At 43.4% G+C, this 72,089-nt stretch overlaps 1 protein-coding gene and 1 non-coding gene across 2 annotated transcripts; one reads left to right on the top strand and one right to left on the bottom strand.

The window, feature by feature from the left end:
- Positions 1 to 54,972: 54,972 nt before the first annotated feature.
- Positions 54,973 to 61,083, top strand: LOC124798855 (trypsin 3A1-like). The gene is made up of 2 exons (XM_047262387.1): positions 54,973 to 55,356; positions 60,688 to 61,083. Exons 1-2 carry the CDS (start codon positions 54,973 to 54,975, stop codon positions 61,081 to 61,083), a joined length of 780 nt encoding a protein of 259 aa, XP_047118343.1.
- On the bottom strand, positions 55,634 to 55,708 carry Trnat-ugu. The gene has a single exon. It is a non-coding gene; the product is annotated as a tRNA-Thr (tRNA).
- Positions 61,084 to 72,089: the final 11,006 nt, after the last annotated feature.

Raw genomic sequence — 72,089 nt, 5'->3', positions numbered from 1 at the left:
CAGCCAGTGTTTGCTTTCTGTGCGATGTATTTCAAAATGTAGACGTGATGCAAAACTTTTGTTCTTGCTTATAGTTTCCCGCCAGACAACCGAATTCTGCTTTGACCACCTTACAGAGCACACAGTGTGTTGCGTTACGGGCTCATACTTCTCCATAACAAACTAGTTGGTGTCTGTATTTCGGGAGGACGACAGTTCAAAACCGCATCAGGTTATTCTGCTTTCAGATTTCGAGATTTCCTTAAATCCGCGATGGTTCCTTTGAAAGGGCGCGGCCGATTTCAAAAAAATTGTTCAAATGGCTCTGAGCACTATGGGACTTAACATCTGTGGTCATCAGTCCCCTAGAACTTAGAACTACTTAAACCTAACTAACCTAAGGACATCACACACATCCATGCCCGAGGCAGGATTCGAACCTGCGACCGCAGCAGTCATGCGGTTCCGGACTGCGCGCCTAGAACCGCTAGACCACCGCGGCCGGCACGCGGCCGATTTCCTTTCCCTTCCTTCACACATTTCGGTCTCGAGATGGCCATGCAATTTGTTGGTTAAAATACGTTTCCAACGATATTAGCAACTCTGATGCTATATGTTAACCGTTTCGAGATTTCAGTGCGCTAAGCAGCTAAGTAGTCTTGACACTGATCAATGAGGCTATCCTGCTAAGATCACAACTTAACGAGAGTACTGCAGACTATTACACCAATACTGACTGGGTCGATATCACCGTCATCTCTTTCGAAAAAATTCTTTATTCCTGATGATTCTTGTTTAATAGAAGAAGAGGCAAAAATTCCGTAACCGTGATAAATAAGTCTTCTTGTAATCTCAAGCAATAACGTATTTTTCGTATCCACACATACAGATGTTCTTGTCCATTCTTAAGACAACCATTGATATTAGCACACGCAATTAATCAACGCAACTATGTAACTCAAATATCAGAGATTATGTTACGTCAAAGTCAAAGATTACGGCACTTTTTGACTTTAGAAAACTCTAGATCACTTAAAGGTCATGTAATATTCTTTCAAAATTGATCGTGAACGTTAATACTGCCTCCAGCATCTGATGTCGCTTCACCGAAACTCATAAATTTCGAAAATGGTCCACTTCCCTTTTCCTCATTCTCTATCACTGATTTGGGTCATGTTCAGTAACATGATCTGGGTAACACTTTAACATGATGAGCTTCTAGCACAAACATTCTTGCAAGAAATAATTTCTCACCAATGATTTTGAATTTACGTTAATAAAATCTTCTGTCCAGTTCTTATTTTGTTTTTGATAATACATTTGTATCGTCAATGTAATAACAAAAACTATGATTGCTCACTCGCGTGAGTGCGACTTAATGCTGTGGAGACAAACAGACAAGAAATGATACATGAAAAAAAATTGTCACCTTTTTTGCTTTCTACAATACATATTTTCTGCTAATAAAGACTGGTGGTCCATCAAAATGTTTTATAAACGGTAGGAAATTACATTATTTGCTCAATCATGCTGTACCCGCCAGTAGCCAGATATCAGCACACGTGTCAGAACCTAAGAGAGAAACACCTGAAGCTGCCAAGATGGAAGGCCCCCTGCGTAAAAGAACATGACACCGAGTGGCCGTCGAGATAAGCACAGGTGACGATGGCGGACAGGACAAAGACATGGGCAAGTCCAAAGCAGCAGATGTAAGCAACTAAATGCAAAGCAGAAACCGTCACCACAATAATGTCAGCAGGCCAATATCAAAGAGAGACGCAATCCAAATCGTGGTGAAAGAGAAAGACAGATTGTCAAGGCACGTTGTCCTCCAGTAGTCTGTAGTACAGATACGACAGATCCCGACAATATCAGACGCGGGTACCGAAATGACTAACCCTCCGCTAAGTGACTGTACTGATACTGACCGTGAGGAACACTACTGACGGCGTACTCAAGTTAGAAGAGGAGTGGCGCGCTGACGCTGCGAGTGCAGAGATGCAACGAAACTGGCCCCTAACAGCCATCCGGGTCAATTACCCCCCGTAGGCCTTCAGCTTCCGTGGAGCCAGATTACAGAAATCACACATCGGCGGCTTGAAAACATTTACCTATTCCGTGTTTTACACTTCGATTGGTTCTCATTCATACACAATACTTTATATATATATATATATTGTTCACACTCGTAAAACATATAAGCTGTTAACAGGGTGATAAACTTTTAAAACTGCACAACATCAGATAATAAAATAAACAGTACGTGACACACAAAAGTCAAAGCATATGAACGTAAAATAAATCAAAATTCAGACAGGTGCAATGACGTAAGATTTTTACAAGGTAACATATGTGGAATTACAAGCTCATAAAAATAATATCGATTCGAACCCAAACTCAGATTCCTAATTCTGTATTCGAAATACTCTTATGTTGCTCTGTATGAGTTAGAGTCTGTAAGCATGATGACCATTAGTGCATTTAAAGGTACAGTACGGTGGAGTTTAACATTTTCACAAGTCAGCTATCCAAAGAAAATCATAATTACAAAAGACCAAATACAACAGTTAAGAATACATTAATTACGTTCATTTGTGAGACCTATAAAGTCAGTCTCTGTTTAACAGTATTTATGCAAGAATACAGAAAATAAAAAGTATTGTCTCTGAATAGTTATCCCATAAAAGAAACTGATGGTTGAAAACCCATTGAGTTCGTCACATCAGAATTATAATGTCATGGTCGCGTTACGAGAGGTACACAGTTAATGCTGGAAGTACGTTCGTTTACTAGTAATGAGTGGGACCTAATTTGATTAAGGCAACCTAATCACAATACAACATCATCCATGGACTAAAGTTTCTCCTTAATCAGTTGTACACACAAACATACAACATTCGAAGTTCAATTTTTCACAGCGTTGGCGATTGTAGTCTGTCTATGTAAGTACGAATCTTTGATCAGATCATGTATGGCCAAATTAAAATATTAAATCGCCGTTACTGTAACAGATTAAACCAATGTCATTTAATACTAAGTGGTTATTGTCTATCTACACTCCCTGTTGTTGGCAGTGATCAGTGTTAATGGCAAGGAGTGGTCAGATATCTTTTCTCACACAACAAAGGCTTGTAAGTTCATGCGTACGAAATCAGAGAGTTGCAGTCTTCCTTCACCATGAAATGCTGTCTCATGTTTTCTGCACGATGTTCTGCAGTTAGTAGACAGGCTACTTGAATTACTCTCCTATTGTCGAAACACTGCACATGCAAATGACGCTGCTGTTACTTGCTTGTATGGGATCCAGCGATCTGCAGTCCACCCTGTAGTGAAGGCAGAAGGCCGGAGAGGTGTCCCGGCTGCCTGTGCAGGGTTGGCGGTCAGCATTCATAAATCTCCTGTCTTTTGCAAAGGCTTAAGCTGCCAGCACATTGCGCTCACAGGTAGCGGCCGCAGGTTGCAGGCTGTGACTCCAGCCACGCACCGCAGATGTTAAACCTGCTGCCCAATTTTATTGTGCTCCATGTGTGCAGCTGACGTCTGCCTGTGATCATACGCCCTTCCGTTCTAGTGTTCCAGATCCCGTTTACATTTCTCTCTTAACTACTTTACAAAATATTCTTAACAAAATAATTTGCACAAATACAAATACAATCTAACCTTACAATATTTCTCGCCATTGTTTACGTTCAATGTGGATACTATTCTCAATAAATTTATTGGAATCATTACTTTAATTTCAGTTGAGGTTCTGCCACTTTTACTTTCAATGAACTTATCATTCCGTCAAGGTTTATCTAGAAATGGTAACTAATTAAATTCCTTTTTATTACTTGATTTTTTATATTATAACTTCCAAAAGTTTTTTCCCTTGCAACTGTTGACAAAAAATATCATTATTTCTCAGAATTTTTTTTTAAATACTGCAGAAGATTCTTTTCGTTGGGAGTTAAGTCATTGGTACATCAGTGATTAGTTATTCAAGGGGTTAGCGCTGGATTTCATGCACTAGAAGTTATAACCGAGATGTCTACCGATACTCAAGATTTCTCTCTCAGTTACCTGCACATTGCCATGTAGTACCCTGTAAACAAAGACTGCTGTGGGCACACTACCGTTTAGACCTAAGTTTTACTCATTCGTCTAATTTAAGCCCTTCCATTGTTATTTCATCTCTGAAATTGTGGTTTCCATCAATCCATCTTCTCATATCCTTCGCTACTTATGTGTGTACCTTCGTACTAGAGATCGCAAACCTGTAACAAAAAGAGCAAAAGAATAATTTGGCTCTCAACTTATACAAGATTTACTTATCGTAAATACCTAGAAATTACAATTACGAACAAATTAAATTGGAAAGAACGCAAAGAAAATGTTGTAGGAAACGCAAACCAAGGACTGCGTTTTATAAGCAGAGCTCATAGAAAGTGTAACAAATGTATTAAACAGAGTGCCCACACTACACTTGTCCGTCCTCTTTTGGAGTACAGCTGCTGAGTCTGGGATCCTTACCGGATAGGATAAACGGAGTTCATCGAGAAACTTCGAAGAGGAGTAGCATGTTTTGTATTGTCGGAAATAGGGGAGAAAGTGTCACTGACATGTTTCAGGATTTGTGATAGACATAATTAAAACAAAAGCAGTTTTCGTTGCGGCAGTATCTTCTCACGAAATTTCAATCACCAAATTTCTCCTCTGAATACGAAAATATTTTGTTCACGCCGACCTACATAGGGATAAACGATCATAGTAATAGCATAAAGGAAATCAGAGCTCTCACGGAAAGATATAGGCGTTCGTCTACACCGTGCGCTGTTCGACATTGGAATAATACAGAATTATATTGGAGCTAGTTCGATGAACCCCACTTAAGAGTGATTTGCGAACTATCCATGTGTATGTAGATGTCTTATCACTTTTTTTCAATGTCCTTAAATCTCAGTACACCTTTACATTACTTCTTTTCATTCTTAAAAGTTACCTTCATCCAAAATTCAAATGGCTCTAAGCTCTATGGGACTTGACATCTGAGGTCATCAGTCCCCTAGATTTAGAACTACTTAAACCTAACAAACCTAAGGACATCACACACATCCATGCCCGAGGCAGGATTCGAACCTGCGACTGTAGCAGCAGCACGGCTCAGGACTAAAGCGCCTAGAACGACTCGGTCACAACGGCCAGCTACCTTCATCCCATTTTACCTTTATTCATGGTCTGTCCTATTTTTAGCGGTAGATCCAAAATTGATTAACAATCTTTCTATCAGCATGGATTAGATTATAAACTTTTTATCCCCTCTTCTGTTTTCAGTTTTACATCGTCACGGTTCGTGAATCAGCTGTCTGCCCTGTTGATATTTCTTGGAGATACCTAAAAACAACCCCCTCCCCCCTCCCCGAAACCATGGACCTTGCCGTTGGTGGGGAGGCTTGCGTGCCTCAACGATACAGTTAGCCGTACCGTAGGTGCAACCACAACGGAGGGGTATCTGTTGAGAGGCCAGGCAAACGTGTGGTTCCTGAAGAGGGGCAGCAGCGTTTTCAGTAGTTGCAGGGGCAACAGTCTGGATGATTGACCAATCTGGCCCTGTAACACTAACCAAAACGGCCTCGCTGTTTTGGTACTGCGAACGGCTGAAATCAAAGGGGAAACTACGGCCGAAATTTTTCTCGAGGGCGTGCAGCTTTGCAGTATGATCAAATGATGATGGCGTCCTCTTGGCTAAAATATTCCGGAGGTAAAATAGTCCCCCATTCGGATCTCCGGGCGGGGACTACTCAAGAGGACATCGTTATCAGGAGAAATAAAACTGGCGTTCTACGGATCGGAGATTGGAATATCAGATCCCTTAATCGAGAAGCTAGGTTAGAAAATTTAAAAAGGGAAATGAATAGGTTAAAGTTAGATATAGTGGGAATTAGTGAAGTCGGTTGCAGGAGGAACAACACTTTTGGTCAGGTGAATACAGGTTTATAAATACAAAATCAAATAGGGGTAATGCAGGAGTACGTTTAATAATGAAAATAGGAGTGCGGGTAAGCCACTACAAACAGCATAGTGAACGCATTATTGTGGCCAAGATAGACACGAAGCCCACGCCTGATTGTACTCGGGTTTATATGCCAACTAGTTCTGCAGATGATGAAGAAATTGATGAAATGTATGATGAGATAAAAGACATTATTCAGGTAGTGAATGGAGATGAAAATTTAGTAGTCACGGGTGACTGGAATTCGACAGTAGGAAAAGGAAGAGAAAGAAACATAGTACATGAATATGGATTGGGGGTGGGAAATGAAAGAGGAAGTCGCCTTGTAGAATTCTGCACAGAGCATAACTTAATCATAGCTAACACTTGGTTCAAGAATCATGAAAGAAGATTGTATAGATGGAAGAACCCTGGAGATACTAAAAAGTTTCAGATAGATTATATAATGGTAAGACAGTGATTTAGGAACCAGATTTTAAATTGTAAGACATTTCCAGGGGCAGATGTGGACTCTGACCACAATCTATTGGTTATGAACTGTTGATTAAAACTGAAGAAACTGCAAAAAGGTGGGAATTGACGGAGATGGATAAACTGACTAAACCAGAGGTTGTAAAGAGTTTCAGGGAGAGCGTAAGGGAACAATTGACAGGAATGGGGAAAAGAAATACAGCAGAAGAAGAATGGGTAGCTTTGAGGAAAGAAATAGTGAAGGCAGCAGAGGATCAAGTAGGTAAAAAGACGAGGGCTACTAGAAATCCTTGGGTAACAGATGAGATACCGAATTTAATCGATGAAAGGAAAAAATACAAAAATGCAGCAAGTGAAGCAGTCAAAAAGGAATACAAACGTATCAAAAATGAGATCGACAGGAAGTGCAAACTGGCTAAGCAGGGATGGCTAGAGGGGTAAGATAGTGACTGCTTACAGGATAATTAAAGAGACCTTTGGAGAAAAGAGAACCACTTTCATGAATATCAAGAGCTTAGATGGAGAACCAGTTCTAAGCAAAGAAAGGAAAGCAGAAAGGTGGAAGGAGTATATTGAGGGTCTATACAGGGGTGAAGTTCTAGAGGACAATATTATGGAAATGAAAGATGAGGTAGATGAAGATGAAATGGGAGATACGACACTGCGTGAAGAGATTGACAGAGCACTGAAAGACCTAAGTCGAAACATGGCCCCGGGAGTAGACAACATTCCATTAGAACTACTGACAGCCTCGGGAGAGCCAGTCCTGAAAAAACTCTACCATCTGGTGAACAAGATGTACGAGACAGGCGAAATTCGCTCAGACTTCAAGAAGAATATAATAATTCCAATCCCAAAGGAAGCAGGTGTTGACAGATGTGAAAATTACCGAACTATCAGTTTAATAAGTCACAGCTGCAAAATACTAACGCGAATTCCTTACAGACGAATGGAAAAACTGGTAGAAGCCGACCTCGGGGAAGTTCAGTTTGGATTCCGTAGAAATGATGGAACACGTGAGGCAATACTGACGATACGACTGATCTTAGAAGAAAGATTAAGGAAAGGCAAACCTACTTTTATAGCATTTGTAGACTTAGAGATAGCTTTTGACAATGTTGACTGGAATACTCTCTTTCAAATTCTAAAGGTGGCAGGGGTAAAATACAGGGAGCGAAAGGCTATTTACAATTTGTACAGAAACCAGATGGCAGTTATAAGAGTCGAGGCGCATGAAAGGGAAGCAGTGGTTGGGAAGGGTGTGAGACAGGGTTGTAGCCTCTCCCTGTTGCTGTTCAATCTGTATATTGAGCACGCAGTAAAGGAAACACAAGAAAAGTTCGGAGTAGGCCTTAAAATCCATGGAGAAGAAATAAAAACTTTGAGGTTCGCCATGACATTGTAATTCTGTCAGAGCAGTTGAACGAAATGGACAGTGTCTTGAAAGAAGGGTATAAGATGAACATCAACAAAAGCAAAACGAGGATAATGGAATGTAGTCAAATGAAATCGGGTGATGCTGAGGGAATTAGATTAGGAAATGAGACACTTAAAGTAGTAAAGGAGTTTTGCTATTTGGGGAGCAAAATAACTGATGATGGTCGAAGTAGACTGGCAATGGCAAGGAAAGCGTTTCTGAAGAAGATAAATTTGTTAACATCCAGTATTGATTTAAGTGTCAGGAAGTCGTTTCTGAAAGTATTTGTATGGAGTGTAGCCATGTATGGAAGCGAAACATGGACGATTAATAGTTTGGACAAGAATAGAATAGAAGCTTTCGAAATGTGGTGCCATAGAAGAATGCTGAAGATTAGATGGGTAGATCACTTAACTTTTGAGGAGATATTGAATAGAATTGTGGAGAAGAGGAGTTTGTGGCACAACTTGACTAGAAGAAGGACATGTTCTGAGGGATCAAGGGATCACCAATTCAGTACTGGAGGGCAGCGTGGAGGATAAAAATCGTAGAGGGAAACCAAGAGATGTATACACATAGCAGATTCAGAAGGATGTAGGCTGGAGTAGGTACTGGGAGATGAAGAGGTTTTCACAGCATAGAGTAGCATGGAGAGCTGCATCAAACCAGTCTCAGGACTTAAGACCACAACAACAACAACCTAAAACCATTACGTAACACTCTCAACAGCTCACAAAAATTCCCATATAAATCAAAAAATTCCCACATACATCACTCATATAGAATTACTCACATACGGCAGCGTTTCCAACCTCTACTAAACATTAACTGTGCACCTTTCCTCTGTGTCTGCTAAACCCGAACTGTGTAACGTTCCTTCACGTCTGATAAGCTTCCTGATAAGTGCGTTATAGCATTTGGCATACCTACTCAAATTAAACTTCAAGTTAATACACAATTGTTCATCAAGGCAGCTGTGGCCAACGATCTGGTTAATATTCCTCTTTTCTGTACCTCCTGTACGATCTTTCTGACTGCTTCTGGCACAAAAGGACATGTTCCAAACGAGAACTTCCTCCGTTAGTATATTTCCTCTAGTTCCGAGTATCAGCTGCTTATTTTTACGACAGACTGGAGATTAGATACTGCGTCTCTGTTCGTTCTACGTATCGTGGTGGCTTTCAATTGACTTAAGACATCGTAGATGTTGTGGTGGACGATTCTGCGTAATCGGTAATGTCGACAAAATATGCAGAAAAATTTATTTTAAATAGTGATTCTTTTTTAAACACATCCTTGACTTTAATAAAACTATATCTTATGCAATGATTTTGTCTCTTCTATGTAACCTCTCCATCGTTATATTCCTCGCGTGAAGTTTTATTTCGCGTGAACACGCTATACTCTTCGGCTTCCTGAGATTCCCAACACACATCCTCTGCCTAACATCAAATTTCGGCACCTTCAATACTAGCCATCTCTTTTCTTATCAATAACTTGATAAAAACTCTCATTTAAAATCGAAACGTTGCTAGCTGTATCAAGTGTACACTGGCCTAAAACTCTCAGTAAAATATGTGTTTGCAACTGGGTACTCACAACTTTGAACCTAATTTCGTGAATCTTTCATTTGCTTCCCATTCCTGGGGTTTTGCCGGTGGTCAGGTTCACTATCTTCAACAATACCTACCCTTCCCTCTCGCCTATCAACTCGTCTATCATTATTTGGTCGGTCATCACGTCTTCAGTTGGTTCTAAGGTCATCTGGCCGAAAGTGAGATCCTTAACGTGGTGTCAACTTTTCTTCTGTCACATCCATTAACGTTCCTTCTTGGCGGGTGTTTCATTCCGCAGTTCTGGTTGCTTGGTTACTGGTTTACTGGTTGAAAGTTAATTTGAGCAAAATATACTAGTATCTTCGCTTCTCCGCTCCTGTTGTACCTTAATTCGTCCAGCAGCTGCTGGAAACGTCGACCATCTTACATTTTTGTACCACTAATTCGTATCTCTGTCTGAATTTGAGATCAATCAAAGTTGTATGAATTCCGATGTCTCATTAGTAACGGCTAAACATTGGTTCCTCCCGATACCAAACCTTTGCAAAATGCTGTAGACATGGCCACCTCGAGTCTACGTAATTTTCTGTCAACATGATTTCCAGCTCTGTTGTTGTTTTCCCTCAGACCAGTATACTTCAAGGAAAGTTCGGGTAAATTTGTATGACGGCCTGCGTTTCCTGGAGTTTTCTCGCATTTTCGTCGCTTCCACCTCACTGAAGTGAGATCATACGAATCCAATTTTTAAAACATGTGACGAACATTCCGACAATGTTTCACAGAATTCTTCTATCCATGGCTCCAGGTGTAGGTTGCGTCCAGTAACAGTGATAAATTTTGTAGTGACGCGAACTGTTTCCTAACTTCTTTCTCGTCCGCGTAACATTATATAGTATTGGCGGTGATGGTGGTAATTGCTTCATTTTTTTTTTTTTTTGAGTCATCAGTTCTCTGACCGGTTTGATGCAGTGCGACACGAATTCCTCTCCTTTGTCTACCTCTTCATCTCAGATTGGCACTTGGAGTCTACGTCCTCAGTTATTTGCTGGATGTATTTCAATCTCTGTCTTTCTCTACAGTTTTTGCCCTATACAGCTCCCTGCAGTACCATGGAAGTCTATCCCTCATGTCTTAACAGATGCCCTCTCATAGTGTGCCTTCTTCTTGTCAGTTTTTTCCACATATTGCTTTTCTCTCTGATTCTGTATAAAACCTTCCATTCCTTACCTCATCAATCTACCTAATTTTCTATATTCTTACATAGCACCACATCTTAAATGCTTAGATTCTCTTCCTGTCCGGTTTTCCTACAGTCCATATTTCATTACCACATAATGCTTTGCTCCGAACTTCCATTCTCAAAAATGTCTTCCTCAAATTAAGGCCTATGTTTTATATTAGTAAATTTCTCTTTGCCAGTCGTAGTCTGCTTTACATGTCCTACTTGCTCTGTCCGTCATTGGTTATTTTGCTGCCTAGGTAGCACATTTCCTTAACTTCATCTACTTCGTGATCTGATGTTAAGTTTCTCGCTCTTCGCAATTCTGCAGTTTGTCACTACTTTCGTCTTTCTTCGATACATATTCTGTACTCATTAGACTGCTCATTCCATTCAGCAGATCATGTAATTCTTCTTCATTTTCAAATGGGTCTGAGCACTATGCGACTTAACTTCTGAGGTCATCAGTCGCCTAGAACTTAAAACTACTTAAACCTAACTCACCTAAGAACATCACACACATCCATGCCCGAGGCAGGATTCGAACCTGCTGTCGTAGCGGTCGCGCGGTTCCAAACTGTAGCGTCTAGAGCCGCTCGGTCACTCCGGCCCGCCCGGACGGTTGAAATAAAGCAGTGAGTGTGTCAGGTGTAAGGGAATTGATTAGGATGTTGGTTGGTTCTTCAGCCGTCCCTAGGATTTGTTACGCTTGGCTGCCTGTCTCACCTAAACTGTGGTTAGAGTTTCCTCCCCAGGCCGACCCTTGGAACACTCCAGAGCACCAATGTTTTTTGCTTGTCATTGTCACTTTATTTGGTCGCAGGTACTGTGCCCGGCCTTCAGCCGTGTGTTAAGATTGTCTGTTTGATGTTTAGTATATGGCCTTCAGCCGAACTTCAGGACAACAATTTTAAGATTAGGCCTTCAGCCGTGTTTTATTTAAAATAATTGTTGCTCTGTATTTAGGCCTTCAGCCGCGTTTGCTTCAAAATCTATGTCTCTAATATGTAAATCCTTGTCTGTAAGGTTTCTCTTTAATTATCCTGAATTCTTGAAACGGCCTTCAGCCGTGTTCTGTAAATGTTTAACTTAAGTTTATCTTTGATTATTATCATTGAGTAATTGTTTGGGCTTCAGTCGACAAGATAATTAAAGTTTCCTAACATTATTTTCCTGTTGCTCTGTGTAAAGGCTTATCCTTAAAGCGTGTCTTTTATTATGCAAAGAAAAATTTTTATTGGGTTTTCAGCCGAAGAATTAACTTGAATTTTCCTTAATAGGCCCTTTAGCCGGAATTTCTGAAAGTTTGGCTTTTAAGGAATTCCTTAGCTGATCTTAAATATTATTTCGGTCTTTAGCCGATAAGTTATTGTAATTTTGTTTAAGTGAGGCCTTCAGTCGTTACTTTAAATCCTGGTGTTTTAAAAGCAATCATTCAGAATTGTTCTGGGGAAGTTCCTTGTGCACTCAGCCTTGAATTGATCTTTGTTGTTTTAAAGAAAAAACTGTGCATTGGTCTGAGCAATGAAGTTGTGTGTGTTCTTGTATAGCTAACAGTAATTGAGCTTGGCCCCTTTCCACAACCTGATCCTCTCTGTCCCGCGAAACCGGATTTCAGTCCCTGTACATCACTACAAAATAGCAAGATATTTCACTTTACAAGACTGGAAGGAACGCAGTCATATTAAGGGTCCTATCAAGACAATTCCACCGTTGTAATCTTAACGCCAACAAATTACCTTTACCTTTCGATAATTCCAGCTCTCTCACTGCTTTATTTTGTGAATCTCTGTGTACTCATCGCTACACACAACAACAGGATTTTTCGAAGAACTGGGTTTTGAAGGTGATGGTGCCGCACTAGTTTGACTATCAAAGTCGGTGAGTCAGGAACAAGGAGTTTCTTTGAGACACTGGTCTCATGGCCGACGATATGTTAGAACACGTCAAGAAAGAAACATCATGTGTTAATGGAGTTGTCATACAAAAGAAACATTCACATGGCTTGATGGCTATAGCCAGATGATGGGTATAGCAAAATCCATGGAAGATCTTTTTCGATTCAACCGCGAATGAAGATTCGAAACCCAAAATACGCAGTATACTTGAGGAACCGTGGACTTTTCCTGTTTCCGGAACTTATAGCGAAAATACGGTCTATAGGTCTAACTAATATATGGCGTTATTGGCCACCTATTTGATTTCATTATAACCTGTCCGCAAAAGTAGCAAGAATTCACAGCACTATTCACGCCTTTGCGAGGCATATTGAATCTCTGGAAGTACAACGACCACACATACTTTCTACATTTTTGTGACATGTTCTTCCCGCACACTAACAGAACACAGCTTTTAATAGGCTGAAACTATGCTTACATTAAACATCCTCCATGCCTCCCTTTCTCTTCCCCTTTTTGCTACGACTCCGGCTCAAAATAGCGTCAAAACACACACATCTATTTTTGCCTGAAATTTCATCACACTGTCTACCAGCAGTGGGATTTCTAAGCCCATATGGGAAGGAACTGACACTGACTGCTAATAATATATAATTACAATTAAATGTACCACCCTGCAATTTAGAAACGAGAGCTAATTCGAGCTCTTCTTTATCGTTTTCGTTATCAACATGGTCGATATAATCAACAAACATTTATGTCACACCATTTTCATTTTCACTACTGGCTAGTGATATTCGTGGTGCTAATTATTCAGCTGGTTTGGTTCATGGAATCCCTTGCCACTTGATCAACAAAAATTTGGTCGTGTGCACAGGCCGTTGCATCTATTTTTGCCTGAAATTTCATCACACTGTCTTCCAGCAGTGGGATTTCTAAGCCCATATGGGATGGAACTGACAATGACTGCTAACAATATATAATTACAATTAAATGTACCACCCTGCAATTTAGAAACGAGAGCTAATTCGAGCTCTTCTTTATCGTTTTCGTTATCAACATGTCAGCCCCCTAATAGTTCACGTCTAGTTAGACCTCTCAATTTAAAATTAAGACAACGTCAGGAGGGGAGTAAGACTCAATGGACGCTAAGATGAAGTGCCGACATGTAAAGGCATATAGACCCTGAGTGACAGAATGATGCGCCCAACATATAACACCGACGCCTCTCTCCTAATGTCAGAAAGGCTCAATGCGTCTAGGAAACGTTACTTCGCTACAGTCTGGTATCGCAATCTGAAGATACGACGCTTCCGAGAGAAGTGACCGGGCAGCTGCTTCAATCTCTTTGCTGGCCGTCATGGAGGGAAGCAGGGAAAGATGTGAGATGTAATAGGCCTTGCAGAGCGCATATGTATCAAAAGTTCGCACCTTCTGGAGATGGACAAGAGATCGCTGTTCATGTTCCAGTATTTACAATTGAGAGTCGCCATTTTGAGGGGACAACGATCAATAACAAGTCCTAGTGACGTAAGTCGATCCATAGCAGTGGCCTACGTGACTAATGCATCGAAGCCCCGTAAATTCAGAGGTTTGCGTTTGCCCTCGGGAATAATAATTGAAGTTCGCATTGGGCAGAGGTACCTTTGTACGTCGACGGAGTAAAACGAATCACATCTTCAGTGTACCATCCTCACCACTGTCATTTAATCAGAATTTATTAACCTGGGAGTACAAAAATTATCAACAGCATTACGACTGGGATCTTTAGGTATCAGTACAATTTTCCCACCTTGGAAGGAGCGGGCACAACTGCCTCTTATCACATCGTTCAACATAAACGCATATGTGATGCCCAGGAGCGGTCAAAAACGCATATAAAATTCTCTGGGGAGCCTTCCATACCTGGCTATTGGCGGAACTTTCAATAAGATCCTATACGTCATCTAGGGGAAAAACAGCCAAGAATTCGATGTTCTGTTCAGGCGTGAGTGGACTACGTAGAACCCCAATAACAAGGTCGAAAGAAAAGTTGCTAGATGTAACCACGTCGTGAAAATCCACATGGTACTAATGTTAGTACTGACATAAAGCGTGAACTATACCAGCTGCCGTCAGCTGCAGTAAGAGAAACAGTGGAAGTGCGGCTACGCCTAACTTGATGCCGAAGCAGATGGTACAACGAAGTCAATTTCTCCGCGACTAGTCATCGGGGTTTCAATCGCACCAGAAAACCTAACACCTGTCGCTGCTTCCACTGTAGCAAAAAAATGGCTCAAATGACTCTGAGCACTATAGGACTTAACTTGTGAGGTCATCAGTCCCCTATAACTTAGAACTACTTAAACCTAACTAACCTAAGGACATCACACACATCCATGCCCGAGGCAGGATTCGAACCTGCGACCGTAGCGGTCGCGCGGTTCCAGACTGAAGCGCCTAGAACCGCTCAGCCACACCCTACTGTAGCAACTTTGTTTTAATACATCATATACCTGAATTCCGCAAGGGTCAGCGATCCGCACCGTCATGCAGTTTATATAAGAGGGAGTAATAAAATAAATGAGTTCGAAAATTCCTGTCCCCAGCAGCATAACAAGTGATCAAAGTTTGTCAGAACTTCAGTTTAGCAAGGACAGTCCAGCATTCCAGAGTGGTAAAGTACCTCCCAGAGGATTGAAAACCACGCTCCTACATATCGTGTACGACATCATCGATAGATGGACTTGCCAATGGGGCGACATGTAACATTCATGGGGAACGGAATAGTTTCACTGGTTGCCGATCAAACTGGAGAGTGGCGGCCAAAGCAATTTGATCATAGAAGCTAGCAGGGATAACGTCAACTGAAGGAATAAGACTGCGCATCCAAGCCTGATAAGCAGAATCGGTCACTCGTGCTACTAGAAGTTTCAGCAAAATGCATAAATTTGGCCAACGATCGATGTTAACACTCTCAAACCGCTTTCATAGGAATCGAGCGTATAAATTCGTTTAAAACCCGACAATAAATAAAATGGGGAGACAGATCACAGGAAGCACAACATAATTAAAATCAACGCAAATAATAGACCCTGAGGAATATTACGTAAAACACAAATAATCTCGTCTTTATAAAACCGCGAACGTTCCACTGTGTGACCAGAACCACATGGAGCATGTAAAACATCCAAGGTGAGGTCCAAAAGTCTACAGCCTAGCCCTCAAACAGGTTCAGGCATCTCTACCTCAGTTATGGGAATGCCTTCTCGAAAGAATAAGGCATCCACACAGGAGTCATATATAAACTGACGCAGCGATGCTAGTCGCAGCTCTGGTACCACTTGGTTAACATTTAGTACTTGAGCCACCAATCAAGGAAAAAAAAGCACAGGAAGAACAACAGAGCACCGTGACAACTCCAATAGTATGTAGCAGGTCCTCCTGTTTCTTTCCATAGTAGTAGTAGTGCTGCGAAGAAATTATATGTATGGAGTTCTTGCTTTCTTGCTGAAGGTGACGAGTTGGCTAGCAATCGTATTTGTGGAAACTCTGGTCTTCGTGTAGCTGGTGGAGAACTATGACACAAGTAGTTTGCATTATCGTCGCTATTCATTATGAGTGTAGAGCACAAAAAAGATGCTTTAAAATGTGTGCGAGTCTTACAGAACTCACGATGCACAGCGCTACACAACAAGTTTACTCGATGACTCTGGAAGTCCATGCTAAAATAAAGCATTTTATCTACATCCATTTGGATTAATAATGTTCTGAATTGAATTATCTCCCTCATATATCTAATAGCAGGTAAATTAATGCTCGTATGAAACGTAATACATGTTTCCCCGAGCTAGCTTGATTGGCGGAGAAACCAGAGGTTCTGACTGTCATTCCCTTCTAAAATCACTCAAACAACTGAGTACCTGTTCACGTAATGTGCCCTATGTTAAAATTTCAGGAAGTTAATATCAGATATTTTCTTTCGACCGCTGACTGAGATACCCAAATTATTCAATAATTTGGACCACGAACACGACCAAAACCCTGTTTTGTGTAAAATTTAGTAAGGTTTATTGAGCGGCATATCAGCGCTGGGATATAACCCACAAAAGGGAGACTTGATTCCTGCCATTTTCCACTACGTTCATAAGTCTGTGGTTGGAGAGCATTTGGGAATTGGTCGGAACCTTAGCCAGGTGAGGGAATTTCTTAATTGGCCCACGTTGTGTAAAGATATACGGCGTTTAGTGTGGAATTGGTATGAATTTAAAGTTGCTAAACCCAATTTCAGAATTGTAATTAGAGCGCGACTAAATGTAAGTTGCTTTTTCTTTTTTCACATTTATTTGACATCAGTTCAGTTGTCAAGCGATAGTCGCAATAAATTACAGGAAGTTTATGTATCTAATTTCAGTTAAGCTCAGTTACGATTATCAGATGTCACAAGTGCGAAATAAATCTGCTATTGATCATGAGAACCTGAAATATAAGTAACATATAACCACAACGCCTTTGTCATAGGAAACAGTACTGTGATTTCATATGTTAAATTAAACCTCGTTTTGCAGTAATGGCAGAAAAGCAACATCATTCCAACTGATCGCTGTGAAGCCTTTATCTATTCACAACCTTAAAATCTGAAAGACGTATATTTTGGATTAGAACCGGCGCTGTCCAGCCACTTGCATAACGAACCTGTCAATTGAAAATCTTATCTTATTAACCGTAGCAATTCTTTTGTTATTCTGAAATATACAACGCTCAAGTGTAAAGTGGAACCCTTCACTGAAGTATGAGAATAAACCTGCAAAAAATTAACAGTTACAAATTTTTTAAAATAATAAAATTCCCTGATAACATGGTAGGTACGTCTTGATGTAAATAAATTTCTGTAAGTAACTTCCAAAACCGTACTCTGATGAAGTTCAAGAAATGACAACTTCCACGCATGAATACTCGTAGGTTTTTTTTTACAATCTTTAATAAAGCACCTTGCAAAGGGTAAGCTCTTCGTTGATTATGTCAACGGCCTGTCGCATGCCCGTAACGGGAACCGGTACGTCCTGGTCGTGGCTGACGCCTTCTCCGGATTTTTCTGGTTAGTCCCCAGTAGTGGAGTGGCCGCTGGGTTACCTATTCGTCATTTGTGGGGAGTATTTTCCATGTGCTGTCAATGAGAAAACTGCTGCCTTTTATTTCACATCAGTTTAGAAGATTCTCCATGTATAATGTAATAACTCATTCCACGACTGTATCATACTAGCTGCAACGTTCATTTTCAGAGAGAGTGAACCGTAATATGAAGGTAGCCATCACTATTTTCCACTCTCATTCACGCTACAAATGGGATTCCTCGTTACCATATCTTAATTTGGTGATTAATTCCGCCTGCCATGAAACTCTTGAAACCACACCCACATCCTTGATGTTTGGTCAAGTCCCTCTTGGCCAACCTGCGGTCAGTTAATGACCTGCTCCCGAAGAAAGCGACACTTGACTTGATTCAGAAGAACTGGAGACGACTGCGAGGAAATATTAGCGTCGCACACCAGAAGCAGACGCGCCATTATAGTCAAGGCGAAGCGAGTTCCAAGTCGAGATTGGTACACGCTTTTCCTGATAAACTGACACCCTGTTTTGTAAGGCCTTGTGTCGTTATTCAGGTTCTTAATCCAGTCAGAATATTAGTATGGAGCTTTCCTACTGGAAGGGTTTCAGGATTAAATGTCTCCTTCTTTGTCAAAAATTACAGGTCAGGCCGTACTGAGTTTTGGGCTGGAGAGCATTAGCCGTGTGGCACGATTCGATACATCTCTGATGGACTGGTTTGCGATCCTTGCATGCAGAATTGGCTGGCTGGTGGAAAGAAGAAAGTACAAAAGCAAGTGGTACATCAGCAACAAGTTTGCCCACAGCATATAGGGAGGGCTCCTTGCTGTGAAAAGTAAAGACAGGAAGTTGGAGTGTATGCAGCGAGCGGCGTTTGCAGACATGACGAGAGGCAGACAGGGTTGCTACCTTCATGTCGGTGCGTGTGGTGTATGGACGCCGATATCGCCGCGGGAGGAGTGACAACCATCAGGTGCTGACTACCATGCAGAACCTTTAGCCAAACTATGTGGCCAATTCCCATTCCTGAATCTGGTAAGTCATTTCGTCTGGAAAGTGCATGTTTACATGTAAAAGACCACATCGTGCGCTGCTTTGAAGCTCCAGTGGAGTTTATAGACAACAATTCTGTCATTTGTTGAGGCGTAATAAGCCAAAGTTCAGAAGCGTTATAATAGGTGATAATCAAAGTGTTATGTAGTCGTGGCTGTTAGACAGATCACTGTGCCCTTATAAGCGTAATATTCTACCTTGAGTTTGGTGGCCATTATTTATGTTTCGGGAGCAAAATTAATTCCGTGATTTGTGGTGGAGTTCTCAATTTCTTGTTGTTTGAATTCAAAGATATTATCACTCTCATTTCTCTAAAGTGGAATAGGTATGTTCCCGTTTGTAATTGTTCATCCTTGTGTCTATTGATTTAGAATTTTAGTCAGTTGTTGTACAGTCCGGGCAACGGCCTTGCCGCAGTGGCAACACCGATTCCCGTCAGATCACAGAAGTTGAGCGCTTGCCGGGCGTGGTCGGAACTTGGATGGGTGACCTTCCAGGCCGCCAAGCGCTGTTGCCATTTCGCAGGGTGCACTCAGCCTCGTGATGCCAATTGAGGAGCTACTCGACCGAATAGTGGCGGCTTCGGTCAAGAATACCATCTTACGATCGGGAGAGTGGTGTGCTGATCCCACGCCCCTGCTACCCGCATCCTCCACCGAGGATGACACGGCGGTCGGATGGTCCCGGTAGGCCACTGGTGGCCTTAAGACGGAGTGTTGTACAGTCCACCTATGGGCCTGTGTCATCTGATCAGTTGATTGGTGAGAGCTTGTCGCAGGTTTCCGCTGGCCTGGTCAGCCACTGGTCTGGCGCCGGTCTCTTAGTGACCGACCGACCGACGTGTTGGTGTTAGAAAACGCCAAGCCATCTCATACTGGTCTGCTGACGATTCGAGGTCGAAGCTATAAAACAACAATAGCTTTACAGCACATTTCTTACTTTCTTAAAAACGTTTGCTGGCATTCTGGCGCTTGTTCACATTTAAGTTCGGAGCTTACTTCGCGCTGAACCATTGATATTTAATTAATCATTTGTTCAACGCAGTGGCGCATTTTGATCTTAAGTACCTTGTAACCATAATTTCTATCAGTTAAAGATTTAGTGAGCGCCGTGGCGCGTGTTACTTAATTACGACTGTTAAATGGATTGTTTCAGAGTGTTTGGTAAGCGGCAAGGACGCATTTTCCTAAAAATGCAAATATAATGATATTTTTTCACATTAGTGTACGTTTGTTTAGACGTTTAACTTGTGCCCTGATGGACGCGGCAGTGTTCGGCGGCCGCCAGTTGCGCAGTTCTTCATTTCGCGACAATCGCGCCGAGTTCCGCATTAGGGCGGGAGATCCCGGGACGACGGCGCACTGTGGAACCGCGTGATGTTCGCGGGCAGAACGACTTCTGGCGCAGAGCTGACGGGGTCAGTATAGGATATGGAGCCGATCGTGGTCGCTGCCGCCAGAGAGCAAGGGCTTGGACTCTGACGACCCCGTGGTGTCTTAACGGGTGCGGCGAGGTCCTTCGGTGGGGCACGTTCATAGAGTTCCTGAGGCAACTGAGGAACCTCAAGATGGCTGAATTTTCTCTTTAAGGTACTGAAAGATACTATAGTTTTAATTGTATAAAATAAAATCAGCCTGTTTTCATTCAAATTATCGGAGCTACATGTGGTATCCCATTCTTTTTCATAATGTGGCTACATAAATTCAGTTTCCAAAACTGGTTGGTAAATGTGGCCTTTTGTATCCCGCCTGGAAGGCAGCGCGTGGGTTGGATCAGGAAAAGGTAAAACACGTCGGTACTGCTGTATGAATTTAAATCCATTTTACTCATCCAGTAAGAATACATAACTTGCAAGGTGGTGCGAAGTTGAAGCGAAGTTTCCTGGCTGGCTGCACCTGATGAAAATGGGCAGAATCTGTGGCGGAGCCCGTAGAGCTGCACAGCAGCAGCTAGAGGGCGCTGCCGTCGGTGTCTCGTGGTAGTGACAACCTTTGAAACTATGTGGCATCGTTACTATCGACACCACATGGCCCAAGAAGAAAATCTGCCTGGGGGCTAGGGCCACCTTTGCAGGATTTTCGGTGAGACATGCTTGCTTGAGGAGCCATAAAACTTCCCTAAGATGTTCAAAGTTTTCAAGGTGTTCCCCAAAACTGGCAGTGTACATCACCACATCATCTAAATAACTACACAAGAACTTAAATTTCAGGTCGCCCAACACAGAATCCAATAGATGGGCCGAAACGGCAGCTTGAGTAGCCAACCCAAAGAATACTCTGTTGAATTCAGAAGCTTGAAATCATTGCACAAGGCGGAAATAGGTGTAGACTCTTTTCCAAAGGGAATATAATAATAGGCTTTGTTTACGTCAAGGACATTGTAAACCTTAGCACATGAAAACCATGTAAAACAGTTATGTAACTCGGGAAGCGGAAATGATTCCAATACAGGCTTATGATTTAAGTCCTGATAATCACGGATCAAAACCCTTCACCATGGGTCTCAAAAAGGAGGAAAATGAGGCAGCGTGGAGCGAGAGGGAAGGTCCAATTACGCCATCAGTAAGAAGCTGATCAATGATTTCCTGTAGTTTTTGCATCTTAGAAGGACACGACCGATACGGTGTCTGGCATATGGGTTTCTGATCCCTGGGCTGAATACTACACCGAATGTTGTTAGTAATACCCAACTGATCCGTAAACACCTCTGGGAATTCGTCCAACAACTCAACGAACTTAGAAGCTAGATTTCAGAAAGATGGCTGACGTCTCTCCTGTTCCACTGAACGCCGACTCTACAAGCCCTCGCCCCACCATTATGAGAACATACCCTAAAACACCCACTTGGCCTAAACTTGAAACAAAATCGGCCTCCCGCGCAAAACACTAAACACAGCGCTAAGTGCAAAAAATTGCACTTCAAAATTACTTTAACTGATAACCCTTTAATAACCCGACGTTCAAGGCACCATGTAAACACTTAAATACTCAATTCCAAACCGGCCTGGTCTGCTACTTCACAAGGCCTCCCATTCACAGAAGAGCAAGATTGACTGACTAGACCTAACTCCGGTAACCTAGCTACACGTCGGTATCTCGTATATCAGTCATCATGAGTCAGGGAAACACTACTGCCCGAAGCAATTAGAACACAAACAGTATCCGTACAACATGTAAGCGACCCGCTGACACTCTACAGCACGTATTTTATGGAAACCACCAGGGAGCTTGATACGGAACACTGACGGCATCCCTTTCTTCTGGCGTCAGCTCTTATCCGCCTACTTATCCGCCTACTCTTCAGAATGGGGCGGTCCTTAATAAAATGCACTGTTTTGTTACAGCGGTAGCACACTACTTTATCAACCGAGCTCGGCCGCCGATGCTAAGTGTTAACATTATTTATACTAACCTCACCATGTAGATTAAAACCGAAGAAACTACAAAAAGGTGGTAATTTAAGGTAAAGGGACCTGGATAAACTGACTAAACCAGAGGTTGTACAGAGTTTCAGGGAGAGCATTAGGGAACAATTGACAAGGAGGGGGGAAATATATACACTAGTAGAAGAATGGGTAGCTTTGAGGGATGAAATAGTGAAGGCAGCAGAGGATCAAGTAGGTAAAAAGACGAGGGCTAGTAGAAATCCTTCGGTAATAGTGGAAATATTGAATTTAATTGATGAAAGGAGAAAATATAAAAATGCAGTAAATGAAGCAAGCAAAAACGAACACAAACGTCTCAAAAATGAGATCAGCAGGAAGTGCAAAATGGCTAAGCAGGGATGGCTAGAGGACAAATGTAAGGATGTAGAGGCTTATCTCACTAGGGGTAAGATAGATACTGCCTACAGGAAAATTAAAGAGACCTTTGGAGAAAAGAGAACCACTTTATGAATATCAAGAGCTCAAATGGAAACCCAGTTCTAAGCAAAGAAGGGAAAGCTGAAAGGTGGAAGGAGTATATAGAGGGTCTATACATGGGCGATGTACTTGAGGACAATATTATGGAAATGGAAGAGGATGTAGATGAAGATGAATTGGGAGATATGATACTGCGTGAAGAGTTTGACAGAGCACTGAAAGACCTATGTCGAAACAAGGCCTCGGGAGTAGACAACATTACATCAGAACTACTGACAGCCTTGGGAGAGCCAGTCCTGACAGAACTCTACCATCTGGTGAGCAAGATGTATGAGACAGGAGAAACACCCTCAGACTTCAAGAAGAATATAATAACTCCAATCCCAAAGATAACAGGTGTTGACAGATGTGAAAATTACCGAACTATCAGTTTAATAAGTCACGGTTGCAAGATACTAACGCGAATTCTTTACAGACGAATGGAAAAACTAGTAGATGCCGACCTCTGGGAAGATCAATTTGGATTCCGCAGAAATGTAGGAACACGTGAGGCAATACTGACCCTACGACTTATCTTAGAAGCTAGATTAAGGAAAGGCGAACCTACGTTTCTAGCATTTGTTGACTTAGAGAAAGCTTTTGACAATGTTGAATGGAATATTCTCTTTCAAATTCTGAAGGTGGCAGGGGTAAAATACAGGGAGCGAAAAGCTGTTTACAATTTGTACAGAAACCAGATGGCAGTTATAATGGCTCTGAGCACTATGGGACTTAACAGCTATGGTCATCAGTCCCCTAGAACTTAGAACTACTTAAACCTAACTAACCTAAGGACATCACACAACATCCAGTCATCACGAGGCAGAGAAAATCCCTGACCCCGCCGGGAATCGAACCCGGGAACCCCGGCGTGGGAAGCGAGGACGCTACAGCACGACCTCGAGCTGCGGATAGGCAGTTATAAGTGTCGACGGACATGAAAGGGAAGCAGTGGTTGGGAAGGGAGTGAGACAGTGTTGTAGCCTCTCCCCTATGTTATTCAATTTGTATAATGAGCAAGCAGTGAAGGAAACAAAAGAAAAATTCGGAGTAGGTATTAAAATCCATGGAGAAGAAATAAAAACTTTGAGGTTCGCCGATGACATTGTAATTCTGTCAGAGACAGCAAAGGACTTGGAAGAGCAGTTGAACGGAGTGGACAGTGTGTTGAAAGGATGGTATAAGATGAACATCAACAAAAGCAAAACAAAGATAATGGAATGTAGTCGAATTAAGTCGGGTGATGCTGAAGGAATTAGATTAGGAAATGAGACACTTAAAGTAGTAAAGGAGTTTTACTATTTGGAGAGCAAAATAACTGATGATGGTCGAAGTAGAGAGGATATAAAATGTCGATGGGCAATGGCAAGGAGAGCATTTCTGAAGAAGAGAAATTTGTTAACATCGAGTATAGATTTAAGAGTCAGGAAGTCATTTCTGAAGGTATATGTATGGAGTGTAGCCATGTATGGAAGTGAAACATGGACGATAAATAGTTTGGACAAGAAGAGAATAGAAGCTTTCCAAATGTGGTGCTACAGAAGAATTCTTAAGATTAGATGGGTAGATCACGTAACTAATGAGGAACTACTGAATAGGATTGGGGAGAAGAGAGGTTTGTGGCACAACTTGACTAGAAGAAGGGATCGGTTGGTAGGACATGTTCTGAGGCATCAAGGGATCACCAATTTAGTATTGAAGGGCAGCGTGGAGGGTAGAAATCGTAGAGGGAGACCAGGAGATGAATACACTAAGCAGATTCAGAAGGATGTAGGTTGCAGTAGATACTGGGAGATGAAGAAGCTTGCACAGGATAGAGTAGCATGGAGGGCTGCATCAAACCAGTCTCACGACTGAAGACTACAACAACAACATACAACCTCACTACAGCATGCTTCTAAGTCCCCGAGCTTGCAATCACCATAACGAACATTTTCACCTTTAGTCAACAACTCTTCTAAATCGGCAAAACATGATGGCCTATTAAAAAAGAGAATCGTTCATCTATCGGTGGACCACATATTTTCCAAGGTACTCGTAACTGCGACCGCTTGAGCCTCCGAGAACTCAACACACAATGCTAAGATGGCAAGACGCACTTATTTAACGTAAGAAATTGTTTCATCTTTCCTTAGCACCCGATAAAGGTATTGATCAGTTATGTCTTTCTTCTCATGAGTGTGTGTGTGTGTGTGTGTGTGTGTGTGTGTGTGTGTGTGAGTGAATTCCTAAGGAACCAAACTGCTGAGGTCATCGGTCCGTGGACTTACACACTAATTAAACTAACTTATGGTAAGAACAACACACACACATGCCGCAGGGAGGACTCGAACCTCCGGCGGGAGGGGCAGAGCAAGCTACTCCGCGCGGCTTCTCATGAGTATCAACACACTTATTTTAGAGCGTGTTCCGAAAATCCGATAATGCTTCCTGATTTTCTAATTCTTCTGTAACTATCCTCGCTAAACGTCCCACGGCCAATGGGTAAATAAGTTGCGATACTACATTATGATGGATTCAGAACATCTTAGCCTTCTAGTGCAACGTAACTAACAACCAGCAGAGTTCAAACAACTTGTCAGTACCTTCCATGGAGAACTTTGGTACCACATTAAGAATAGCCATTAGCGGATTAGGTAATCTTCCAAACATACTGTGACTCTTCAACGCTAGACTTTCTTGACTAACATTAGTATCAACATTTTGCTCATCCTCATGCCAGTTTAAAGATAATATTTGTTGCTGCACAGCTAAAACTTCGTCCTGCAATTTGTGACTCTCGGTTAACACCGGAGGATCTTTACTGACTGCACGTATATGGGGCTATATGTTGAGCAAATGATCAAGGAGGGTCTTACCTTCGCGACGGCGATGCATACTCAAGGCCTATCACATCATCCTGAATGTCTCCCAACTAATTTTTACAAAAGAGTATGGTTTCACTGACCTCTCCCACCGATTCCTGCAAGATGATCACTGGCGACGTCCACGCAGCCCGCTAGCATTGAGCAAGATGCAATACTACTCGTTAAACTTCGTTTACACGATAAACCAGTATAATCTAAAATCCGTAAATTCAACTAAATACCTAGGTATTACAATTACGAACAATTTAAATTGGAAGAAACATAGAAAATTTTGTGGGGAAGGCTAACCAGAGACTGCGATTTATTGGCAGGTGACTTAGAAAATGGAACAGACCTACTAAGGAGATTGCCTACACTACGCTTGTCCGTCCTCTTTTAGAATACTGCTGCGTGGTGCGGCATCCTTACTAGATAGAACTGATGGAGTACATTGAAAAAGTTAAAGAAAACCAGCACGTTTTAAATTATCGCGAAATGTGGAAGAGAGTGTCGCAGAAATGATACAGGATTTCGGCTCTAAATCGTTAAAAGAAAGGCGTTTTTCGTTGCGACGGAATCTTCTCACGGAATTCCAGTCACCAACTTTCTCATCCGAATGCGAAAATATTTTGTTGACACCGACCTACATAGGGGGGAACAATCATCTCGATAAAGTAAGGGAAATCAGTGCTCCTACGGAAAGATATAGGTGTTCATTCTTTCTGCGCGTTATACGAGAATGGAATAATAGAGAATTGTGAAGGTGGTTCGGTGAACCCTCTGCCAGCCACTTAAACGTGATTTGCAGAGTATCCATGTAGATGTAGAAGTTCCAGTACGCTGTCTTCCTCATCCTGCTTTCACATTCTTAGCAGGATTTTCTGAAACTGGCTATACCGATGACCTTCCTTGGTCTTGTGGAACTCGTAGTCCAACAAAACAAACGACGACAGAGAAGACCCAAACAACAACCAATAACAGGCGCATTAAAAATAAAAGTTTTACACTAGCCACTATGCTGTTACCAATGACTTTTAATTAGTACTACGCCCCCCCCCCCCTTCCGCAAAAATTGCAGTCACTGATAACTTAGGGAGCACGGTAAAAGGCTGAGCCACAATTTGTGGACACAGAAAAAATAGATTTATTTGACAAAACCAAGATCCAGACACTGTTAACAACACAGTTACCGAACGATAGTATTATAAGCGACTGATGGTATACTAATGGTATGCTTATGGTTCAAATGGTTCAAATGGCTCTGAGCACTATGCGACTTAACTTCTGAGGTCATCAGTCGCCTAGAACTTAGAACTAATTAAACCTAACTAACCTAAGGACATCACACACATCCATGCCCGAGGCATATTCTCATGGTAACAGCATTAATTAAAATAATTTTTTTTTAAATTAGCACCCATTTAAGCAAACTGTTGCTGAGGGTGTGGAGGATAAACAGCCCTACGACCCAAAACATTTTAAAAAAAAAAAGGTAGTACCACTACCTGGAATTTACTTGAGAATGAAATTTAAAAAAATGCTGATGGCAATTGAATGAACGAATTCTAACCAAGGCAACTTGTTAGCCCCTTATGAATGCCAACTTGATAACACAGATTATAGTAAGCTAGAAGGTATCAAACTATTCGACTGTAAATTGTCTTAACAGCAAAAGTCGCTACAACAATTGTTCTTAAGGTGTCAGATTGTTTGGGCCTTTAGCTACATTGAAGAACTGTTTTAAGATAAGGCCTTATGCATTGTACGTTTCTGATTTTGGTTTGGGTCTTAAGTTATTGACTTTTAGCCGATTTTAAATTAAGGTGGTCTTGCCCTTAAAACATGAGATTGTACGGCGCATTCAGCCGGTAATAAAGTTCCAAAAAGCAATGCTGTGTTTTTTCAAAATTTTCTTGGCTCTTGTAATGTTTGGTAAAATAAATAAATTTGTATGTTCGAGTGCAACTGGCAGCCGCTTATTTTGGACCCTTTCCACAGTTTAAACTACCGTGTTTAGCAGGGCGTCTCAGACAGCTTGAATCAAATTAACTTTCACAAAGGTAGTTTTCACAGTCACTCAGGACTTGACCTTGTAAAGATCTAATACCTGCACGCAGTTTTAACCACTAACAATACCGCCCTTTGACGGGACAAAGTTATCAACAAGTTACTACCGCCCACAGGCAGAAAGTGATACAGCAAAATCCAACTTAAGCTGAAAGTTAACCTATAGTAAGCAGGTGAGGAATTCATTAACAAATCGTGAAAGTAGGAATTCACTCACACAAGAGACAAATTCGGCGAATATCGGCCACAACCAACAACAGTCGAGAACTGATAGCAAACTCAAGTCAGTTAATTCCACTCGCGATTCACAGTGATGCAAACTGATCACTCAAGCGATTTAGAAGAACACTTTTCGAACTAACAGAGTGGTCACAAGGAGCAGTCACAGACTGAAAAGGATCCACCCCACAAATAGCTCATCATTTTAAAATTAATCCAGGGAGTTGCCACATACGTACAAGCCAGGCCAAACTCAGGGGGTCTCGTCGCAACGCAAAGGCGGAGCGACTCTTGGACGGAGCCTATGCTTACTTGTCACTGCAGCCACACTCCAGATTCTTTCACTGACAGCCACAGGTGCCGCATTGACAAAACCACTGCGTCACAGTGGTACACCGCGCACCAACAGGTCCCCCGCGATGCACCGTGCAGACTCGGTCCGCACTCCTTCCTCCTTTGCAGAGCACCGGGCCCCGCAGATCAAGGGGGCGTTCGCCAATCAGCATACTGCAAAGCACGTCGTTTGGACAGAAAAAACTCCATGAGAGTAAAAGCTTCGCAGGAGGTCATCGCATAAACCTCATAACAATAAATTTCAGTTAAATCTTATGTTTTCATCATTACTACTTATCTTAGAAACTTACGTTCGATTACATGTGCGTTTCATGCTACGGTTGTATAATGTATGTGTTTAAATACAGTTTTCACTTTCAGGAACTACTCCTGGCATATAGGTGAAGGCTTCTATTTCAGTGCACTTTTGCAGCTTCTGAGACACTATATAGCATAAGAGGGTTACTGCTCTAACAACCTAAGTTCAAACGGAGAGGAAGCCAGAGAATACGTCATATTTTTGAGCAAAGAATATTCCCTTTACGACATTTTAAAGATGTGAATTCCATCCATGTTTCTCGTAGGGAACCATTATCCTCTGTTACTTTGGTGCAGTGTAAACATTGTCAACAACTTCCAGCATCTTCAATTTCCTATGAGAGGAAAATCTCAGAAAATCATGTGGCCTAATTTTACAGTAGCTAGTCAAACACTGACAAAGCAAATGATAAATTCTTTCGAATCTTGTTATTCAATGTGGCTGGATGTTTTTTCAATCTAGTCTTTAACAAATACAGGGAAATAAGACAAAAAATCGTGCATAAGAAGCCGTGACTATGCCAAGTAATTCAGACAACAGATGCTATCTCTTTGTTTTATTACGAACACTATATTACATGCAAGGAAATCTATGAATAAAACTTGCTTCTTTTTATTTAGGAACAAATAATGATGGAAATATAGCACTTTAAATAGGGAAATTTATTTTACATTAATATTGTTGCCGGCCGTTTTCATTTACGCTACAGTCATCAATTACCCTAAAAGTAGGAATGATTTGGGCACCATCTGCGTGTGACTACCTTGCGCATTGCTATATGTGTATTCGTATTCAACTTTTCGTGTATTTTGGTATGGGTAGCGGAACACTGCCAACTGTACAACACAAACGATAGTATATTTCATAAGAGCGGTTAGTATATTCCTGAGTACTCTTATTACCAGCATTGATCGCTTAAACGTTTCTTCTCAGTGAACGTATGTGTTAGTCGCCGAGAACCTCATTCACAACAAATTTGTAGGGAAGATTACACGATTGTTTGATTTTCTTCTTCTGTCAAGAACATCGTTTTGTACTGGAAGAGATGTGTAGCTTCTAGAACAAATCCTGAGGATCGATGGAGGTGGTTCACCGGTTAAAACGCTTCATTAAACAGTAAACTTTGTTACTGATACCTGTTTTCTGTATTCTCATTTGGATACAGTAAGGGCCATTTCCCTACATGCGCACTATTAGTAAAATGTCGCCATGCATTGATGTTTCTTCAGTTTCTCAACAAGCTACGAAAGGAAATGCTGTGAACTGATGGATAGTATGATAAACGTGAGAGAAGCGCTAGGGATCCTCAGCATTTCCAGTGCCTTTGATTTGTACAACATGAAGTGTAGATTAGTATGTAAGATAAAATTACATTATAGAAATTGTTTTCTTTAGTTCCTTTTATCTGAAATGGCCACTCACAAACCAATCAGTCATTACGTGGTGCAGTGAGAACTTTCGCCATTAACTGACGTTAGTTCTGTGTGCGGACAACAGATGGTTCCAATATTCTCGCCGGCCCTTCTTCAGCGCACGAATAAAAATTTTAATTAAATGTAATGTGCTTCACTTTTTATTGTGAGCGGCTAGTAATGAATGGCTGTGTCTCAGTGATCGGATGGAAGTCTTTCAATTGCGCACCGTTTGGGCAACTTGTGTGATGCTAATCTACTCCTCTTACCCTATCGGGAAAAAGAGGGGCCACAGTTTGACGTGGGATCCGAACAATGTCCTGTGGACTCTTCGCGTGGTTGGGAAGTAAAAGCTACATTATTTCCGTGGTCCGGACAGGATTCGATACCGTGACCTCTCAGCTTCCAACCACACGTTTTATCACTTTTTCTCATTTTTTTCTTTGTCATTGTTCTAGTCATTTGGTCCGGGTTGATGTCACATGTCACTTATTCAAGCCGTTCATTGACTCTTCACTCAGTTTTTTTACTACAGAGGGCAGCGAGCCCTCTGACCGAACACTCTGAGCTTCCTTAGCGGCAACAAACCACCAGGACGATACGTATTAAGATATGGAGGTACTGTGACTCAGTATCAGTCCAAACAAAGTACCACGGCACTCGCTGAACCTTGAACAATGACGTTCAATTGGCGTGAGAGTTCTTAAGATAAGTGACACTAGAGATACATCAGATTTTCAAAAGATATTACTGATGTCTTCTCATTAATATTTTGCTTTGTATTGTACCTCGACCGAAATTTCACAATTATAAAATTATTCTGGGGCCTGTGATTGGATACAGATACCAATGGTATTGAGCAATGCGATAGTGTACCTCAGTATTCGTCAAACCAGGCTCGTATGAATGCATCGTTGAGAATACTGATGTTGTCTTCTTAAGAAATAGGGAAAATCACTCTCTACAAGAAAGCTCAACACATTGGCCATTGAGAATGTTGAACATCCTAATTCATGTTCACGATAAGCTGGATTAATGTGCCCAAGTCATGCTACTGTAACCCCCCCCCTAACCCCCACCCCCCACCTCCCCGCTACCGCCACCCAATAACGTTCTCTTTACACAGCAGGTTACACGCCTTTTTGTACCCTCACTGGGCTCCTCAGTTGATTCACTGATTACCAGCAGCTTTACGTGCTACTGTCATTTTCCGAGGACCTGACACCAAATGTACATAGCCTTGAGTTCCCTTGGTACTGTTTGCTTGAAAACTGGATGAATGAACTTTCATTCACGAAAAGTAGTAAGTACGGTGGGGTTTGAAAACGAATGTCACTGACTACACGTAACACCTGTCTCCAGTGCCCGCCGGATATTATCCTTTCAAAAACATTATTCGTACACCGTTTTCAACGTCACTATTTACAACTGTTCCAAATCCTCACCAAGTTATTGCAATGTTACACGGGGTTTTGGTAACCGATGAATTTTGTGGATTCAGTGGGCAGTTGAAATCAGTCTACAGCTACCTAACCACAAGAGGAGGAATACGTGAATACAAAAAGTTGTAAGTGGCTCGTTTGCTAACTTGGGGATTCAGTTGAGCAACTGTTGCGTTGAGAATTTACACAGGAATCAATTAATCATACAGCCAGCCTAATGAACAATCAGTGAACAGACTACAAAAGCACATAAGTAAATGAAATAATTATTAAATAAAGCGGATAAAAAGGATGACGCCTGTGGATAACGTTGTCATTGCGGTCTTCATACCGACGAATGGATTCTTGCATTTCTCCATGCTGCTATATCCTGTGCAAGCCTCTTCATTTCCGAGAACTACTGCAACCTACATCCCTCTGAATCTGATTACTTTTTTCATCTCTTTGTCTCCCTCTACTATTATTACCCCACACGATTCCCTACACTACTGAATTTGTGATCCATTGATATCTCAAAATGTGTCCTACCAATCGTTCCCTTCTTCTAGTCGGGATGTGCCGCAAATTTCTTTTCTCCCCGGCTCTATTCAATGTCTCCTCGTTAGTTATGTGATCTGCCCATCTAATCATCAGCATTTTTCCGTAGCACCACATTTCAAAAGCTTCTACTGTCTTCTTGTCTAAACTGTTTATCGCCTATGTTTCACTTTCATACATGCTTACACTCCATACAAATACTTTCAGAATACTTCCTGACACTTAAATCAATTCTCGATGTTAACAAATTTCTTTTCTTCAGAAAAGTTTTCCTTGCATTGACAATCTACAGTTTATATCCTCTCTACTTCGACCATCATCATTTATTTTGCTGCTCAAATAGCAAAACTCATCTACTATTTTAAGTGTGTCATTTGCAAATCTAATTCCCTCAGCATTACCTGATTTAATTGGACTACACTCCAATATTGTCATTATCAATAAAGTTCATCAACAGCCGTGTAATGTAAGATATTATTTTATTTTACTCTGAAGGCTACTAATTTCGGCATTTCATACCTACCATATCGTCGTTTTATTTTTGTTGATCTTCATCTCATATCCTCCTTTCAAGACACTGTCCATTCCGTTCTACTGCTCTTCCGAGTCGTTTGCTGTCTCTGATAGAATTCCAATGTCATCGGCAAACCTCAAAGTTCTTACTTCTTCTCCCTGGACTGTAATTCCTACTCGAAAATTTTCTTTTAATAGCGTTACTGCTTGCTCAGTATACACATTGAATAACATCTGGGATAGGCTACAAACCTGTCTCACTCCGTTCTCAGTCACTGCTTCCCTTTCATACGCCTCGACTCTTAGCTGCCAGATAGTTTCTGAAAAAATTGTATATAGCCTTTCACTCCCTGTATTTTACTCTGCCACCTCCAGAATTTTAAAGACAGTATTCCAGTGGCCATTGTCAAAAGCTTCCTCTAAGTGTACAAATGCTATGACAGCTTTTCTTTTCCTTAACCTGTCTTCTATGAGAATTCGTAGATTCAGTATTGCCACACGTGTTCCTGCATTTCTCGGGAACCAAACTATCTTCCCCGAGGCAGGCTTCTACCAATTTTTCTATTCTTCTTTGAGGACTCCGTGTTAGTATTTTGCTACGGTGACTGATTAAACTGATAGTTCGCTAATTTTCACACGTTTCAGCTTAACTTTCTTTGGAATTTGATTTAGTACATACTTCTTGAAGTCCCACGAGTAATTCGCCTGTTCTATACACTCTTGTTCACCAGATCGAAGAGTTTTGTCATGACTGGCTCTCCCAAGGCTATCAGTAGTTGTAATTTTGTCTACTCCCGCGGCCGTGTACTGACTCATGTCTTTTTCTACTTTGTCAAATTCTTCATGCAATATCATATCTCCCCTTTCATCATCATCTAAGTCCTCTCCCATTTCCGTATTATTGCCCTCAGGTACATCTCCATTGTAAAGACTCTCTATGTACTCCTTCCATCTTTCTGCTTCCTCTTCTTTGGCTAGTACTTGTTTTCCACATGAGCTCTTGATATTCATATAGATGGTACTCTTTATTGCGAAGGTCTCTTTAATTTGCCTATAGGCGGCATCTACCTTTCCCCTAGAGATACATGCTTATAAATCTTCACATTTGTGATCTAGCAATTCCAGCACAGCACTTCTTTTCAGTCTCGTGTTTTTAGAATTGGTATTCCCCTTCGCCTGTTTCATTTATTGCATTTTTTTATATTTTCTCCCTTCATCAGTTAAATTCAGTATCTCTTATGTTACCCAAAGATTTCCACTAACCCTCGCCTTTTTACCTGCTTGATACTCTGATGCCTTCATTATTTCGTCTCTCAAAGCTACGCACCACGCTTGTACTGCACTCGTTTCCCCTGTTCTTGTCAATCGTGCCCTTACGCTCCCTCTGAAACACTCTAAAATCCCTGCTTCAATCAGTTTATGCAGTTCCCATCCTCTAAAACTCCTGCCTTTTTACAGTCTCTACAATCTTAATCAACTGTACATAACGAATAAATTGTGGTCAGAGTTCACAGTTGCCCTTGGAAATTACTTACAATTTAGAATCTGGTTCCGATATCTTTGTCTTACCGTTCTATAATCAATCTCAAACCTTCCCTTGCCTCCAGGTCTCTCACAGGTATACAACCTTCTTTCATGATTCTTAAATTAAGTGTTAGCTATGATTAAGTTATGCTTTGTGCTAAATTCTACTATAGTTGCTGAAGATAGATAAAATACGAAACAAAATATGAAGTAACTGATGTAACAGGCCAAGCATAGCGATAACTGCCAGCGTGTCGGGCACCAAAATCTTTGAAATTGAATAAATCCAAGATCTTCAACAGTTCATTCAACTTAATATAGAATAAATAGTTCATCATTTAGTACCGAATAGACGCACACATCTAAACCAGAGCGTCAGAGAAAACAGCCTGAATACGGCGATGCCTATATAAGACAAGTGTCTGGCGCAAACGTCTACAATGGCAGATTATCAAGATTTAAGCGAGTATGAACGTGGTGTTATAGTCGACGCACTAGCGATGGGATACACCATCTCCGAGGAAGCGATGAACTGGGGATTTTCCCTTACGACCATTTCTCGAGTACCGTGAATATCAGGAATCTGGTAAAGTATCAAATACCCGACATCGCTGCAACCGGAAAATGATCCTGCAGGAACGGAACCAACGACAACTGCAAGGAATCTTTCTACCTGACAGAAGTGAAACTTTTCCACAAATTGCTGCAGATTTCAATGCTGGTCCATCAACAAGTGTCAGAGTCGGAACCATTACACGAAACTACGTCGATATGGGCTTTCGGAGCCGAAGGCCCACTTGTACCCTTGCTGACTGCACGAAACAAAGCTTTACGCCTCGCCTGGGCTCGTCAACACCGACATTGGATTGTTGAAGACTGAAAACATGTTGTCTGGTCGAACGAGTCTCGTCTGAAATTATATCGAGCGGATGGACGTGTACGGGTATAGAGACAACCTTATGAATCCATGGACGCTGCATATCAGCAGGTCATTGTTCAAGCTAGTGGAGGCTCTTTAATGGCGAGCGTGCGGAGATGGAGTGATATGGGACCTCTGATACGTCTAGGTACGACTCTGACGGATGACACGTGTGTAAACATCCTGCCTGATAACCTGCATCCATTCATGCCTGTTGTGCATTCCGACAGACTTTGGCTGTTCCAACAGGACAACGCGACACCCCACATATCTATAATTGCTACAGAGTGGCCACAGGGACACTATTCTGAGTCTGAACACTTCCGCAGGCCACCGAACTTCCCAGACGTTAACATTATTGAGCATAACTGGGATGCCTTGCAACGTGCTGTTCAGAAGAGATCTCCACCTCCTCGTACTCTTTCGGATTTACTGACACCGCTGCAGGATTTGTGGTGCCATTTCCCTCCAGCAGTACTTCAGTCCATACCACGTCGCGCTGCGGCACTACTGCGTGCTCGCGGAGGCTCTATACCATACTAAGCAGGTGTAACGATATCTTTGGCTCTTCAGTGTAAATATTCCTATCATCCAACTATCAATTAAACACGCGTGACTTCCTGCCTGCTCAGATCTTACCAGAAGCATCATACTGTGCTTCCTATATCATGTAACGGACAACCGCAGACAAGTGTATATCTTGTAAACAGACAACCATTCTAATTTCCACAGTTTTAAATCTTTCAGACATCCAATAAATATAGGCCTATTTAGAAAACTTGCAGGAAGATTTTACTCCATGAGGCGTTAAACATTCCGTGATTATCACTTTAATTCATATTTTACACCTCACACACACAGACGCAATCAAAACTACGAGTCAAAAATGCGACTCTATTCAGCTTGCTGCTTTCAGATTACATTATTCAGACATCCTTCTTGCATTGGCTTATAGGAAAACTGGTTCATATTTAAAATAGTTAGTGTGTCTGAGTAATAGGATATTTTATAACTGACTTCAAGGCCGAGATACTGGTGTGCTTGACACACATGTACATTCTCAGTAGCTTTTGTTACTATTGTTATAAATTTTTTTTACAAATAAACGTTAGTTCCTGTGTGATATGTGTTTGTTGTAGAAATAGGTTAATAATTTTATTACATTCGTCTCTTTACTACGATTTCAGCGATGTCTTCAGAATTCCTGTAGCCACTCTGTAAGCGGTTTTACTGTTTCTGGTTAATATTTTGAAGCTTTATTTTGGGCACAGTAAGAATTTCGCAATATCTGTTCGGCGTTAACAAGTGCGCGATGATATATTGTGCTTAATGACAAAGGAAATACCTAGCCGGATAGTGTCCACTACCCTCTGTCATGGGTCATGACAGGAACAATGAACACTTTCAAGCATTAGCCTTCCAGTCTGATTCAGCCACCTACAGCAACTTGCTAGTTGTATGATGGTCAACCATAGCTTCCGTGTTTTGAGTCCTACAACATCCACTAGCGTTACGATTGTTTGGTCTTGTCTGCGATTTAAAACATTTGCAGCAGGTGATTTTCCAACTAGGTTACCTCGTTCGGGACAATACTGTGGCCGGCCGTTGTGGCCGTGCGGTTCTAGGCGCTTCAATCTGGAACCGTGTGACCGCAGGTTCGAATCCTGCCTCGGGCATGGATGTGTTATGATTTCCTTAGGTTAGTTAGGTTTAATTACTTTTAAGTTCCCAGGCGACTGATGACCTCAGAAGTTAAGTCGCATAGTGCTCAGAGCCATTTGAACAATTTTTTAACAATACTGTCTTCGCAGTTCATTCAGTTCATTCCCAGATTTATTCTGGATCGGTGAGGCAATATATCAGCCACTCTCACCCTCTCTCAAGAGTCTCAACAGTGACACGGAGTGGTATTAGGTGCTACCTCATCTACCGAGTCCGGTCCTCCCCCCCCCCCCCCTCCCCCCTTCATAACAATACAACAAGGTATGCCAGGTGTATAAAGTTCAACCGAACCTTCCGTTGTTTGAATAATATGAGTATATACACAGCGGACATCACACTTATAACATTACCCGAGCTATACGTCTGCGACCGGCACATCATTCCTCATAAAACTGCTCGCCTTCTTCATTGAAATTGCAATTGCGAGCACGTTAAAGCTCATCTTCTCCTTCCTGCCAATCTGTCACAGCTTCAAGTCGAGTCATCTTGTCCTTACGATACCATGAAACCATCTGAATAATATATATCATTTACCCGCCATCGCTTACGTCGGTAGTGATAGGTTACATGACACTGCCTGGTACCAATTCTACACAATACTCAACAATTCAGAGCTATCGCTGTGATCTATTATGGAATGGCTAATAATTTTCTCTTGGGAGATTATTGCAACTAAAATTTAATTTCGGAAATTATAGACATGCCTTTGGAAACTATTTAATTCGATAACGGTGAGCGACAATTCAAAACAAGCGAGATTCCCATCCACTGAAAGTTCTACAGATTTAAACCGTAGAATAATTTATGTCTAAGAAATGATGTTTCATGGCGCATTATTGAGTGGATCTAGGCCTGAAATCCCAGGTGTTCTCCAATATAGAAAATTTCAGTGTACAACAACATGAAAACCAGTATGATGTGAACCAATTACAATTATTCAAAATACTTATAATACCGGCAGTCATCCATGCTCGGTCTCCATGTTCCCCATTTATCATAACAGAAAAAACAGTATGTCATCGTCTAAAAAGTTAGAGTATACAGGTAGTTATTGCAGAGATAGCTGGTCGTAATAAGACCGCCCAGTGTGTTATATTACGGCTAAACTCGCTCTTTTCTCTCCAGTAAGCTGAAGATATATTTAATTCAGTGACTGACAGTTTGAGGCTCGATTAACTATAGTGTTCGTTAGTACATCAGTACGGAGGATAGTGGGGTTTACACATCTTTCTCCTGGACTTCATCAGTTTTCGTGACCTGGAGCCACTACTACTCCATTAAGTAGCTCCGGATTTGTCATCACAAGTCTGAGTGCATCCCTAACCAGTCCTCCCACCAAGGTAAAATCTTTTCTAACACTGGGAATTGAATCCATATTCTCCATATAGCAATCAGCCGTGCAAACCACTCAGCTACAAGGAGGGAAGGAATGGAAGATTAGGTTTAAAACGCCGTCCACTTCGAGGTCGTTAGTGACGTAGAACGAGCTCGGATTGTGTCAAGAGAAGGGAGGAAAATCGACCTTGCCCTTTCAGAGGAACCACCCCGGAATTTGGCTGGAGGGGTTTGGGGGTATCACAGGAAACTTAAGTTTGGATGTGTCTGAACCGTCGTCTCCTCGAATGCGAGTCCATTGTGCTACCCTCTGCATCATTTCGCTCGGCACACTCAGCTACAGAGGTAGGGCGTGTAGTAAGTTAGATACTGTGTTAAATCAGAGACAGATTACAATTGCTCCTTTCCAAAACTGAAGTGATTTAATTATAACAAATTATACGTGACTTTTTAACTGACACACAAGAATTAAAGACACCAGCTGCCAGTAGGTAGTGATTCAAGTCAATGGGGGAAGTAGAAAATTTGTGCCAGACCAGGATTCTAACCCACGTCTCCTGCTTAATAGGGAGAAGTGCTGACCACTACGCCATCCTTTTTTTCTTTTTCCACCTATGTTGCCTTAATCGGCCAGCTTCTAAGCTGAATTTGCAAATAGATCGTTACGAAAAAAAGAGGAAAGGGATATAGTTCCATTGATGAGGAAGGAAAAATAAACATTTTCTCCAATTGTGATGTGAGTAGAATTAACAAAGTAAGTATTATTTGCAGTCGTCCGTTGCGCAATATATGAAATGAAATTTCTCATTGACATTTATTCTTGATATTTCTTCTTTCCAAAGTAGTAAACAGAAAAACTTATATTACACGAATGACTATCACTTCACTGTTGAAGGAAATTCGCTCTCCTGTTCTGCGAGAAAAAGGAAATGTAGGAACATTAGGTGGGAAATAAAATTGCCTTCTGCAATGGTAAGCGCCTGGAATAATGTCTCAAAGTTTCGACAATAGCTGAAGTCTCAGGAAGCAATAGGATTGTGCTATACAGAACCGTCTCAACTTCTACTATCCGAAATACTGGGTTTAAAGTATTTAACCATTTTATTATGATGTGCAGCATATTTCCAAATAATCTCCTGTAGCCCCGATGTTGACTTGTTTTAAGGTGTTCAGTTTCGACGTAAGAGAAATAATCTTGGAAAGTAGCATGCTTATTCTGCATAATAAACTATGCCGTGTGGCCCATGATCCGCGCTGCAATTTTTTTTTTCTTTTTACCCGTCGATACCTCAGTTTTTGTGGCTGAATGATCTCTGGAAGGTCTACAATATTTGGCGTCGTGCGGTCTATCCCCGACAAGCTTTGAAGAAGAAATATAATTTCTATGCATGTCCGCACGTGAGCCTATGAATTAGTCTATCGATTCTCCCGCATGCGTCACAATTGGGCATCGGATGAAGGCCTATCTTATGTAGCTTGTCATTCATTGCTGCTTTATCGTTGACTTTGAGATACGAGTCGGCTATGACGCGTGACGGTAACATGTCGCTGGGCACATTCCGCCATGCTATACTCCATATGTCTTCGAAACGATTGCTGTGGTTTGTTGTTATGAGAAGGTTATAAAGTTTCCTGTTGGTCAGACTGCCGGTATCGAAGATGTTGTGTCGGATGTAGCTCAGGTCATGTAGTACAGTGGCACATGTCGATAATAAAACGGAATACCGGTGATATCAACGAGTGGGTCAAGGCTATGTGGCATCCACCGCTGGATGAGGTTTGTGATGATTCTGGTCCTCCGGGTACGAACTTCATCGTGACGCGACGTAGGAGCAGGGTGATACATTTTTTGTGTACCGTAATGAGGTTAAGGCCACCTTTGGACATAGGTAAATTAAATGTATCAAACTGAACTTGGAAAGTGTGCCCTCTACAAAGCGTAGCGCTTGTTGTATACTTTTTGCTAGATGGTCGGATATAGGAAGAATTTGCGCCAAATAAATCATCTTGCTTGTAATGGCGATGCCTACAGTCTTGACTTTCTGTAGTATGCTCAAATCACGGACAGAGTGGAGTATCAAATCAGCATTTAATTTATTAAGCATTTTTGACATGTTTTTCGTCAGGAATTGGTCTGGGACGCCCTCAAAGGTTACACCGAGAGTTTTGTGACAATCTACATTCCACCAGGTAACATTGGATATATCTCAGATACCACCTCCTATGGGCAAAGCCATGGTTCTTGCTCTATTTAATATTGCACCTGAAAGAAACGTAAATGCTTGTGAAAGAGTTTCTGCTGACATAAGTTGTTGTGACAATGAAACAGCTACGCATATATCGTCGGCATACGCAGTGCAAGGGACAGTAACAAAACGGATGCTAAGCCTTATCCCACAGTGCACTAAGTTGTGCAGTAGCGGCTCTGCTGAAATGGCGTACAAAATCACTGACAGCGGATATCATTGTCGGATGGATTTCCCAATGGACACTTCTCTTACAAAATGGCCATAATTGAGAATCCGGGAAGAATCGTTTGTAGTAAGTTTGCGAATTAATTCTATGAGATGAGGTCCAAAACATAGTTTCGCCCTGTTTTAAAGAGGAACTCACGTACACGGTCATACGCCTTCTCTAAATCTTGAAATATCAGAGCGCCATTTCCTTTGGTTTCAGCATATGAACAGACGGTGTCCCTCAAATCACAAGCAGAAGAGACTGCACTTCGGCCTTGCACTGCCTTGTGTTGGTAATTGCCTAAAACCTTGCGCATAACGGTTTGCATCCGTAGCTTAATTGATCTGGTAATGATTTTGAAATCGGTGTTCAGGAGTTTGATGGGTCGCATGTTTTCTGCCTTCCTGCTGTTACCTTTCTTCGGTATGGGCAAGATGGCTCTGAGCACTATGGGACTTAACATCGACGGTCATCAGTCCCCTAGAACTTAGAGCTACTTAAACCTAACTAACCTAAAGACATCACACAATTCCCAGTCATCACGAGGCAGAGAAAATCCCTGACCCCGCCGGGAATGGAACCCAGGAACACGAGCGTCGGATCCGGGAACGCTACCGCACGACCACGAGCTGCGGACAAGGGCAAGACCATCTTGCCCTTACCGAAGAAAGGTAACAGCAGGAATGCCTTGGGTATTACTTCCAGGTGCCAGATTTCATTCGCTATCTCGAGGAGTGTCGGGCCGAGGTGATTCCAGTAGCGCTGGTAAAACTCAGCGCTGAGTCCATCGGGTCCTGTTGATTTCCTTTTCTTTGCGATGTGGACCGCTTGTAGGATTTCGTCCCCGGCAAACAAATTCCAAAAAACTTCCTGGCAGATTAAAACTGTGTGCCCGACCAAGACTCGAACTCGGGACCTTTGCCTTTCGCGGGCAAGTGCTCTACCATCTGAGCTACCGAAGCACGACTAAGCCCGGTACACACAGCTTTACTTCTGCCAGTATCTCGTCTCCTACCGTCCAAACTTTACAGATGCTCTCCTGCGAACCTTTGCCCGCGAAAGGCAAAGGTCCCGATTTCGAGTCTTGGTCGGGCACACAGTTTTAATCTGCCAGGAAGTTTCATATCAGCGCACACTCCGCTGCAGAGTGAAAATCTCATTCTGGAAACAAATTCCAGATTTGTATTATCGTCGTGTGACAAGCGGCAGCTCAGGGTCCTCAGAAAATTGTCACATAAGTGTTCATCAACTGGTTGCTTCTTGTAAAGTTGACAATAATAGTCGTAGACGTGCGAGATGATGTCACGTTGTTTCGTGATGGCATTCTCGGCGTCATCGAAGACGGCTTCAAACAACTTGGCTTTATATCGTTTCGTCGATCTCAGAATGTGATACAGAGAGGTCTGTTCTTCGGCAGAAACGTCTTTTGTGTAGGATCGCACGATGATTCCTTCCGTTCGTTTGCGTTGGATTGCCGTGACTTTCGCTTTACATCAATCGACGTTGACATCGATATCACGAGAAGAATTGGTAGTGCCACTGTACAATTCTCTCAAACAGCGCTAATAAAATTCCATAGTCTGTTTCTACCAAAAGCTTTTTTGTCGGGCGTATGTCACGATGGTGAGGCGCAATTTGGGCTTGGCACACTGAATCCACCACTGTAGAACGCTAGCGTAACGACGTTGGTGTCGCTGGAGCTGTTGCCACATTATGTTTAACTCCTATTCAAGTTGGGCATCCTGCAGAACGCTTACATTCAATTTCCAGTAGCCTTTACATCGGTAGATTTGCTGACGTTGTAGGTTAAGGTAACGCTGATATGCGCAATGGCCAGAGATGTTGACAGGAGCTATGTCACAGTTCACAGTATGTCGCTGGAGGGCTTTGAACATTAGATCCTATCCAGCCGACTGGCGGAATGACTCTTTACGAAGATGTACGCTACGTGTTCACCGTACAGTTTTTCCCACGTATCGTGAAAACACTTACCACGAATTAAATGTTCAAGTTCTACACATCTTTTCGTGTTAGGAGTTTTGTCTCTGTCGTTAAGCACACAACTGAAGTCACCACCAAGAATGAGATGAGCAAGATAAGCCCTGAGGAGCATGGGAACCTCGTTTTTATAAAAAGTCGTACGTTCTCTCTTGTGGCTGCTACCTGAGGGGGCGTACACGTTAACAGTCTGCACAACATACACTCGAAGAGAAATGCCACGACCATTAGGCAGCCGTAGCACGTCCGTAAAGGTATACCATCGCGCAAAAGTATGGGAGTGCCTACAGCACCCTGCATGTTCATGTTATCAATAAGTCCATAACCGTGCACTTCTAAGACTGTGACTACCTCCTGTAGCAGGCCAATGTCAACGACGGTACCATACAAGAAATCAGTTAGCGAACGGAGTTAGACCGCGCTTGAATCCTATTGATGTGAAGTGTGGTAATATTGTACGTTTGGTTATCGCGCATAGTCCCCACAGTCGTTTAATGAACAAAGTAAGAGCATATGGACTATCAGAACAATTGTGTGATTGGATTGAAGAGTTCGAGAACGCAGCATGTTCCGAAGTAAGAGTGATTTCGGGTGTGCCGCAGGGGAGTGTCATAGGACCGTTGCTATTCACAATATACATACATGACCTTGTGGATGACATCGGAAGTTCACTGAGGCTTTTTGCAGATGATGCTGTGGTGTATCGAGATGTTGTAACTGTGGTGTCACCGCCAGACACCACACTTGCTAGGTGGTAGCTTAAATCGGCCGCGGTCCATGTAGTACATGTCGGACCCGCGTGTCGCCACTGTGATCGCAGACCTAGCGCCACCACCAAGGCAGGTCTAGTGATACGAGAGAGCACTCGCCCCAGTTGTACGAGAACCTAGCTACCGCCCAGTTGTAGGAGAACCTAGCTACCGCCCAGTTGTACGAAGCCTTTCTCTCTCATTAGCCGAGAGACAGAATAGCCATCAGCTAAGTTAATGGCTACGAACTAGCAAGGCGCCATTGGTATCAATGCCTATAGCTTACGAGTATTCAAGAGAGATGTATTCCAAGGACTAATAAAAAGATAAGTAATAAGCATCTACATACTTTTCTTCTTATTCATTTATAAGTTCTCATGTTCCAGACTTCACGCCCGTCTACTTTAGCCGTGCGTGCACTATCGGCTACAGCGTTAGTCTAGAGTTCATTTTCAGCAATCTCAACTTCACGGTGTCGGCCCAGCTACCGACACAACATTTATTGGCGACGAGCAAAAGAGTTTGTATTAATTCGTTTACAACATTGGCGACGATTTAAAGTGTTCTTTCTGATTGCTTACATTTAATTGTGTCATGGCTTCGCCACATTCTCCAGATGTACTGTCCGAATTTTATCGCTTGCAGAATCAGCAGACGCAGGCGTTACTGGATGCCCTTGGACAGCTCGTCCAGGGTCAACGTACCATTCAAACCGATGCGGCCGCCGCCGCTTCTTCGCTACCGCTGCCACTAAACGCTGTTGCACCTCCCTTTCGACCATACGTGGCAGCCGAGGAGACCTGGCACGAGTGGTCTCACCAGTTCAACTTTCATCTAGCAGCCTACAGAATTCAAGGTAAAGAGCGGCAGCCGCTTTTGCTTTCTTGTGTCGGTGTGTCCACATACCGTGTGATAGTGAAATTGTTTCCCAGACGCGACGTAGCAACTCTGTCCTACGAGGAAATTTTGTCTGCATTAGATGCCTATTTTAAAGAAACAGTTAATGTGGTTGCAAAACGGTATACGTTCTTTCGTACAAAACGTACGGCCGGTCAAACTAATAGGGAGTGGGTAGCAACATTGCAAGGACTTACTAGGGACTGTGCCTTTGAATGTGACTGTGGTCTTTCTTATTCAGATACAATGGTGCGTGATGCAATTGCACAGAACGTTTCTGATGTTCGCATACGGGAGCAAATTTTAAAACTAGTTAATCCCTCCCTTCAACAAGTGATAGACATATTGGATAGACAGGACACACTTGACTGTGCTCAGGAATCTTTTGAAACTTCGCCAGCCGTGTGTAACATTAACCGGCCCGCTGGAAGCGCTGCGCGGCCCGGTAACCGGGCCTCGTGCACGTCCGTACAGCTGCCGCCGCGCGCTAAGCCACGTGTGCCGCGCCAGCCCACAAATGTAGTGAAATCGTGCCCGCGGTGTGCTACTCGACATTCGCGTGAACATTGCCCGTCACGCCAAGCTATTTGCTTTTTCTGCAATAAGAAAGGACATGTTCAAAGTGTTTGCCAGAAAAAGCTCAGATCAGACAATCACAATCATTCCAGGCCCTTTGCTTCGCGCCGGAATCGAACCAAGGACACTCAGGCTCGTGGACCTTCGCCTATGGACATTCATGTCGTTAATTCCACTTCGTCCAGTGACACTTTCTCTAACAGTGACTGTGTTCGTCCCACAAAAACTGTGCATCGACGTCGCCGGAAATCACGTCAATTAGCAAGTGATTCTGTACCAGTGTCTGTTCCAATTGCACAAAACAGTCGCTCTTGTCGTCAGCAGAACAATAAACTTTTTGTGGACTTAGACTTTGAAGGCAAAGTGATACCATTCCAGCTCGATACCGGAGCTGCAGTTTCATTGCTCAATCACGACACGTTGGTCTAGATTTATTTAAGTTGTTTAACATGTCTATTGTAAATCAGGTCCTATCAGCGAATCAGACTGTGCCTACAGACAGTGTTTCTCGGCTGTGTGACGAATTTGCAGACGTTTTTGCACCGGGCTTAGGTTGCGCTAAAAACTATGAAGCACATTTAGAACTAAAGGTAAACGCGCAACCGAAATTTTTCAGGGCGCGCAATGTTCCCCACGCATTGCGTGATGAGGTCGCAAGAACGTTACACGATCTCGAATCACAGGGTGTCATTGAACGTGTGCAAGCTTCTCTCTGGGCCTCACCCTTAGTAATTTTGCCAAAACCTTCCGGAAAATTGAGACTTTGCGTGGACTTCAAGGCCACAGTGAATCCACAGCTAGTGACTGCTACTTTTCCTTTGCCCCGCCCGGAAGATCTTTTTGCTAAACTGTGCCCCGGAAAATATTTTTCAAAGTTGGACCTAGCCGATGCGTACTTGCAAATACCGGTGGACGACGAATCCCAGCGCGTATTGGTGGTTAACACGCATCTTGGATTGTACCGCTTCAAAAGACTGCCATTCGGGTGTGCATCCGCCCCTGCCTTGTTTCAGCAATATTTACAAACTATTTGTGCGTCGGTCCCTACTGCAGCAAACTATCTGGACGATATAGTGATCTCCGGACAGACAGAAGAAGATCATCTTGCGAATTTACGAACATTATTTCAGGTCTTGCGGCAAAATGGTCTTCGCTTGAGGAAGGACAAATGTGTGTTTTTTGCTCGTGACTTACCATACGTGGGACATGTCATTAATGCCCAAGGCATACATCCGAGTCCAGAGCACCTTCGTGCCATACAAGAATTGCCTTCCCCTCAAAATGTGAAACAGCTACAGAGTGTGTTGGGTAAAATTAATTATTACAATAAATATGTGCGCAATGCCTCTTCCATTTCAGCTCCGCTTCATCGCTTACGCCGTAAAGGTGTTCCGTTCGTCTGGACGACGGAATGCGAACGCGCCTTTCGCCAGTTGAAATCGGCGTTGCTTTCTAATACTTGCCTTACGCCATTCGATCCCCAGAAACCCCTTTTGTTGATGGTAGATGCATCGGATTTCGGGATCGGTGCTGTGCTTGCGCACAAAGTTGGCTCCCATGATCGCCCTATTGCCTTTGCGTCCAAATTGCTCTCGTCTGCGCAAAGAAATTATTCACAGATAGAGAAAGAAGCTTTGGCTCTCGTGTTTGGTGTTACTAAGTTCCATGATTTCTTGTATGGTCGTCACTTTACCATCATCACAGACCACAAACCTTTGACATCGCTTTTTCATCCGTCCAAGCCTGTACCTCCACGTACAGCGCAGAAATTCATTCGCTGGTCTATTTTCCTCTCGCAGTACCGCTACGATATCTTGTATCGGTCCACTGCTAAGCACGGAAACGCCGATGCGTTGTCCCGTTTGCCTGTTGCTGAGGATAAAGCATTCGATTCTTCCGAACTTGCTTGCATGTTCATTGATTCGGAAACCGATGACGTGGTCGAATCGTTTCCGATTGATTTTCGTCGTGTAGCTACAGCCACAGCTGCTGACCCTGTCCTTGCTACTGTTTTACGTTTTGTTGCTACGCAATGGCCTTTGTCAAAGTCTCGGATCGAGGATCCGTTGGTTCGCCGATTTTTTGCTCACAAGGAGAGACTTTTGTTCGACGTGGTGTTTTGTTGTTGCGTTCTGATAATGATCAGTCCAGAGTCGTGGTCCCACGTTCGTTACAGTCCTCTGTTTTACGGCTTCTTCACCAAGGACATTGGGGTATAGTGCGAACGAAACAACTTGCTCGTCAGCACTGTACTTGGTTCGGAATCGATGCTGCGATTACGAATATGTGTTCTTCGTGTCCGGCGTGTGCCGAACAACAATCCGCACCGCCGCGGAAAGTCTTTGCATGGCCAAAAGCCACTTCCCCTTGGCAACGCTTGCACATTGATTTTGCTGGTCCATTCTGGAATGCTCGATGGTTGGTTCTGGTCGACGCCTTCAGTAATTTTCCTTTTGTTGTCCGGATGTCTTCCACGACGTCCTCCGCCACCATCCAAGCGTTGTCTGCTATCTTTTGCATTGAAGGTCTTCCGCAGACTATTGTTTCCGACAATGGCCCACAATTCATGTCCGCAGAATTTCAGTCATTCTGCCAGGCCAATGGTATTCAACATCTGACATCCGCGCCGTTTTCGCCTCAGTCCAACGGTGCCGCTGAACGATTGGTCCGGACTTTCAAGTCACAGATGTTGAAATTGAAAGAGTCGCATTCTCGGGAGGACGCATTGTTGCTCTTTTTGTCTTCGTATCGCTCTCAGCCCCGAGATGGTCGCTCGCCGGCTGAGTTGCTCCACGGTCGTCCTCATCGCACCTTGATGTCTTTGCTGCATCCGCCGCATCAGGTTCCTGTGCAGCGGCAGACTCCTGCTTTTGCTCCAGGCGACGTTGTATTTTATCGCAACTATCGAGGTTCACGGCGTTGGCTCGCAGGGCGCATTCTTCGCTGCCTCGGCCGCGCGATGTATTTGGTTTTGGGGGCCTCTGGTGAGGTGCGTCGGCATCTCAATCAGCTGCGCCTCTGTCGTCGCTCGGGTTCTGCCGCTCCCCGTCTGCTTTCAACGACGGTGCCGTCCGGTCAGCGCCCTGGGGACCCATCTACTGGCTCGCCTCATCCCCAGGTGTTACCGACGATGCCTTCCATTTTGCCCCATGGCGACGCGCCGCCGCAGCAGCAGCAGCCGCCGCCGCCGCCGCCTGTTCTCCCGCCGGCGTCGCCCGCATTAGACGCTTCGCTGCAGCCGCCAAGCGCCTCCCAGGGTCACGCGCCGCCGATCGCTTCCCGTGACCAGCTGTCCTCCGCCATGGAACTCCCGCCCGCTCCGGACCACATGACGTCTTCGCGCGTCGGCTACCCCGACGCAATGGAGGTCGACCCTTCGGTACCTCCTGTCTCTTTACGGGCGCATACACCGCATGTTGACGTGCACCCTGGACTAGTTTTTCAAAAAAAAAAAAACGGGCGCATACACCGCATGTTGACGTGCACCCTGGACTAGTATTTCAGGCGTTTCCTAGCTCCCCTCGGACCGCATGGCCGGGTGCGGGTGTCACAGCCTCGCCTGTTGTTAGGCTCCCCACCTCATCGCATACGTCAACATGTGGTCCTCCCCACGGCGGGCGGAAGCCTTATCTCACGACCGTTCGCCGATTTGCGGGGGAGGAATGTGGTGTCACCGCCAGACACCACACTTGCTAGGTGGTAGCTTAAATCGGCCGCGGTCCATGTAGTACATGTCGGACCCGCGTGTCGCCACTGTGATCGCAGACCTAGCGCCACCACCAAGGCAGGTCTAGTGATACGAGAGAGCACTCGCCCCAGTTGTACGAGAACCTAGCTACCGCCCAGTTGTACGAGAACCTAGCTACCGCCCAGTTGTACGAGAACCTAGCTACCGCCCAGTTGTACGAAGCCTTTCTCTCTCATTAGCCGAGAGACAGAATAGCCATCAGCTAAGTTAATGGCTACGAACTAGCAAGGCGCCATTGGTATCAATGCCTATAGCTTACGAGTATTCAAGAGAGATGTATTCCAAGGACTAATAAAAAGATAAGTAATAAGCATCTACATACTTTTCTTCTTATTCATTTATAAGTTCTCATGTTCCAGACTTCACGCCCGTCTGCTTTAGCCGTGCGTGCACTATCGGCTACAGCGTTAGTCTAGAGTTCATTTTCAGCAATCTCAACTTCACGGTGTCGGCCCAGCTACCGACACAACATTTATTGGCGACGAGCAAAAGAGTTTGTATTAATTCGTTTACAACAGTAACAATGGAAAATTGTACTGAAATGCAGAAGGATCTGCAGCGAATTGACGCATGGTGCAGGGAATGGGAATTGAATCTCAATGTAGACAAGTGTAATGTGCTGCGAATACATAGGAAGATAGATCCCTTATCATTTAGCTACAAAATAGCAGGTCAGCAACTGGAAGCTGTTAATTCCATAAATTATCTGGGAGTACGCATCAGGAGTGATTTAAAATGGAATGATCATATAAAGTTGATCGTCGGTAAAGCAAATGCCAGACTGAGATTCATTGGAAGAATCCTAAGGAAATGCAATCCGAAAGGAAAGGAAGTAGGTTACAGTACGCTTGTTCGCCCGCTGCTTGAATACTGCTCAGAAGTGTGGGATCCGTACCAGATAGCGTTGATAGATGAGATAGAGAAGATTCAACGGAGAGCAGCGCGCTTCGTTACAGGATCATTTAGTAATCGCGAAAGCGTTACGGAGATGATAGGTAAACTCCAGTGGAAGACTCTGCAGGAGAGACGCTCAGTAGCTCGGTACGAGCTTTTGTTAAAGTTTCGGGAACATACCTTCACCGAAGAGTCAAGCAGTATATTGCTCCCTCCTACGTATGTCTCGCGAAGAGACCATGAGGATAAAATCAGAGAGATTAGAGCACACACAGCAGCATACCGACAATCCTTCTTTCCACGATCAATACGAGACTGGAATAGAAGGGAGAACCGATAGAGGTACTCAAGGTACCCTCCGCCACACACCGTTAGTTGGCTTGCGGAGTATGGATATAGATGTAGATGTAGATGTAGATGAGCTCTGTGTGGTGGGATCATCCTTTTCGACAGCTTCAAACGAGGCTCGTTTGGCAGTGTCTGGAGTATGAGGCGATACGTCAGAGCCACAACGTGTCTGGGAATGACAGAGTGCCACAGCGCGATAGTCATGCTCGAGAGCCGCTACTGCTGCATCTCCTCGTCCTGTTGCCACCAAGGCTCATTGCTGTCGGGATGACGTGCAGTGAGCTCACCGCCCTGCCCGCCACCGCCGGTTGAGTCTGACAACGTGGCCGCATCCGCCTGGCCATCATTCGGGGCTGCGACTTTAAATAAAGATGGGGCCCCTCCACGCCCGCACCAACGTGGTGACCAAACCAAAAGTTCCACTGTCACCTCCGTAAATATGTTAGTTATCTAGTAAGTGGATCACAGGATGCTGGGCTGCGATGTTATCCGTGCGTCTGGGTAAGACTACGTATTAACACGGTCCATCAGGTGATAGTGGACGAAACGCGACGGGGCTGCGACTGACGTCAGCGAGTTCCTGCGGGAGCGCTGCGGCAGCTGCTCGCTGCTCTGCTCGCTCTTCCTCTTAGCCGTTACGGTGCTCTGTTCCCTCTAGGGCCTTCAGATGTTTGGTTTGTTCACAAATGCCTTCTTGCCTCGCGGTGTTGTCGCAGCGCACTGAGCAAGCAGACTGAGGTTAGGTCTCGCTGCCACTTTCTGACTTGGGTACGGTTATCAAATCATCCGACTTTTCCTCTTTGCCACTATTCCCTTTGCTTCTCCTAGACGTCCTTTCTTCGCTTCTGATGCAGTCTCTGCCAGTAGGGCTGGTTCAGGCAAACGGATCTGCACCTGCTCCTGCGCCTCACACGGCTGAGTTTCAGAGGTGGCCGGCGCAGCGTCGGTATCCAACGGTAACTTTCCCGACGCGGGTGACGGGGTCGAAGTGTCGTCCATCCTTTCGGGAATGTCTTTGTCACTCCTTTCCACCTGAACTGGCATTGCTGCTTCGTTAAAATGTTCCGGCTGTCGTGTTTTTAGTACAGTCCCCGCGACTACCTCACTCAATAATGGCCAACAGGATGTTCCCATGGAAACTGAAATGGACGTCGACGTGTGCAGTTCATCCGAAAATGTTCTGTTGAATGGCAGATCGAACAGGTAGGAGATTGACAAATATAAGTTGCCTGCACGCGACAGCCGCCAATGACAACACACGAAGATATATGCTTTTTTAAGTCCATACATACAGTTCTCGTGCCGCTGTTTACTTGGTCATTTTTTATTTGTAACCGACAAAACAACGCCGCACAGAGACAGAGAACGTGCAATGAGCTCATTAGGACACTTAGGTGGCACATTAAATACCCTGACGTTTCTCACTCCGTATCCCTAAGGCACGCTCTGGACATTATTAATACTAGCACCAGTATGACGAAATTGTCTCATGGCAGCATGCTCCTCAACAAATTTCTCGTAAGCGTCACTCGAAATAAATTTCGCTGAAACGTGTCCACTATAGTTCAGGCTATTTCAAATCCTCAAAAATCCACTCATGAATTTAAACGTCGTCGGCCGCAACTCAGCGCGATCAATATGACAGTGAACGATGTTGACTCTGGTAACTGTCGACATAGTACTTGCAACAGCTATTAAGAGAACAGACGTAAGTAACGCTCCCACACGCTGCTCGGCTCCCCACCGCAGTACAGCTCGCGATATAAACAGTGGCCCGCGCCCGTCACCACACGACGTGCACTGGCCAAGTACGCGACCATGACTGACATCTGGACACAGTGGTCATTATAACTGCACTGACTACCCTTGTAGTTCTCCCGTCAGACCAAATTCTCAACCTATCCACACACCTCATAACAGACGGTCGGAGTGGCCGAGCGGTTCTAGGCGCTACAGTCCGGAACCGCGCGACCGCTACGGTCGCAGGTTAGAATCCTGCCTCGGGCATGGATATGTGTGATGTCCTTAGGTTAGTTAGGTTTACGTAGTTCTAAGCTCTAGGGGAGCCATTTGAACCATTTTATCCTCATAACTGGCGACATTTCATCAACCCCCTTAAGTGTTCGAGAGAGGACGGCCAGTGATCCCTTCAGTACAGATGCACACTGGCCTCGAACTCCTGCGGGAATCGGCTAGATGCTGTGAGCTATGAGGATAATGGTCAAGGGACACTACGTTACTAGTGTCTCGATAAATTGAGAATTTGAGTTTGACGAGAGGCGTGTTTGTGTTGTCCCTGCAGTTACAATGCTCACTGTGTTGGCATGGCGCTGTGGTCACGCGCGTGTAAGCAGGAGATCCTTGTTCGAGGCCAGGTATGGCACAAATTTTCTACTTCCACATTGATTTGAGGCAGTGCCCACTGGCAGCTGATTACTTTAATTGGTTCAAATGGCTCTGAGCACTATGGGACTTAACTGCTGAGGTCATCAGTCCCCTAGAACTTAGAACTGCTTAAACCGAACTAACCTAAGGACATCACACACATCCATGCCCGAGGCAGGATTCGAACCTGCGACCGTAGCGGTCGCGCGGGTCCAGACCGTAGCGCCTAGAACCGCTCGGTCACCACGGCCGGCCAATTCCTTTATGTCTTGATTCATAGTGGCTGCAGGATATACTATTTAACTGTTTGAATGAATAAAATTAATTTAAGTAACTGCAGGGTACTAATCTGAAAGATAGCTTTCAGTAGTTCTTTATATCTAGCACGCTATTGTTCATTGAGAGATCACTGCACTAGGCTTACGGTGACACAACACTAAACTCGCCATGGAACCACTTGCAGTTTTGTTTGGTGCTGTGAGTGCCACACATAGACAGATGAATTATCTACTTAAATAGAGGAAGCTAATGGACGTTCCATCTAACGTCCTTGTTACAGGACAGAACATAATCCGTAAAGCCGCGCGGGATTAGCTTGGACTGTGCGGCTGGTCCCGGAGGAGGTTCGAGTCCTCCCTCGGTTATGGAGGTGTGTTTTTGTCCTTAGGATAATTTAGGTTAAGTAGTGTGTAAGCTTAGGAACTGATGACCTTAGCAGTTAAAGTCCCATAAGATTTCACACAAATAATCCGTAAAGTCTAAAGACACAAACCTGCAAGCAGTGCGTAATCAGGAGTCACAAATTTACCAAAGATAAAAGTCTTTAAAGTATAAGTTAGCTAAGTAGGATACATGAGAACCTTAGTACAGTTATCGCATTGTTACAGTAAATCACTAACGTAGTGGAGTCGAAATACTTGAAAGTAAAGACTGAACCGGAGTTGACGGAATCTGACTATGAATATGAAACGGCTGGTGAGATGCAAGGCTGAAGCAAGCAGGGAGCGTAGGAAACGAGTGGAAGACATTCACTGGTAAACTCGCTGGAGGAGAACACAACATGTATCAGGCCAAACTCAAAATCAAATCGCAGTTGCAGAGAAAGACAGAATACGTTAAGAATTAGACTATGGCGAAAGACTGTGTTGTAGAGCAGGTATTTAACTCTGAAGACGCTAGTTACTGCTATTAAACAAAAGGAAAAATGATCTAGTTTCAAAAAGTGAATATTAAGAACGTGATCCTTCTACGAAAAAATTTGCACAAAAGATGATCTGATTGATAACACCGATTTGTAGAATAACAGTATTACTGAATTAAAGAAAGGATTGCTGAAATTGAATTATAGTCTTACTGGTAGAATAGAACAACAAAGAGATCAGATTTTAATAGTCGATGTTCATATACGCACAGTCAGTAACAAAAATATATTAGAACTGAAAAATAATAATTCTGTACCAAAAGTCGTTATTTTTATATTGTTGCCTAATACGCAACCAGTTTCGAATTTCCAGTCACTTTATCTTTAGGTCTCTCATGTTAATGGCGTAACTACCAATCGTGCATGTGTAACCCAAGGCACCAATTTTCGTATCTGGTTCCGAAGAGTTTGGATGTGTCCAGCTGTGTGGCTGGATTGAAGAGTTTTTAGCAAACAGAACACAGCATGTTGTTATCAATGGAGAGACGTCTACAGACGTTAAAGTAACCTCTGGCGTGCCACAGGGGAGTGTTATGGGACCATTGCTTTTCACAATATATATAAATGGCCTAGTAGACAGTGTCGGAATTTCCATGCGGCTTTTCTCGGATGATGCTGTAGTATACAGAGAAGTTGCAGCATTAGAAAATTGTAGCGAAATGCAGGAAGATCTGTAGCGGATAGGCACTTGGTGCAGGGAGTGGCAACTGACCCTTAACATAGACAAATGTAATGTATTGCAAATACATAGAAAGAAGGATCCTTTATTGTATGATTATATGATAGCGGAACAAACACTGGTAGCAGTTACTTCTGTAAAATATCTGGAAGTATGGGTGCGGAACGATTTGAAGTGGAATGATCATATAAAATTAGTTGTTGGTAAGGCGGGTACCAGGTTAAGATTCATTGGGAGAGTCCTTAGAAAATGTAGTCCATCAACAAAGGAGGTGGCTTACAAAACACTCCTTCGACCTATACTTGAATATTGCTCATCAGTGTGGGATCCGTACCAGATCGGGTTGACGGAGGAGATAGAGAAGATCCAAAGAAGAGCGGCGCGTTTCGTTACAGGGTTATTTGGTAAGCGTGATAGCGTTACGGAGATGTTTAGCAAACTCAAGTGGCAGACTCTGCAAGAGAGGCGCTCTGCATCGCGGTGTAGCTTACTCGCGAGGTTTCGAGAGGGTGCGTTTCTGGATGAGGTATCGAATATATTGCTTCCCCCTACTTATACCTCCCGAGGAGATCACGAATGTAAAATTAGAGAGATTCGAGCGCGCACGGAGGCTTTCAGACAGTCGTTCTTCTCGCGAACCATACGCGACTGGAACAGAAAAGGGAGGTAATGACAGTGGCACGTAAAGTGCCCTCCGCCACAAACCGTTGGGTGGCTTGCGGAGTATAAATGTAGATGTAGATGTAGACCCGATACGAATATTGGTGCTTTGTTTTAAACTGGTTGTCTAATAAAACAGTACCAAAATAACAGCTTTTGGTGCAGTAGTGCTGTATTCCATTGACCAGCTGCTGTCAGACGCTCGTAAAAATATGGAATTATATTTAGGGTCATGACAATAGTCACAACGGATGTTAAAATACAGGAAATTACGTTGTCTCAGTTACAGATGCCGCATGTCCCACTCAGCCACTTCTGTCATTACTCTGTTACAATGGATTCACTGATAAGTTCCAACATGAAAAGGAATATATCAGTCATGCTGGAGCGCTGTCGAGCCGTAAATTGATCGTCATCTAGGATAAGCACATACTTCCCGTGATGCAACATTTCGACATCGTCCGCCGAGAGATAAAACTCTGCAAAGAACCCCCTCTGGGACATCATAATAGCGTATATTATCCGAGCAATTTGGAGGACGGAGATAACAGCGACGAGAAAGCAGGTAGTGTCGCTATAAAATGTGACCAGCCCATTCACTGAGGTGTGAGACACGCGATGGCAAGAACCCAGGTCGCCGTGCTGTGCATACTGCTGGCCGCTCAGCTGCAGCTGGTGACGCCACGGGGGCTGCTTCTGCGATCGCGGCTTCACGGCCGCATCATCGGCGGCACCGAAGCCAGCATTGCGGACTACCCGTGGCAGCTGGCCCTGAAGTATGCCGGATACCAGCAGTGCGGCGCCTCCATAATCGGAACCGAGTGGGCCCTCACGGCGGCCCATTGCGTCAGCTATTACAGAGCGCCGTACCAGTCGCTGTATAGCGTGCGCGCCGGGTCCTCCGACCGCAGCAGTGGGGGCGTCGTGCTGGACGTGGCCGAGGTCCACGAACACGAACAGCACGACAGCATTTCTGGCGACTACGACATCGCCGTCCTTCGCGTGAGTAGTCACTGACAAAAAAATACATCACTAGAGTTACGTGCAGCGCTGCATAGCGGAAGTATGACCGCTTTGCCGACAGTTGGGTACACCACGCTCCTACTCATACTGCTAGTCTACTGGTTATTATATATACGAAGACAGTAACTTGTTCTCGAAAGAACAGTTACTGTTGATGACCGTGGAGCTTTTCCCTTGAATAAATGATGACTAACTGAAAACCTCAGCTGCCGACAGGTGTTGTTGATATACCTCGATGTGGACAGCTGAAATTGTGTGCCCCGACCGGGACTCGAACCCGGGATCTCCTGCTTACATGGCAGACGCTCTATCCATCTAAGCCACCGTGGGCACAGATGTGTGGGTGGGCAGATGTCTATAAGGTACAATAAATATGTAGAATTGTGGACAGTTGGGAAAGTGAATCTCACGGGAAGCGTGCAAGGGATAAGTCCCTGCAGTCGCGCTGTTCATCTGTGTCCACGATGGCTCAGATGGATAGAGCCTCTGCCATGTACGCAGGAGATCCCGGGTTCGAGTCCCGGTCGGGGCACACATGTTCAGCTCTCCACATGGAGGTACATCAACAACACCTGTCGGCAGCTGAGGTTTTTAGTCAGTCATCATTTACTGTTTATTTATCAGATACTACACGGCCCAGTCAAATTCATGTGACCTCCTGCCAAAAGTTCGAATAACCATTTTTTGCAGCTAGCCTATATTTACCAACTTTTATATTGTCCAGTCAAATTAATGCGACCACCCATCAAAAGCTGGAGCAACCGCCTTTTGGCGGGTTGGACCGCTGCAAGAAGTGGGGGAAGAGCGTCGATGAGGCTCTGGGAAGTACAGACGTCGATTTGCCTTTGCCATCTTGGCAAGGTTTCTCTCTTGAGCATTCATGGTGCAAACAGCCCTACCGAGGTGGTCCCACACATTCTCGACTGGGTTGACATAGAGGTAGTTTGGTGGCCAAGGGAGTGCGGTAGACTTATTCTGGGGCACTTCGAACTGCCGCACGTATACTGCCAGCTGTGTGACACATAGCGTTGTTCTTTTGATAGATGTCATCATGCCTAGTATACGGTGCCATAGGATAGATGCATACTTGAGTAGGTCCATTTTATCTTCCAGAATGACGAGTTTACCCACGGAAACGTATCCTAGACCACAACGCTCAGTCCCCCGGTCTGTATCCTTCCGACATTTCTTGCAGGCGTATTTCAGGCGTTTCAGGCCGTACAGCCAACCGCCGTGTGTCCGATCGAGCTTGAAACGTAATTCATCCGAAAATGCCACCTCGGTGGACGTCCATTTGTAGGACTGGTGTACATATTCCAGCCTACCTTGCCGATCAAAAGCAGTCATCATGCTTGCATGAACCGGGAGCTTGCGGCGAAGTTCTAAACGTAGCAAGGTTCACCGAACGGTCGTAGAGATAACACTTCTGGTATCCTATTGGTTCATGTGGGTGGTCAGTTGCTCAACAGTTAAACGTCTGTTCACTTGTACTCACCTCCGTAACTGGCGTTCACCCTTCATCTATGACTCGTGGTGCACCATAATTGCCTTGGCACAGCTTTTGGATGGCGCCATTTTGCCATTCACGGTATACTTCTACCACAGCGGTAGGCGCACGTTACAGAAACTTAGCTGCTTCGAAAATCATTGCACTCTTTGCCCAAAAGCCAATGATCATGCCTTATTAGACGTCAATTACATCGCTCCGTCCTTTCGTTGCGTCAACTACGGCACTGTTTTCGCTTCCGCCAACACACATAATATGCACTCCCGTACCTAGGGCTGCCACGTCCCGTGCGTGATTGTTTGCTACAAGTTCACGGGGAACATCGACAGTGGTCATGTTAATATGACATGACCATGTTTTAAGAAACGTAATAATTGAAACTGAGAGGTTCTGATACTCAGCAACAAAACATTAAGGAAAATGTGCCAAAAAATATGTTTTCAGTCAGTTAAAAAACCCCACCCGTTTTCCGGATGTCATTTATCAATAGTAACAGCGGTACATTCCACTGTTCCAATTATGGCATCGAGCTGCCACAACTAGTGTTGTCGTAACTTACTCTTAATCTGATCATTTTGAATCCTCAGTGACAGTGGCACAAAGTGCTATGTATCCGATATTATGTCAAAAATAGCTGAACAAACACCATAATTCCAGTGCAGTTTAAAAATTTGAAATGCACTATCTAAAACAAATCACTTACAGTTCTGTTCTGACAGCAAGAGGATTTTAGTGATAAGATTAAAAGTTTTTCTCTTGAAACGTTGGTACGTATAATCATAATATACTGTCTAGTACTCATGCTGTTCTATTGTTACACATCTGTTAATAAACTTTTATTGACACAAACTACATCGCAAGATCCACCAACATTAAGTATAATGGGCACGCAGTGAACAGTATGTTCCGTACAGATGTACGAGGGTTGAATGAAAAGTAGTGCGTGCATCTTCTTTAATTGGGTTTGGAAGGGAATATTTTAATAAATGAAACGCAGATATTATCCTTAGAATGTGATCTTTAATTAACGATATTAACTTTCCACATAATCACCAGCCAGTTGGATACATTTCTGCCAACGATGAACAAGTTTTCTGAAGCTGGCACGGAAGAAGTCGACACTCTGTTTCCGCAACCACTACGTCACAGTTCTCTCGTAATGGTGTACCCACGTTTCGTCTCCTGTCACAATTGATTGGAGAAAGGCGTCACCTTCATTCTCGTAACGCGAGAGGAGTTCCTGGCAAATTTCAAGACTGTGCTGTTTCATTTCAGGGGCAGCATCAGAGGTACCCATCGTGCACAGATCTTCCGATAGCCAAGCAAAGCAATAATGTAACCCACACGTTCTTGTGAAATGCCGATAGTACTTGCAGTTTGTCTCTGAGTGATACGACGTTGGTCCTGAATCAATCTGTCAACATTTTGCTTGTGAAACTCCGTAGTTGCTGTCACAGGACGTTCAGCTCTCTGCTTGTCACCCAGGTCAGATGTTCCCGCCTCATCATCTTTAAATCTACTGTCCCAGCAACATACAGTACTCACATCAACACAGTCACAATAAACTGCTTTCAATCTCTGATCTCCTTTTGGATGACAGCTTCTGATGTCAAGAATTCAATGACTGCATGTTGCTTAAATCGCATTGACCGGCCGTCTGCGCAGGGTGCCATACTTTACGCTGTAACAACAAAACCGTCCAATGCTAAGGCTTCCGCCAACTGGAGCTATAGAGAAGAGGCTAAGGAACAAGCCAATACCTGCCGCATACCAATGCTGCCAACTGCTGAAGAGTTACGAAGGTGGAGGCATTACTTTTCAGTCAACCCTCGTGTCATCCAAGCTTCAGACATTTACAGTAATCTTGCTTGGTACCTAATAGCTCACACATGCTTACCTTGGCTGCAATGACATTGGTATGCATCCTGATGAACGGGTTACTGAATTCAGGTGGGGACTCTGTAAAAAAATGTTGCTACTGACAAATTAAATACAAAGGCAGTGATGATTACAAACACAAAAGTGTACTTACTGCACAGTAAAAAAAAATCTGTTATTACGAATCCCTCCTTGTAGATTATAAAGCATATTGCGCCTATCAACACAAACTGGTACACGATAAACCGACATGAAAGGTTCAATTACGCAGAAAAATAATAAATAAAGCTTAGCGGAAATGATTTATACACACAAGGTGATTTACTTACCTCTACGTATGGGTTTTATACAACCTGTAACTCCTTCAAAATTCACGTGCATTATTTTCATATTCTCTCGCTTGCTATGTGAAAACTCTTAGTCATAGTAAAAAAAAAGTACAGGACGTTTTTGTAAGAGATACAGCATAGCTAAATTTTGCGCCGGGATACGTTTCCACCAGAGGCTGTGGTTTTCGATTTATTCGAGAGAAGTGCACATCAGGTACTTTCAAATGCGTATTTATTGAGTAAATCGGAGACAATGACCTTCAGTGTAAACATATCCTAGCAGAACATATAACTATATATTCCTACAAAAAGGTTCTGTACATTTTTTTCTTTAAGACTAATAGTTTGGACGCAGCGAGCGAGATTATATGAAAATTTTGTGCAGAGGTTTTGGAAGCGTTGTAAGTTGCATAAAACCCACTGGTAAGGGCAGCTAAATCACCCTGTATTATAATGTTTTGGAACAATTACTATTCAGAAACAGCGCATGTACACGAACAAAATCTTTTTTTTTTTCGTTCATATTCTTATGCATGAACATTATTTGAGGCACATACCGTATCTAGTAGTTACGTTTCACGTACTTACTATACGATGCATACAGCTTTAAAATAGTGACGATGTGGACTATACTATTTTGCTAAAACCTTCTTTAATTCGCGGCGCGTCTTTAGTCGAGCGGTCTAAGGAGCTGCAGTCATGGACTGTGCGGCTGGTCCCAGCGGAGGTTCGAGTCCTCCCTCGGGCATGGGTGTGTGTGTCTGTCTTTAGGATAATTTAGGTTCAGTAAGGTGCCGGTGCGGACTGCCGAGAAAACATCTGTTGTCTCTGTCTATTTGCATACGGCAGCAGTCTACAAACGACCACTATCTCGGGCACATAATATTTAATAATATAGTTACCAATTACTTCAGAAACTTCTTAATTTTTACTGGTATGCAGACAAGCAGTTTGAAAGCACGTAGAAAGTTTCAGCTTGCTAGATTGAAAACTTAGCTTAACAGAATTTATTTAGTGGAACTGACGGTAGATTGTTACCTCTGAACCATACCTCCATTATTTATGGCCTCTGATTTTTCCGATAAACGTGGATTCTGTCGTTAATTTTAGTTTTATGGTTTTGGAAATCAGCATCATTTATTTATAGGGTCTAACTGCACCTTCTGGCCAAATTCTCGCTTCCTAGCGTCATTATTAATTTTAGTGCCTCTGATTTTTCTCTTGAAACGTCATTTTTCCGTAAACTATTAAGTTTAGAACATCAATACTTGGTATTTGGAACATTATTACACTAAACTATAATTTAATAAAGTTTTAAATATAACTTTTGGCCGCGCGGGATTAGCCGAGCGGACTAAGGCGCTGCAGTCATATACTGTGCGGCTGGTCCCGGCGGAGGTTGAGTCCTCCTTCGGGCATGGGTATGTGTGTTTGTCCTTAGGATTATTTAGGTTAAGTAGTGTGTAGGCTTAGGGACTGATGACCTTAGCAGTTAAGTCCCATAAGATTCCACATACATTTGAACATTTCTAAATCAAGAAATGCTTCAAACATGGGAAAATATTCCCTCGCTCTAGCTAACGTTTAATTTTGCAGATTGACGGTTCATTCCCGCTGGGCACCAACGTGGCAATCGTGAACCTCCCAGAGGCCGGCTACGACCCGCCAGCCGGCCTCGCTGTCACGGCGACCGGCTGGGGAGACACGGAGGACGAGTACCTGCCCAGCATCCTGAAGAAAGTGGACATCGCCATTAGGGACCGATCCGAGTGTAACTTCCCTAACACAGGGCGCGAGGTGACCCCCCGTATGATATGCGCCGGAGAAACGGGCAAGAGCGTGTGCCACGGAGATTCGGGCGGTCCTCTAGTGAGCGGCACTACGCAGATGGGCATCGTGTCTTGGAGCAGTGGCTACTGCCTCCTTGGGGGCGCCGTCTACGTCAACGTGGGCAACTTACGCTCCTGGATTACTGAAGTCACCGCCATTTGACAGCCGTAACTCAATATTTTCGATTTACCCTAGGCAGGCTGTACCTCTTACACATATAACTGAAATGAGACAATGACTTTCGACGAGAAACATATGTTTACTAAATTTATTAGTCTAAGCATTGAGCGATTAGTAAGCATATTCGCCATGTATTAAAGTCAATAAATTGTGTCTTCGCGAAGCTGTTTCTAAATGTGTTTGTAACCTGAAACCTCTCCTACTATAATGAAAAGTTCAGATGCCCATTCTCACGTTCCCACGACATGTCCCCCTGTCCAGTTTCAAGTTTCTTCCTAATGAAACATACAGGGTACACTATAGGTACCATAAGCCCTCAGGAGCTTGGAGCCACAAACTACAGACGTTTTGAGGGGTTGCTCCCACAGTCTCAGCTGTTCAGGCTGGGGCCTTCGCCAATATTCCATCACTACATCGCAGAATTCACAGCGCAATATTAGTACATGGGGATGTAGATTTTTTATAGGTGTTGATGCAATACTACGAAACAGTTGCAATATAATCACGAAGGAAGGACGGAGGTCATTCGAGACGGAGTACAAGCTCGTATGTGTTGAGGATAGGAAAGAAAATCGGCCGTGCTTTTTCAGAGGAGCCATCCCGGTATTTGCCTTGAGTGATTGAGGGAAATAACGGAAAACCTAACGCTGGATGGCCGGACTCGAGTTTGAACCGAGCCTCCCGCATGCCAGTCCAATGTGCTAATCGCTGCGCCGCCTTGCCCAGTGTTTTTGCAATATAACCCACTTTTTCTAGTATGAATTTGTCCATACTTCTGCTCTTCACCTGACGTTCCACAGTGCTTAAAGTGTGATCTTCAGGCAGATTGTGTTGTGTCTAAGTCCCCTCTGCCGAGAACATTAAGGAACCTACCAACTGTCATAACACATCCAGCCAGAGTTGTTACAAAAGCTCCCAGCTCAGAAGAAAGGACCATTCTTTTGGCTTCGTACATTCAACTGTCACAGTCTCCGTGACATTGGTATAGTGTATGGCTAAGTTACTCCAGACTCAAGCAATAGCGCGCTGGATTAGCCGAGCGGTCTAGAGCGCTGCAGTCGTGGACCGTGCGGCTGGTCCCGGCGGAGGTTCGAGTCCTCCTTCGGGTTTGGGTGTGTGTGTTTGTCCTTAGGATAATTTAGGTTACGTAGTGTGTAAGATTAGGAACTGATGACCTTAGCAGTTAAGTCCCATAAGATTTCACACACATCTGATTTTTTTTTTTTTCAAGCAATAGCGTTGTTCTCTAGGCTGATCAACAAGCCATGGACGTAGAGCTTGCGCATTTGCCGCTTGCGTCACGGGGCGCCGGGTGTACTTGCTGCTTACTGGTGCCACTCACTGACTCCTGGCCATGTCCATCACATGTGATTCCATTTTAATGGTTTACACACATAAGAAGAAACGCTTGTAACAGATGATTATACCATGGGGAAGTCAATTTCTGTGAACATTTTGACAGTTTATTTGAAACGTTTACCACTGTGAGTGTATTTGCACACCGAGTACGTTAGCGATACGTATGTTTCGGCTACCAGAGGTTTTAGTATTACTGAACAGAGCTCGGGCGAGCGAGGGAGTCGGAAGCAGTTGTCGACCAGAGAGGGACAGGGAGTGTTGTGTCAAGATAGAGTGAGAAACCTGGATGACGGATGTGCCGCACACAGATTTTTCTTTGAGATGTTCCCTGATGCGTAGTGGAGGATAGAAGATGTTCTGATATCTCTGGTTTCATTGTATAGAGACACGGCTCATTTGCTAAAAATAAAAATAAAAAATACAAAATGCTTTGGGCCTATTTTGCTGCAACCACTAGTGTAGTAATTACGGTAGTGTAAAGATTTAAGTTTAACAATATGTACTTGTAGTGTTCGTTTCCAGAGAAAATGATAAGTCGTTTGTTCAGTGTTCCAATTAGCTTTCCCCACCAGAATTAACTTGTAGATATTTCACAAGGAATGTAAAAGAGTAAATTTTATGTTATTTAAAACAGTGTCTCTTAAAAGTATTCAGTATGGTGCATGACAGTTCTGACAATTCTGAGAAACCAACAGAACGAAAAACCAGTCCATGTTGCTAATATTTTGCTTTTTATTCGATGACTACTTTCAGGCCGAGAACCATTTTCAAATCAACATAACAAAGTCTAAAATGACATTTCCGAAGATGTCAACAAAATGTGCAATGTCCATTCAGAGTGCATACAAGTAACTGTGAACGTACATTGCATATTTAGTTTACATCTTCGGAAATGCCATTTTAGACTTTGTTATGTTGATTTGAAAACGGGTCTCTGTCCGAAACTACTCACCGAATGAAAAGTGAAACATTTGCAACTAATACGGGTGTTTCATTCTATTGGTTAACAGAAGTTTCTGACCAAAGTTGCTTACCCATGCTGGAATTTCGTAAGTTCTCAGAAAGATAACGTTAAGAAAGAGTAAGAGTTCCTGTCAGTTAGTGTTTTTTCTGTGTTTTCATAAGGTTTCACTCTAATTCCGAAACGCCCTCTTACTTATTTACAAAGGATTTCACTGAAGATTATCCTCACAGTTTAAATTAAAATTGAGTTTGGTAAATGGTTACACTCTCACGCTTTGGAGCATTGCGTTAACAGTGATTATCATTTCTAAAAAAAGGACCGAAACTTAATTTGCTAATGCAGCATGGTGAAAGAATTAAAAGGGCAAAACTCCCGACCAGTGTTTTATTTCAGTTCATCGTTTTTGCAGTGCCGACTGACCGGGATCGAGTTATCTGTTGCAAAGTAGGAAACAATTGTTGGGCCTAACCGCACATTTTACGAGAGTAGTAGGAATTGTTTTCAGTTAAAAATGTCATTCAAATTCAGTACATGCGTTTTACAAGAGGAAACAGGTCTGGTTACTCAACAGTTAGCAATTGTGTGTGGATGTTTCATGAAAAAGTCATTGTGACTATTTTTGACAGTTATTCTTTACATTCATTTACAGACAATCAGATACAGTTTAGAGTAATCAATATTACATACATCAAAAGTAATTAGCACCGTTATGTTCGTGTTTAGAAGTAGGGTGCCAAAGGCGATTCTAGACCAGACACTGCAATCAGAATTTAGTTATTAACCATAGGTTTTGTCTCACATAGTTTCCAGTTACTGACAGTAAAAGCATCTCATTCTTACACAATTTACTGGGTCTTATAATACTACAGTGATAAAAGCCAAATGAAGTTTATGGTTATTTTGTCATTTTACGTAATGTAAATACTTCATGCCTAAGGTACCTTGCTAAAGCCCAACGGAGCAAAATTTCTGAAGTAAATTGTTTATTTGTAAATAAAGCTGTAGTGTACAAGGGACAATGGTTTCCCTTTATATATTTTACTGTGATTTGTAATTCCGGCAGTACTAGGTTTGTAAGTCAGAAGGATTTCAGATATGTAAATATCTGTAAACGTTTCTGGCGTTTCCGTTAAAGCATCCTCAATCTGCAAAAAAATTTGCATGCCATTGTTTTAACATCAGTGTCCGCTACAGCTTTTTTTAATTAACACGCCAATTCTGATGACATATGAAAAGTCCTTTCACCTGTTTGCACTACAATTGTCACTTTCATTAAGCAGAATAATTACAGTTTTCTTCCATCGCGACGTGTATATTCAACATCACTAATGTCATAAACGCACCAGTAATTACTGGGATGTCCACCTACAGTGGGTACGTGAAACGACAGAGTGAGTAACAGCGATAGAAACTGCACGAGCTCGCTTTGCACGGTCAGTACTTGACGCTTCTGAGTGACAACTGGCTCGGCTCTGAGCACTATGGGACTTAACATCTATGGTCATCAGTCCCCTAGAACTTAAAACTACTTAAACCTAACTAACCTAAGGACAGCACACAACACCCAGCCATCACGAGGCAGAGAAAATCCCTGACCCCACCGGGAATCGAACCCGGGAACCCGGACGTGGGAAGCGAGAACGCTACCGCACGACCACGAGATGCGGGCTGACAACTGGAAGTTGTGAGCAAAGAGAATGATGGTTTTTGGAAGCTACCCACTTCAGGGTGCCGCTGGAGGTGAAAACTGGATGGAGTAGCTACTGAGACGTTTTACAGAATGCAAAATTATGACTGAGAACCATATCTTACTCTTCCTCCCGAACAGGCCATGAAAGCCCAATGGTGTCGACCGGCCGCCGTGTCATCCTCAACCCACAGGCGTCACTGGATGCGGATATGGAGGAGCATGTGGTCAGCACACCGCTCTACCGGCCGTATGTCAGTTTCCGAGACCGGAGCCGCCATTTCTCAATCAAGTAGCTTCTCAGGTTGCCTCACAAGGGCTGAGTGCTCCCCGCTTGCCAACAGCGCTCGGCAGACCGGTCACCCATCCAAGTTCTAGCCCAGCCCGACAGGGCTTAACTTCGGTGATGTGATGGGAACCGGTGTTACCACTGCAGCAAGGCCGTTGGCATATCTTACTAAATCTAAAATATTAATCAAGTGATACAATAAACTTTAGAGAACCAAGCAGTATTAATTTCCCTTTTTACTCGATGACTAGTTTCGAGCCTAAGATCTCCATCAAATAATACAATGAGCTATGCATTCACTTAACTGAACGAATTACAGCCCCAAACTGACTTATACTAAACACGTGTTTAACTACAATGGACATTCATGTGGTTGTCATAATACATGCTATTGCATAGCTTATTAGATGATTTGATAATGAGTTTATGCTCGAAACCAGTCGTAAAATAGTAAAGGAAATTAGTATTCCAACTCTGACCGTTCTCTTCAGTTTATTGCATATTTTAGTTAACCAGAATTTCAGAATACTGGAAATTAGTAATTAGCTAAAATATTGGTCACCACCAGAAAAAAATCTTGCTAACTCGTGCAGCACTGCTTCTGTACTTGGTAATCGCCTCAGCGCGACGAAGAAACGAATCCACAGTTTACAGGAAGTATACCACAATCACCTGATGCTTCTCATCCTTGAGCAGATATCGTAGAGCAGAGTTGCCAAATTGTGGAGAAATAAAATGCTAAGTTTCACACACTCTTCCAAACACTGCCAGTCATTCTGTGTGGAATGAAGAATGGGTGGTTTAGGAAGCCAGTCTTAGTGGGAATGGATGCCTGAATGCTTTACAAACCGGAAACCAATGCGAGCAGTCCTGTAGTAAAATATAGCAGTTATCTTGAAAGACGTCAGTCTCTATTGCAGACTCATCATAAACATCCAGAATAATGTATAACAAATCTTGACTACAAAGAATATTGTGAAAGAAACGTGGTGGTACATGTTCACAGTAACCTGATTCAGTGTACCAAAGTCATTGTACGAAAACTATGACTGAACCATCACAGGGACTCCTCCAGTCTGAAATGCATTCTCCACACCCTGCGCAATCAACGCGTCATTTTGCCGCTCGTGCACTCGACGCTTTGAATAGTTAGAAACAGACGGCAAATCATGGCTAGGTGGACGACAGCACACGCCTCCTCCCAGCTACTGTCCATTTTCTTCTTCTATGGCCCACTGAAGAAGTCTAGCTTTGTATGCCACTGTGAACTAAGGCCCTTCGTGAGATAACAGACAGCAGACTCCCGTTGCATGCAATTTCTGCGTGGAGACGGGTCGAGGTGGACGTGCATTCACTGACAGCGGCGATTCCAGACGGATATGCAGCAGACTGTCACGGATAATGTCATTCAGCACAGGTCCCGAACTGTTAGGATCTTTCTACGAATGTTATTAGTTCATGTTACACTGCAGCATGATGTACACAACTTCTGGTACAAACGCTGGACTGCATGTATCAGCTTGAGACACACCAAAAAATTAGGCAACTTTGATCACGATGTGGTCGTAGGCACCCCTAAAAACGGTAGTTCCTTTCTGTCATTCAGTAAATTCTCCGCGTCGATCACCATAACAGTGCTGCTTCCTTAAAACAGCCTACTGCTTCACTGTCATGACTTGGGTCACAAGAAGAGTGCCACGTAACGACCTGGTATCACCTGTACATCATGTATTGCGACTAACAGGTGACTAGGTGTGATTGGTAGCTGGTCCGGCGACCTACCAGTGCTCTTACTACTCTACTTTAGGATGCAGAACCATATGAGTCATTCTAATTGGTAGTGTACAGATTTTTTCTCCATAAAAATAGGAGAATGTATGAAAATATTTCACTGCTGCTAACAGAAGTAACGTTCTAACATAAAAGACAACTAACGATGAATATGTGTTGAGAATTGATCAAGAAAGTGGAAAGTATCAAACGCAACAATTAACAACAGACTTTCCAAACAAAGTGCTTTGATCCCCTACTGCGGTTAGAGCTGTAACGGTGCACACTCATAAGAGCCTTATCTTTCTGTATATAATACTACTGATGTTACTAAATTGCCACAACTCTTCAGGCTTACATTAACGGTGTTATGTAGAAGTAGTAGTAATAGTAGTAGCTTTATTCATCTGTAGATCTCTTTTTACAAGGATATAGGACATGTCAAGGTATTTACAAGTTTAGATCAATTAAAAATAATCTAATTCTTTTACACATATATTTAAAGAACTCTAATTAGAGACAATCATTAGATTTACTCCTGGTATACAATACTTTCTTTACTAATAACTTATTAAATAATGTAATTCACTGTTCACTCATATCTCACTATCAGTCACTGCACACACTACACACATTGTTTCATAACACTTCACTCAATACAGACACACACACACACACACACACACACACACACACACACACACACGAACACACACACACACACACACATACGAAAACACACACACACACACACACACACACACACACACTGGTGATCTCTGGGCCATTTTCTGTATCGCAACTTTCCATTTGCTATCCTGAAAAACTGACTCATCGTCCCTCCATAATGAATGAGATGTTGTGCTCAGAAAGAGGATGAGATGTTAGTATTGTGATACGCATAGCTTGGGAGTAAGTATTTCTAGAATGGAAAGAAGAAGGGAAAAAACATAAAGTGAAGGTGTTATGTGGAAGGCTGGATGTTTTATAATCATTATAATTATTATTTATTTGTATAAGATTTTTTTATCAAATCCGTACTCTGTTTTATCTAAGTAATCCTGCAATGTATAAAATGTATTGGATAACAGGCACTTTTTAGCTGCCTATTTAAATAAGTGTATTTTTGCAATTTCTTTAATCTCTTTTGATAATTTATTGTACAGTACTATTCCTTGGTAGAAAATGTTGTTATGAGTTTTATGTTATTTATGTTATTCTGGATAAGGTTTCATACTGTCGTGAAATACCAATAAACGGCAACGCACTGCCTTCCATAACATTGTATTCTGTACTACAAAATGGGGGATGAGTACAGCCGATATAAATACAACGCCCACGGCTATGTAGATCATTAATTAGATGTAGTATTGTCACTGTTTCTAACACGGATGTTATGAAATAACATTCCTGTAGTACGAGAAGTCATTCCGATTCATATTATATATACATTGAACAATATAACCCTTAAGTCAACGATACGGGATAAGTCGGTAATAATAACTATTACTGTGTCTAGCGTCTACAGTGTACCTCTCGCAAGCGAAACTCAGATTTTGTCGTAAGACGGCCCCATGGATAGCCCGAAAAAAACTGCACACTTATCAAGCATGAAAACAGGAAGAAGGTGCCCTGAACTGTGCAAAAGAAGCGAAGTAGAAACAGTGAACGGTCCAGGCGCAAGATGTGCAAAACTGAGCGCACTCGCGTACCCATAGCAGTACTGGCCTCGCCACCACCGTGTGCTAAACTCGCCGTGGGTGGTGCACGTCGTCGGTCGGTTGTCGCTGTAGCTTGTGAGTACAGCATAGCCATCCAATTATGCAAGCTCAGATTAGGAAGTGTACGATGAAATTATCGTTCCCGTTCAAATATGGCAGGCCGAAAGTGTATAAGATCGACGGTTGTTTGTTCGAAAAAGACTGGTTTACAAGATGATGACGTTCGCGGTTTGCCATATGACTACCTCGGTAATGCAGTATACGTTGCCTGGGGGCTTAATTATTATTAAATTGAAAATAATTTTTAATTTTGGTAGCTGTATGTCCGATTACGCTGTGTCTCGTAAACGGTTGGCCCTGACTAGTCTTAGTACGCAATCTGACTGCATAGAACAACAACAAAGAATGAAATGAAAATTTTCGTTAACACAATTAATTAATTAAGTCCCCAGCAACTATGAAACCTACGAAACCAAAGCACAAGTATAACTGTTCTGTATGTGGAAGTATGACTCAATGCACATCTGGCACGGTTCTTCTTCAACAAGACAAGAAATTTTAAATACCAATTATACTGACGTGATAAAAAAAATTAGAAATACACTCCTGGAAATTGAAATAAGAACACCGTGAATTCATTGTCCCAGGAAGGGGAAACTTTATTGACACATTCCTGGGGTCAGATACATCACATGATCACACTGACAGAACCACAGGCACATAGACACAGGCAACAGAGCATGCACAATGTCGGCACTAGTACAGTGTATATCCACCTTTCGCAGCAATGCAGGCTGCTATTCTCCCATGGTGACGATCGTAGAGATGCTGGATGTCCTGTGGAACGGCTTGCCATGCCATTTCCACCTGGCGCCTCAGTTGGACCAGCGTTCGTGCTGGACGTGCAGACCGCGTGAGACGACGCTTCATCCTGTCCCAAACATGCTCAATGGGGGACAGATCCGGAGATCTTGCTGGCCAGGGTAGTTGACTTACACCTTCTAGAGCACGCTGGGTGGCACGGGATACATGCGGACTTGCATTGTCCTGTTGGAACAGCAAGTTCCCTTGCCGGTCTAGGAATGGTAGAACGATGGGTTCGATGACGGTTTGGATGTACCGTGCACTATTCAGTGTCCCCTCGACGATCACCAGTGGTGTACGGCCAGTGTAGGAGACCGCTCCCCACACCATGATGCCGGGTGTTGGCCCTGTGTGCCTCGGTCATATGCAGTCCTGATTGTGGCGCTCACCTGCACGGCGCCAAACACGCATACGACCATCATTGGCACCAAGGCAGAAGCGACTCTCATCGCTGAAGACGACACGTCTCCATTCGTCCCTCCATTCACGCCTGTCGCGACACCACTGGAGGCGGGCTGCACGATGTTGGGGCGTGAGCGGAAGACGGCCTAACGGTGTGCGGGACCGTAGCCCAGCTTCATGGTGACGGTTGCGAATGGTCCTCGCCGATACCCCAGGAGCAACAGTGACCCTAATTTGCTGGGAAGTGGCGGTGCGGTCCCCTACGGCACTGCGTAGGATCCTACGGTCTTGGCGTGCATCCGTGCGTCGCTGCGGTCCGGTCCCAGGTCGACGGGCACGTGCACCTTCCGCCGACCACTGGCGACAACATCGATGTACTGTGGAGACCTCACGCCCCACGTGTTGAGCAATTCGGCGGTACGTCCACCCGGCCTCCCGCATGCCCACTATACGCCCTCGCTCAAAGTCCGTCAACTGCACATGCGGTTCACGTCCACGCTGTCGCGGCATGCTACCAGTGTTAAGGACTGCGATGGAGCTCCGTATGCCACGGCAAACTGGCTGACACTGACGGCGGCGGTGCACAAATGCTGCGCAGCTAGCGCCATTCGACGGCCAACACCGTGGTTCCTGATGTGTCCGCTGTGCCGTGCGTGTGATCATTGCTTGTACAGCCCTCTCGCAGTGTCCGGACCAAGTATGGTGGGTCTGACACACCCGTGTCAATGTGTTCTTTTTTCCATTTCCAGGAGTGTACTATAATTGCGCAAGAAAACCAGAATTACACTCTAATACAAGAACACACGCCAGATGCTTTGTTGACTGAACCTGTAATGACGCATTATTCAGGACACTGAAATAATGAGAGAGAAATAGAAAAAAAAATTTTTTTTACCTTCGTTTATATTGATGAAAAGCACTCTAAACATTACAATCTCTCCACACCGACTCGCTACTACCACATCTCAACAAGAACTTTTCAGTATCACCTCAGCAAGCACTCTTCCATACGACATCTCAGCAACCACTTGTCACTAGCACATCTCAACAAGCACTGTCTGCTACGAGTTCTTAACAAGCACTGACTACTACGAGACCTCGACAGGCACTCCCCAAGCACTGTGGAGGCGGCTGAATAATACTCTTTGGCGCAATCTCTGGCGCAGTGGCTCAGTGTAGCCACCTTTCATATGCCCCTCCTCCACAGGCCGGAATTTGATGGTATTTTTGCCAGCATTGGTGGTGAAAACACCACCAAATTCGTCCATAATAATACAGACAAAAATAAAAGCTAATATTAATACCTAAATATCACATAATTAGTTAAAATTTTGGCTTTGCACTGACCTTTCAATAACCTAGTATATAAAATACAGTAAGCAATACAAATTCTTTTCATACATGTGACTTTACATAATAGTTCACACAATACACAAAAATCAGTATATACAAATGTTTACATAAAATGCTTTCAATGATTAGTTCCAGTAGTAGCACCCACCGATGGTCAACAGGTGCAAACACCAACAAGTGACATCATTTTAGTAAAAGCAGTTTCATCAGTGGCACCCAGCAATGTTGAACAGGTGCAGACACCACCAAGTGACTTCATTTCAGTAGAAGCAGTTCCATCTGTGGCACCCAGCAATGTTGAACAGGTGCAAACACCAACAAGTGACATCACTTCAGTAGAAGCAGTTCATCAGTGGCACCCAGTAATGTTGACAAGTGCAGACACCAACAAGTGACATTATTTCAGTAGAAGCAGTTCATTAGTGGCACCCAGCAATGTTGAACAGGTGCACACACCAACAAGTGACATTATGTCAGTAGAAGCAGTTCCATTAGTGGCACCCAGCAATGTTGAGTAGGTGCAGACACCAACAAGTGACATCATTTCAGTAGAAGCAGTCCATCAGTGGCACCCAGCAT

This window comes from Schistocerca piceifrons, chromosome 5, assembly GCF_021461385.2.
Source record: "Schistocerca piceifrons isolate TAMUIC-IGC-003096 chromosome 5, iqSchPice1.1, whole genome shotgun sequence".
NCBI classification, from domain to species: domain Eukaryota; kingdom Metazoa; phylum Arthropoda; class Insecta; order Orthoptera; family Acrididae; genus Schistocerca; species Schistocerca piceifrons.
The sequence above is the reverse complement of the archived record's forward strand: the minus strand, read 5'-3'. Positions and strand labels throughout refer to the sequence as shown.

Bases quoted from the DNA above. Each gene is read 5' to 3' on its own strand.
- LOC124798855 (XM_047262387.1), top strand. From the start codon at position 54,973: ATGGCAAGAACCCAGGTCGCCGTGCTGTGCATACTGCTGGCCGCTCAG. The intron at 55,357-60,687 runs GTGAGTAGTCAC...TTAATTTTGCAG, and splicing joins ACGACATCGCCGTCCTTCGC to ATTGACGGTTCATTCCCGCT.